Source organism: Haliaeetus leucocephalus, unplaced genomic scaffold (assembly GCF_000737465.1).
Source record: "Haliaeetus leucocephalus isolate CR32 unplaced genomic scaffold, Haliaeetus_leucocephalus-4.0 Scaffold556, whole genome shotgun sequence".
NCBI lineage: Eukaryota > Metazoa > Chordata > Aves > Accipitriformes > Accipitridae > Haliaeetus > Haliaeetus leucocephalus.
In genome coordinates this window covers 2,922,081-2,994,169 of record NW_010972992.1, presented here as the reverse complement: position 1 = coordinate 2,994,169, position 72,089 = coordinate 2,922,081, and the positions used below count along the sequence as shown (strand labels likewise).

Genomic DNA, 72,089 nt, shown 5'->3' with positions numbered 1-72,089 from the left:
ATGTATATTTTGGAATTCTCTGAAGGTTACAACCGAACCAAAGAAGGAAAGGGGATAATATTTTAAATGGCATCGTTGTAAATTTTTTGAGCTTAAAACATAGGGCCTCATCTTACCTGTGGTGCAGTTGACTGTGCAACTCACACTGGGAACAAGCTCAAATATTTAGGAGAACAGTTATTATATAAATTTTTTTTATTTTAAAGATTGAGGAGGGGGCTGGGAGAAGGAAGTGGTGCAAGACAATTGGTTATTCTTTTGAACAGTAATTCGTAGGTTGAGCTAATATAAAATGAAGTTCAAGCACTGATTTTTATTTTGCTGCCTGTAATGATAAGCATATTTAGCACATATGCAAGTAATGCCTGGGAAATTAGAAGCTGTATTATGGTTGTTCCTAAATGTACATTATCTTAGTAAATAGAATTTGTGTGCCTGTGATTTACCTGAAAGGCTAGAAAAACAACTTGAAAGAATTTGGTTATATTATAAATCAGAAAAGCCAGACAGAATAATTTCTAAAGTAATTTTCCATGGCACAGGAGTTTTATTTGCATTTGTGAAGTTATAGATAAAAATGTCAGTAAACTAATTTGGTGGTTCCTGGGTTTTGGTTTTGTGCTATTTTGTAGGTTTAAAGTTTTAACTGTTATGGGGTTTACAGATTTCAGACTGTCATAATTAGGAAAAGTTGATCTTTTCCCCCATTTTGTAAACATAAGCTCCTTATCAAGGCTCACAAACATTAAAAAAAAACAAAAACCCAAACAAACAAAAAAACCCCCAAACCAACAAACAACCCCAAATACAATATAGGTGAGGCATTTGAGAATAACCAAGAATAATTTATTTATGGAATTATACTCCTGTATCATGAAGCAAAAAGACCAAGTTCTTAGTATTTAGTTGCTTTGAATTGTTATGATTAAAGTTTCAGAATCCATGCTGTAAAAGATAAGGCAATTCATAGTATGTGTCTAATTCTTTTCTAATACTTGCATATTTTGAAATTGTATAGTTCTATTTTTAGTAGGTTCCATTGGAATTATTTTTACTCCTCTACATTTACTCTCAGTTATTTTAGTATTTGTAGTAACATCTGCTAATATTTGCAATTCACAGCAATTTTCTTATAAGAAGCACAACTTTTTCTGCTGATTTGATAGCAGTAGCTGCAGTTAGGATTCTAAAATGGTTTCTACTGATGTGCCGCCTTTTGCAGATTCAGCTATATCTCTTGGACATGGAAGTTTCTTAGCCCTGGGGTTGAGGTTTTATGGGGAAAAAAAAAAAGAAATTCTGATAAGCAGGATTAAAAAGTAATTTTTTAAAAGAATAATTCTAACTATATGATGAAAGGGTGGTGGGAAGAAAAAGTTGTTGTGACTTAACTTTATACATGTGAAAAACTGGGAGTCAGTACAAGGTAATCTTTTAGATTAAATACCAGTTTAAGAAACTTGCTAGAGAGTGGCTCCTCCAGAGGGTTGTGATACTTGAATTTATTAGCTACCTAAACAGATCAATTCTTTTTTTTTATAAACTTTATTTTGGCCTGTGTTGCAGGTTGTCGTCTTAGACACTGAGGAGAAAATAGAACTAAGAAAGAACTGCCAAGTTTAAACAACTGTGAATGAGTGTGTCCTTTAGAAACACATTTTCCAGAAAAGTAAACTGACAGTTTAATACCTTAGAAATTACTAGGCAAGACATTATTTGAGAAGTGTATTATAATTTAGTTATTCAAAACATGCAGTTATTAAATAGCTCATAATTATTCTCTATTCAGTAAAACAAATATCCTTTTGAATTTTTAATGCATCTTAGGCCTTGTCCTTTGACAGTTAAGATAGCTATCGTTTGACAAATAGTCTTGTTTCTGCAATTTATTTAATGAACTCTGATTATATCAGAAAAGGTGACCATTTCACAGGTATTAAAAATGTGATGTCTTTTGCCCAATCAATCAATCAAGGCTTTCATTATTGTAAAACTTTTCTTATTGCAGTAGGAATACTTGTTATTTCTGAACAAATCCTCACATGCTGTCAATTCAGACTGTTTTACCATAAGAGGTAGGCCTTACTAAATTTTGGAAAGTTGAGATGGCATTTAAGAATCAGCAGCTGACCAAGTTTAGAGTAGACACAAAGTACAGATTCAACTGTTTTCCTTGACCTTGATCTGACCTCTGTTTGCAAGTGATTACTGACACAAGGTTCATAATCTCCTTTAGACCATATTTAGGATGGCACCTAGCATTCTTCTCCATGTACCATTTTGCTCTAATGTGTTTGCAAAAGGTGGGATCTTGGTTATGCTTTAGTCGTGTTTCTCAAAACTCGCCTGCTGTTTACTTGCACAACTTCTTCAGCAGTTCAATGTCTTGCATATTTTTGTTCTTGTAGTCTGCATTCAAAATACTTTATACCTCCCAGGTGTTAATGTTCAATAGTTACTGCCTGGCTTGGTTGTGGGTTTTGATAGCTGGAGTAAATCCTTTACATCTTTCTTCTACTGTGCACAACAGCTTAAGAGTCCTTGAGGAAAAGAGGCAGTTCTTACTAATTTATTTTTATGCACTGAAACATTGCGTGTTGTTGCTAAGGTGATGAGTGCATTTGAGATTTAGAAAGAAATTTAGTAGGATAAAAGGATATTGAGGGAGGGAATACAACCCAAAAGAAGGAAAACAACTTGGTGAACTTGGGTAGCATCTAAGATTTTTATCAGAGCCAACCCCGGTTATCTTTGACATGATTACTACATGGTTAAGAGCTAGCAGCTGCCATTGCATGGTCAACAACTAGCAGAAAAATGATCTAGTTTTTTTGTTGCTTTTGCATTTTCTGAAATTTCATTTATTTGTTAAGCGTTTAGCATCTGCTTCTCCCAAGTTGTAGTTAATATGCCTCTGTCCTGCCTGCCAAGCTTGTAGGAAAATTTGTTCAAATCACATGCATTAGCACAAGATTTTTCATTGATTCCCTTTTTAAGGAGTAAAAGAGAACAGCTTGGCTTTCACTTTACAGTTGAATTCATGTGTCCATTAGAGGAGTAGCGTGGACACTTTTTTTTCTCTCATCAGGATATTTCTTCCTTTATATAGGACAGTAGTAATATGTAGTAGTAGAAAGCAGTAATATCGAAGATGAGTGTTTCCTTCACGAAGAACACTTTCGGAGTCTCTGGCTTCAGACCTTGTCTTCCTTTCAAAAATAACTTTTCACTAACTAAATAAAAACATAAAAAAAAAAATGGTCATACATAAAAATACCCAGTGGTTTTATCAGGCTATAATCTGCTTTAAGGTGCTAAGTAGGCTCCAAAGTGTAATCAAACAATGCTGAAATAATCTAGGCAGTTTCTGTTGTGGATTATGTGGCAGAACAAAAGTCTGTTCTTGGAGGAAGAAAGATACTGATGTTACACAGGATAAAAGTTTGCTCTGCTACATGCTTGTGAATAATACCTTCTAAAAAACCTTTTTTTTTGTGGGGACGGGGAGGGGGAGAAGAGGGCAATGTTTTACTACTTCTGTGCTTATTTATCTCTCTGTGGTAGTGGTTCCATGCTGTGCTGCTCAGCTGTATTTGTGTCTTAGCTGTGTTCCACTTAGCACTTTATCTAGGCAACAAACGCCAGTGGCATAATTCGTACTATTGTCTGGAATGAATACTGCATGTGCCTCTTTCATATCTTCTGTCTGTACAAAGTCAGGCTGTCAAGAGGGGAGGGAAAAAAAGTCTGTAATTTCATTTTACCAAAAGCACATGCTGCATAAGGCAACTTGAGTGGGAGTCTGTCATGAAACCAAATGACCTCTTAAAAAACCCAGTTGTGTCACCTCTTAAAATAGAGTCCTCTATTGTAGTGTAAGCAAAACCCCTGAATTGGGTTCACCTTTATCTTGGACAGCCCCTGGTGATTATTTATTGTAGTACAGTTTTAAAGTCTCAAACCATTGCTAATAAATCTTTTAAAACTTTACTACCTTAAATGGCTCTACTGCTATCATAATGTTGCTACTTCCCATAGTTCTTATGAGATTTCAGGGAGAGCATGAACTATAGGGTAACTTTTTGTAAATAATACTGTCCCAGAGATAGTGTGAGATTAAGGTGGGTGAATTATGAATCAATTATCATCTGTTATAAATAATTATTATTACTTGTTTTATATCAGTCTGAATGCAAAGTGCAACTTTAGGCTTCTGCTTCACAGATTCTAAATAAATGCTGTCGTAATAAAAGTTACATGGGATTTTCTTTTGTCTATAAGTGTGACTTGCTGAAACTGTCAAATTGCTGCAGAAAAGGGAAATGTAAAGATGAAATGAGCAGGTTAAATTCTGTGATAGTAGAAATCCTTGCTTTTTTTTTTTTGTTAATACTTTTATAGGCATTCTCACTTAGTTCTAAATAATTAGCTGTACTTGAGAGTCACATAAATATGCATCCTGTTTACAAAAGGTAGGGCTTGGATTGCCATCTGGATGTCATCACAAATGGAAATCACGGCCAAATGATGCCCTGATGTCTGGTTTTTAAGTTAAATGAATTTATTAGGCTTGCACTTGGAATAAGTTTAAAAGTTTACTTCCAAACAGAAAAGAGCTTGTGAGAAAAATGATTGTGTATTAATTGGAATGTAGCTTATAGAAGGATGTTAAAATTCTGTAAGTTGCACGTTTGCAGCAAGGATAACATGAAATGATATTCTTACCTAAGCTCTGTCTCCAATAGATTTAATGAAAAACTTAGGAACTCAAGGCTTCAAAATTTCCTAGCCAATGACTGGGAAAAAACAAGGGAGGAAGGAGAAGGTCAGCAAGATCACCTGGAACAAAACCTTAAAATGAAGTTTACTTTGATTTCCCCAAATTGCACTGATTTACGAGAAGAATTCTGTAACCCCAGTTAAAAAGCTGCATCTGGGATGTCGGGGAAACTGTATCTCTGTGGCAGCTTCTATCTCGTGAATATCTAATATATTTGAGGTCGTCTAACCAGCAGAAATTTTCTTTCATCTGTCACAAATGGGGCCCTTTGAATAGGAGACTCGTATTACTTTAAATTCCCATCTTCACTTCTACAGCAACGCCCCCAGTTCCTATGCTAGCTGCTGCTCTGAGCTTTCCCGAACAGCACAGTGAAATTGGTATGATTCATTCCAGCCTTGCTCCTGCCTACGGGTTTAAGAATAGGAGAAGATAAGCCTTCATTTCAGAGGTAAAAAAAAAATTAAAAATTCACCACTAATTTGCATGTATTGACACCTTAAACTCCATATTTCTAAGTATAAACTTTTGGAAATATGAGGCCTTAGCACATTCAGTTATTAAAAAACATGAGTGTTTTTGCTTTAGTCAGGTTGTATCATGTTTATGTGAACATTGGGAAACTTGTTTACTTATGTACTGTAATTATAAGGTTAGGGAAGGCTGTAAGGTTTGCTTCTTCTTCAGAAGTCTCAGATGTACTATTGTGTATACACTCCCTTTAAAAGTTTCCACATGTGCAGCTGGTAATGGAAATCCACAGGTGCTATCAGTGTGCTCTCTTGGCAGTGTGGGACTGTCACTGTTATCCGTGTATCATGGTATGTATTTGTACTAGAAGTGGGATCGGACATCCTGATGTTTGTAGTTCGGGGGCCCCCCAGCTTTGTCTACACAAGCATCTGGCTGGTGATGCCACTAAGAAAGCATCATCAATGTATAAGCAGAATTTATTTAGCAAAGGGCTTGAAGGTGGTCAGGAATGCAGTGTAAGGACTCAGTGCTGATTATCAGATCTTTGTTAAAACAAGTACTACAAGCACCTTGCATATTCTCTCAGTTACTTTATCTCTGTGGTTTTTTGCCCTTAACAAATAATAATCTGGCCTTCATGATTGTAGCAGGTTGGCATGTTTCTAGCTACTAACTTATTTCTGGTTAGGGCAAATGTATATATTTGTCTAACATAATAAAAATATTTTTCTTGGGTTATTTGGTTATTCAAATTCTAAAGTGCTTCATATTTTTCTTTGGCTTTTTCAGCCACCCTTCCTTACACTATTTTTTCCAAGTTAAAAAAATAAAATAAATCTAGACCACAGTTGCAGCATTTCCTAGCAAATTTGCTAATGCTGTCTTCAGTTACATAACCTACAGTGGGAAGTGAAATAAGGCACCAGACAGCTTTCTAGTATTAATCCATTTTTTTTCTGTTGATCAGGTTAGCTTTGAAACAATGAGTGACCTGGAAGAAAAGCAGCTTGGTATTCCACTGCTAATATTTTTTTAAATTAAGCCAGTTTTGAAATTATTTTTCTCCTTTCTTAGGAAAATACTTTTCTAATTTTCCTGAAAATAAGTTAGAAGTTACTAAGTTTCTATCGAAATGTTACTTTCCTTGCAGAAATATTTTATTGTATTAGGATTTTCCAAAGCTTTCTTAGAATATTCTCTTCTGAATCACAGAAGTCTTTAAATGCTTCTGCGTAGAAAATGTGGAGAATATTTGGTGATTGCCATTTTAGGGAAGAGCTTTGAGGTAGATAGATAGTTTGGAGGTTATGTTCCAAAATTGGAAGGGGGTGAATTCCTGCAGAACAGAAGAATAGACACTGTTTTCTGAGTGAAACGACTGCTTTTTTTTTTTTTTTTAATTCCCTTAAATTACCTATTTTATGATTTAGAATTGTCCTGTTGCTTATAGCATACAAGAGAGCAAACTCAATGAGTTACTGACTGCCTTACCTATATTAAAGTGTTTGGGTTTGCTGTGTCACTTAAATCTGGATGACTTTTATTCACATGAATAATCGTTTCTTGACTTCCTTTGCATTACCTCATGTTAAGTCAAGGGTTGACCAGACACTGTTGTTCTTTCTATGGTTTCCTTCCCTCCTGTGCAATCTCCTACTTCGTTTTTTGTTTTATAATAGGAGACTCTGGCTTTTATAGCGAACACAAGGTAAAGTCAATGATTGAGTTTCAGTGCATTCTTATTTTATTTACCTCTAGCTTGAATCATATCTTAATTTAGAGACGGCTCTAAGTTCTCCTTGTAATGAGAATCTTCCATACCTTTTAATAATTTTTACTGCCTTTCTCTAGGTGTTTTCTTTTTATGCTTCATCTTTTCAAAACCATTTGAACAATATTACTCATACTGATTCTGTATCATTAATGGCACTAAACTTTTTCAGTGCTTGTTTTTATTACAATTTACCATAATTTTGCATCGACCATTTATTTTTCTTGAATTGTTTACAGGGAACATTTACACTGAGGGCCTATCTACAGATGTCCTGTGTAATTTATTATGCAGTGATAAAGAAGCACATTTAACTTAACTTCAGGTGTGTGCATACAAAATTTTGATAGCTGGTTTATTTATGGGAAGAGAAGCAGGCTCCATTTGTGTGTGTGAGAGCTGTTTTCTTTAATTGTGAGATCTCCTTTGTAAGGCAAGAGGTGTTTGTAAAGTCTCTCTGAAGATTCTCATGTCACTGGATTACGAAACTGCAAAATATCAAAGTAATTTTATATTCCACTTATTAAGTATTCAGTACATTTTCCGAATGAACAAAAGGAAAAACAGTTGTCAGACCAGAGTGTATTTATTTATTTATTTTTTAGATCTGTCAAACCTTCAAATTTATTTTGTTATTCCTGCCAAGAGCCTTACACAGATTGGCGGGAATGACTTTGTTCTGAAGAATTCTCACTGGCCTGCACTTGCTGTGTCAAGTTCGTCAAGGAAATGTTATAGCAGTCTAGGTTTTTATTTGGGTTTAACAGTGACTGAAATAAGACTCACTGGTATTTCAACTTTTGTAGCTAAGAAATTAGATAATGTCTGACCATCAGATATTCAGCAGCAAATATTTACTTACCTTTATACACTTTTTCCCCTGGACTAGGCAAGCACACTATTTATTTGGATCACCAGGGCATGTAAGTTAGTTAGGATGAAACTTTTAGAAGCACTTATGAGCTTACCAGGGTTGCTGTTAAAGAGTTAATTTTGTTGTCACACTTTCTATCAGAGTTCTGCAAGAGCATTTGATAGACTATGATTAATGCTTTAGAACTTCAAAGAGGCAGTATTATTAATGCGACGATTGACATGAAGTTACTCTAGTGAGAGTATTATAATAGCTGAAAATTTATCATCTTGATTATTATTACTGCAAAATGCCATGGGAATGGGTAATCAGCCATACATCTATTCTAACTTGCATTGAGAGCCAGATGCCTCACTTGAATCTAGTCGAATATGAATTTTGTTTTATTTGGCAGTCCATAAGAAACAATTTGATTGTTGAATGGGAAAGACCTAGTGTTTCTGAAAGTGACTTGATTCATATAAATTTTGGTAAATTTTCTCCTGTATTGCCCTCATTCAGAGCCAAGGCCAGTGCAAACTTCCTTCTGTTGCTGCCAGTAAAGTTGGAAACTAAGTGTCTAGGTAGTGTAAAGCAGCTCAACTGCAATGATGCCTGACCTCTCTTTAGCAGTAAGTTTGTATCAGAATGTTAAAACACACACCTTTGAGGTAGAGTCATACTCTTAAAAGGAAACATGTGTGATACTGCTGCCAAATACTAGAGTTGTCTTGGGCTTTTACCAAGGAGCAGGTCATACTAAGTTTCAGTGAGTTGAGTAAAAAATTGACTTTCCTGCAAAGTGTTCTATTTCAAGTTGCAGGTAAAGAGCAAAGAGTCCAGTGTTTCAAATCTTACGGACCCTTGTGAGGGATTGCAAAAGCAAAGTGGACTTTGTGCTGAAACTTCACTCACAGCTACTGAATCCTTAACTGTTAAGTGTCAGCCTCCAGTCTCTCCACTCTCATATAACAGAGCTATTTTTTTTTTTCTGGTTCCTTGCCTGCAAATGAAAATGTCCGAGTTACTTTTCAGTGACCTTTTTTTTAATTCTGTTTTAGTTGACATTTTATGCTATGAAAAGATGTGTGCAAAAAACTTCTACACCTTTAAAGTCTAGTTTGATCTAAACAGGTTAATCAGGAATGTAGCAGTTAACTGAGCAAAAGACAAATACATTTGTGCTCTGACTGGGGTTTGTTTTCACTTTATTTGAAAAATGGAGGAAGTTGCCATTCCCTGTGGTGACTTTATGAGCCTATTGACCTTTCTTCATTTCATAAATTAAGCAGATACCAGTTTGCTGTCGTCTGGTTTGGGGCAAACTATAAATTTAGTAACTTCTGCTGTTGGTTCTTTTAACAAAAGCACCAACTGTTGCTGTTGTCCTGTAGTACTCTCTTCTACATCTTGAGAAATGCACTGATGGGGCAACTGGAGCATTACAGTTGGAGTTCCTTTGGAAATATAATTCAGTATATCTTCTGTTATCAGAGAAGACTGAAAAGCATTTCTCTAAGAAAATATCAATGGGCTGCAGCTGAAATGAATGAAGCACTTGGTTTCACAGAGAAAGCTAAGCAAATCTTTCGCAATTTCTCAGCAGATAAAAATGATTTGGGGACTGTACTGTACATTAAATGAGTTTACATAATGTTTACCCTCCTCCTTTATCTACTTTTATATACTAGAAAGGACCTGCGGTGATGTTCTGCCATATGACCCTTGGATTATCACTCTGAAGTTGGAAGGAGATGAGTCTTTCCAAATTTAACAGATGCAGAGAAGCTAAGTTTTCATGCCTGCAAATGTGTTGTGACAGTAGCTGCTTATTGATAATTAAAGATGTTCATTGTTAGGTTGGAGACCCAGTTCATAAAATGCAGTAATATTTTTAATGGGGACTAATGGAAACCACTGTGTATTTACTATAGTAGGTAGTTGGTAATTCCATTTTTGTAATTCCACTGTTGTAATTCCAAGTTGTAATTCCATTTCCTGCTTAAGTTGTTAATCATATTGTTTTCCTTACCTTGTACAAATAAGAGTGCATGTCATTTGCCATATATTGTTTTTACATCTCTGTTTTTAGTGTCTGAGCAAAAAGCTCGGGAAATTAATAATGCTATGCTTGCAGTAAATAATAGCCTTTAAAACTGTACAGAAAAAAGAAATACTGTTTAAAGCAAGCTTACGCTGCATGCCAAAACTGATACCTTGGCACTTTGGAATGCACTGGTAAAAGGAGGGCAATAAGCGAGTGTGTGCTATGGGAAATACTACTGAATGTGTTTTCCAAAGTAATTTTCCCTTTTTGAAATGCAAGGTATGAATCTATTGCAAATCTATTGGATTGCTGCAGATAATATTAAAAAAAAGATTTTCATCAACAAAAATGTGTGCTCTATCTATGTGGTTTTCTCTATTGAATCCCCTAAGGTAAAGATTACCTCTGCAAGTTGTATTGAAGAAAAATAAGAGAATAAGAAGGTTAAAGGAAAGAAAACTGGAAATGTATGTCAAGGAGGGGGATGAAATACACTGTAAAACAGAAGAGGGTGATATTACTGAGAATACTGTTTTGTTGGAGAAAAATTTCTGACAAATGACATGTGGTTACAGTAAACAAAAGGATTCAGTTGGGTAAAAATGAGTAACAGAGGACAAATCTGAGTGAATGTCAATAAAAAATGCTGAGTGTGACCTTGTAGCAATTCTGAGGGGTTTAATTTTATACGTGGGAGATTTAATCTGGTGGCAGCAGCACTGTCTGGATCCTACATCTGTGAGAGGCTTTGCTCTTGTTTCCTCAGTGTTAGAGACTCCTGTTACAGTAATCCCAATGCTCTGGTTAGATACAAAGGCAGTCCTGTTTCCTGGGAATTGTAGCCCTTGTACAGCTGCATTCTCCAAGCCAAGCCATAGCCCCTGTCTGGACGAACGTTTGGATAAACTGTGCGTTTTTGGTCTTCCACGCAATTGCAGGTTTTCAGTAACCTTTCAAGAGTTCTGTTTGGCATGGTGGAGCAAAATTGCTCTTGGTAGCAGAACACCACCTTTATCAGCAGTGTACGAAGGGCATTAGCTTTTGGGTCTGCATGTGGACTCAGCAGTCCTGTTGATTTTTTTTTTTTTTTTCCTTTTTTTTAAATGTCACTTATTGACATGACCACTACTGAATTTGAACAGACCCAGTTTGGCAAACAGCAGAATAAAATGGCAGGTAAAGTCCTAAGCAGTTAACCTCTAAAGATAACTTAGCTAAAAAACTGAGATATTTTTGATCTAACCCTCTCAAATGTTTAGTAATCAAATAGGGCCATGACGAATATTTGGGTTATTTATTACAGATAAAGGCAGACTTATCTAATAGTGATCATTTTAAACTTTGTGGTACAAGTAGTCATGTGAGGTCTGTCATTTGCATTATCTTATAAATGATGCTGTCAAAATGCATGGTGTTTCTTAATTATCTGAGTGCAGCTACATTTCGAGGAGAGCTATATTGAATGTAGAAGCAACGTTTGCTGGATTCAGGTAAAAACTCATACTTGTTAAAGCAGAGATTTAAATTTTTATTAATTCTCTGTATTTAAATACAAAATTTGGATGCTCTATTTTTAACTGAATTGTACATAAAAACTGGCTAAATATAGACAACACCAGTTATTTCTGGAAAATCTGTATGCCAGCTGTCACTTCTTTTGCTGCTTCTTTTGTTTTAATACTTAGCAAAATAAAAGCTAATGGAGTATAACTACAGAGAAGAATGTTTATCATATTTTCTGTAATGAGTTGGCTGTGTCAATGGTAGCTGTGGTTAGCTATCAAGTAACTCGCTAGGAATTTGTAGTGAATGGTGGGAGGTTGTGTTATTAGGGAGGGTAGGAGGTAGAAATACACAACTACGTTGAGTGATTGAGAAATTCTAGAGCAAGTCAGATTGCGTATTTGTGTACTCTGTATCTGCTATTTTAGTTTTAGAAATACCATCACATGGGCAGAAGTAACATTTTTAAATCTCGCTGAGATAAAAGCTCTATGTTTAATTATTTACATTTAATTGTTTCATCACAGCTCTTGTGTGGGTTAAAATTACATAGAATAAAACCTTGTGGATGTTTGCCATACTTTGTAATTGTTAGGTGACATTCTGGACTACTTAAGTTATTAAGGATGAGGAAGTCTTCTAGTCTTATAAATTTGAGACTTCCTATGATTTATACTCAGGTTAGTCAGAAGGCATAACATATTGAGGATTTGAATGAGAGGCTGCAAATGCGGATGGCATACTATTGCAAACAGATAACATAAACTACTTTTTGCTCCTCTTTCTGTTGCGGAGGGTGATGGTACGTAATTTAATTTATAAAACATGAAGTGTATGAAGAAGACTGGAGACAATTCCTATTTCAGGTTTTGTGGACTGGTATAATACTACACATTGAAGATAGGCTTCCCGCTTGTAGGATTTTTCAGCCTAAATGTTTGGGTTTTATCTGTTTATCTGCATTTTGTGAATAGCTTGGGCTAAGATTTTCTGGGCTCATGAAGAACTCCCTCTAATGGCAATATACTCCCTTTTGCTTCTTGCGAACTGTTGCATCATTTCTTTATGTTGGCATGGCATACCCTATGATGCCATGCTAACATTTCTCGTACTGATTATTGTATAATTTAAGAAGTTTGTGGTCAGATATAGTAACATGATCTTCAGTGCTGTCATTAAAGCAGAGACTTTGCCAAACACTTGCAGAAATTGGTGTTTTAAATAGCCCAGCTCAGAATTTTCTTACACTTTCCATGGCAACAGGTTCATCTGTTATGCAAATGTCATGTTAACAGTCTCTGTAAATGCATTGCTCTATTTCTTTTCTGCAAAATGGATATTTAGTGCTTGGGACAAACCTATGTTAACATAGATAGGTGTATGTGCATCTGTCTTCAGGTGTTACTGAAGTATCTTCCCAAGTCTTCCGAAGGCGAGACTTTGTTGCAACAGTTATAATCTGGTTGGAAAATGCAGTGATTCAAATGCTACTATTTGTATATGAAGTGATGGTTAATGCGTAGCAATATGTTTATACAACAGGCAGTTCGATATTAATAGAATCACTGTGAAGTTTTGTCTTCCATGCTTACTCTGTTCGCTGTTCTCCTGCTTCTACTGTGTAAGCTTGAAAGTGTCTTTTTAAGGAGGAGGAGATGCAAGTTCTGCTGGAAAAAATTACAGAAGAACCTTTACTCACTGGATTTTGCTTTTATTCTTGATGTCAACCAGCCATTTGTCTCTGCTGCTGCTGTTTGTGGTATTCAAGCAGCAGTATTAGTACCGCTCATTGAGTTTCAAATTATAGCGAGGGAAAATACATTATCTAGACCAATGGGGCATGCAGTTTCTCTTCAGAGACCTTGCTTCCCTAACTTTTGCTTTTGAAAGATCCCTCCTGGAGACCTTCAGTATCGGTTGATGTGTGACCCTGTTGCAGGACAGACTGTGTGCGTGCACCGCTTTTGCCTCTCCTACCAGCCTGTAACGAAAGGATGTGGAGAGTTGAACTAAGACGAGTGGTCAGCCCCTGGCATTTCAATTACACGGGGATTGCAAGCAGTTCAAGTGTAGTGCCCTGCTGAGTCTTTGTCGTAAGAACAGTGGCAGGGTTGTGCTGAGCACAAGGCCTGACAGAGAATATGAGCCTCCAGCTGTGGGAGGAAGCAGTCCAGCAGAGAGTGCTGAGGCCAGCATAGGCTGAATGTCCAGTTTTTTAGTGCAGGGATGGGACTTTGGCTATAGAGAAATCTCAAGGTTTTTTCCAATTTTTTTTCCCAGCTATATACCTATAGGTATTATTCCTCTCTACCTTTAAAATTATTTGATGTATTGGGTTTGGGCAGACTGACCATACAGAACTAAGGTCTTCTGTAGCTCTAAATTATTCTCATGATTCTCAGGAGTCAGAAGTTAAAATTGCGTTGTGAGAATTTTTGTATACTGTGAAACAGCTCATGTCAATTTTAGTGTTTTATTTGCTTAACGGTACCTAAAATTATGCCTACATAAACTAGTAGTATCTGGTAACTTCATAATGGTATTGCAAGAAAAATGCCCCACCAATTATTTATAATAATGATGGATTGAGGGAGACAGGGTAATAAAGGCATTTAAATGTTGTCTTTTTCTGCCCATTGTCACGTATACTTGACAGCATTGTTGAAACAGGCCTCTTAATGATGCTGTGTATGTAGCCATTCTGATTTAATTGACATCCCCTTTAATTAGATGTTTGTTTCAAAAATTGAGCTGTGCCTTGTATGGCTTGAATTTCACCCTCAGAATTTCTGGGATGTGAATAAAAATGTGCTGCTTTTGCATCCTTTTTACATCTTTTTTTTAATGTTCAGTTGTAGCCAGATTTAGTCTTGAAAATGGAAAAGTCAGTTAATGTTGTCATACTCGGCCTGTATTTTTGAATCAGAAGGATAAATGCCTTCCTACCTAGGGGAGGAGTTTTCTCAAAGGGTGTTAGAAAGGGTTTTATGTGTGCATACCCACCAACAAGTGGGATGCATTTCTATAGCCAAACTGGAAAATGCTCCTAGTATAGCATATCTTACACTAACAATAAAATAAAAATAAAAGCTTTTTCTGGCTTGACTCATACCAGTACAGTCTGTGGAAAAAAAAAAAATCTCTGTTCTATGGCAGCACTTGAATATCTGAGCCTTGGGGTCTTGGGAGGCATCGTCTTGGGTTCTGTAGTAATTTTTCTTGCTGGTAAAAGAGCATTTTTCCCCAAAGCATTTGGTAGGCAGTGGTCTCATGTTTTGTTTCAGTTAAGATGCAAGCTTTTGAGTTCAAAAGGGGTGTGTCCCCCCCCCCCCAGGTGATAATGTACGTGTGTGTTCAGAAGTATGGTTCAGAGTTTTTCAGCTAAGCTTGCTCTAATCAAGTTTCAAAGCGATATTTAAATGCAAGTAGTTAAAAGGAACTTTGCTATGTTGTTGTATTAACAGTAATATTATGTAAGAAATATTGGAAGTTGATGTCATAATATTTAAGTAACTTTGTTTTAATAAAGCAAAATTGTTGAGGTTTTTTCTTTCAAGGTTGTAATCTTTTCTATTTCTAGCCTAATATTTACTAGCTTTGTGACTTATCCCTACTATTTTTACTCTCTCTTCCTCTTTCTCTAATAATTTGCAGTGTGACTTTTTGAACGATGTAGTGGAATAACCTCACCTATCCTAGATCACTTAAAACTTTGGACAGCAATTTAAAAATTATTTAATTAGCATAGGCTATGAGGTGGTGGATGCGGTAAGTCAGATATTCTTTGTTGCAGTAGTATGATGGAGGTTTAAGTCTGCAGTGCTTAACATGCAGCCCCTCGTCAAAAAGGAATGAATAACTATGCAATGAACCTGTAGTATATACTTTGAAATGTGGCTCTTGGTTTAGATCTTTAAATAAAATACTTGAAGAACCTTGTGGGTTTGAGGTTATGTTTTCAGCAAATTTCTGTAATCCCTATGATTATATGAATAATTCTTATATACATATATTTATATGTGTGAGGCATGTTGTACCTACCAGCTTTCCCTAAATGTTAAGAGTTCTTAGCTGTTCTCAGTGACTGTAAGCAGCTCTTAACACGCAGGTATGTTGCCGTTTTAGTCAAGTGGTTTATGATTTGGCATTACTGTCTGAGCAGGTGCTGGTAGATAATAATGAAAGGCTTTGTAAACAAGATTTCACTATGTAATGAACCGTAGCTAATGGTAGAATAAAAAAATAAATAAAAAGCAAAATGAAAACACTGAAATGCTAACAGAGGAAAATGTGTTAAAAGAACAGCCTTAGTATTCACGTATTCATAATGGGCATTTTGAATTCAATACCTTTTTTTTTTTTTTGGTGCTTAGTTACTTCACTATTTAATCAGTTCCATTTATTAAATATGTAAGGTCTTTAATGTTTATATGCTGTGACATTCACAGCTGGACAAGATTCTAAGAAGTCACTGCAACATATTTCTGCTTTTTTTTCATGTTCCTCCAGCCAACACAACTTGGATTTAATTTTTTGGAGCAATTTATGCTGTTATTTTGGATGTGGCTTTTTTATGTGTACAAGGCATTCATTTTTTTTCTAGCCTGTCTTCCAGAACAAACAACTAGTCAGATTTTTACAGATGCCTGAAGGTTTAAGGAATTTACTTCGAAAAGCATGACATCTACCAGTATTCTGGATACAGGAACAGAGGAATTCTGGTGCACAGCAAACTGTTTCTCAAATGAAAAATCAAGTTGCATCTGTATTTTAAAATTCATTAATCAAAATAATGTGGAAATGGTCATGCAGTTGTCTTCTGCTGAATTTGCCATAAGGATTTTTTAGCTTGTATATACCACTTAATCTTTATTTTATTTTATCCAATGCCAAAATACTGATTTTTTTCAATAGGAGAAAAAAACACACGTTGATTTATAGAAAAGTAGCAACTACTGCATGGGATTGATGTAAACTTTCACTAATCTGAACCAGTCCCAGAGGGATTTGACTAGTGAGTTTATATTATTATACTGTAATTCACATCATGAAACTGCGTGGTGGTCACTGTCAGGATATAACATGTAAATTTCACTTTAGCCATACCCTTTCAAGGTGGCTACACTTGTCATCTGTGCTCTAAGAATACTTTTCAAGGCGTCTCTGAGGTAGCTTCTCCACTCTTTTCCAGGAAGCTTGAGATTTGGGCAGGTATCTGTGGTACTTTTAAGCAACAGCACAGATGGGATATGGGGGCGGATATGTTACTCGGCTGCAGTTAGTTGTTGACTAGAGATTTCAAAGGAATACTGGAAACTCATACCAGTAATTCTCTTCCCTTATTAACCCAAGATTTTTTGAGAGGCAAATGTCTACCTTTCGTATTTCTTGTAAGTGATCAAAACAGTGTTTGAAATCAGATGTGAGTGTCCTTACTTCATGATCTTAACTGTGAACATGTTTGGTGCTGCATTTAAAGGTTATTAAAGATAATAGCATCTTGTACAATTTGGCAATATTTAATTACAGAATTTGGCTCCAAGTGTATGGAAAGACTGTGTTTAACTTCTTCCCTCCTGGCATCTGAGCATGCTTATCCCATCCCACCAGAAATAACTCAGTGGTTTTACAGTTCCATTAGTATTTTGGTTAACAGCAAAAATACGAGCACAGATAACTGTAGGTTGTTTGGAGTTGTCTTGGTTTGATCAATAAAATGATGTATGGGCAAATAAAGATGAGTTCTCTCTTTTAAATTCTTACTCTGTTGCCATCTGAACTCCTCTGGAATAAGTGGGACTACAGCATAAGTATCAGCTGATTATCTGGACATTGGCAGTAGCATGAGATCTCCTGTGCCTGTTGCAATGTGTGTGCTAAATGTTATAAAGGTATTGTAAAGATGTAAAGACAGATAATGCTCGTGCTGACCTATCTACAACATAAGTGGAGGAAGGGGAGAAAAAGGAACCATATTTAAAAATTAAGTTGCAAGACAAGTTGAAGCATTCCTCTTGATCTTTGTCACTACAGACAAGTAGCTACTTTCCATCTATTTCTTTCATTTTCCTTTGCATCTTTCTTTTGCAATTCTTTTAATACACATACACATATATTAAGTTCTGCCCTTCATTTATTCTTTTGTCATTGTTTCCATTTCACTTTCCCTGTGTTTCATTCCTGTATCTTTCTTGTTTAGACCAAGTGGTGGATCCAGCTGGCAGTAGCAGCCATGTAGGACCCTTCAGGAACCTGATGGTAAGTGCACGTGTGTACTTATACTCAGGCTTCCACCAGGTTCTGTATTCAGAGGCATTTTCCCCCTCCTGCAGACTTCTGTTAGTTCTTGACACCTTAAACTGTAAGAAAATTAAGGGACAGACCTTGGGCTACTCATTGATATCCTTTATATCAGAATAGTAGGTTGCGTTTTTCATTGAAAATCTGCGGGAAGAAAATTACCCAAATCTTTGAGTTTTTACATGGATTTAAAAAGCACTTTGAGAACTCATGGAGGAAAGTCTTATCAAAAGCTATTAAATATCTTCAGAAGTTCCTGAACTCTAGATATGTGAAAGCTGAGAGAGCATACCAATGAAGTATCACTTTACTATTACTCTATTCTTAAATTCTCTCCCTGGGCATCTGCTATTGAGTATTCAGGGCCATGAAATGGATGCATCTGGGACAATCATTGCCATGCTTGAGTATAGTGGATTCTTTTAACCTTTACAAAGAAAGCTGCAGCCTAGAAAATGAACAAACTAAAGCTGGTAAAAGGAAAACATCAAAAATCGGTTGGTGTCTCTAGTTGGTATGAGTTAGAAATTGATCTGATGCATCTAAAATTATGGATGTAGGTAAGCAATTTTGCTTGCTATTCTAAGTAAGAGCAAGTAGGTGCTGGGTGAATCTGCTCTTCAAATGCGTTTGTGCTTAAAAGCCAAGAACTTGAAACATTTCCAGCTGTATCAGTGAGAAAGTTGCTTTTTTTCTTTTTTCTTTTTTTTTTTTTTAAAGGAGTGTGGCAGGAGAGCTTGCAAATGATCTTCTTTCCATCAGTAGCATAAGGAAGTATGTGACTTAGAGTAACTCAATTTTGCCTACAAATCCTGCTATTCCAGTGATTTCCCAGATTATAATTGGATTTGAGGTACTATAAATTTTAGATTCTCTAAATGGATGACACTTTGGAAAACCTATGCACACTTTAGCAGTATAAGTGATTTTCGTTGTTGCTTTTACACACTTTACCTCATACTTTAAAGAGCACAATGTATTTCTAATCTTGTTATAAGAAAGGATGAATTGGGTCTTGGTTTAAAGCCTTTTACGGTAACCTGTCATTATGCTGAAATTCAGTGCTGCTGTAGAATTAGATGTAGAACTGCCCAGTGACTTCATCTGCAATACCATCACATGCTGCACCACCTAGTAAAATACTGTCTCTAACTGTGTCCAGGTTTGGCATAGATGAGAGGGGCCTGTGGACCAGTCTTTTCCTTCTTGTTTCCAATCTCACCTGCAGAGATGGGAGATGAATATAGAATTTGGTCGTTTAAGTCAAGATACTGATGTTGGTCTTCAGGTGATAAGCAATCTGCAAAAAAGTTGGTAGCTCTTAAAGGGTTCTAGCAATTAAGTACATTTTGTTACATCACTCCTAAGGTGTATTGTGATGCATGTTTGATTCCCTAGGAATGTATTGAAATTGTACATTTAGACCTTTAGAAATGGAACTGTTTGTTGATTGTGTTACTGTATGTTTCAAGAGTGGATTTCAGGTGACTTGGCAGATATTTTGGAAACTTATTTGAAATCCTTCATACTCAGATCTTGGTACTACCAGTTGTAATTACAAACATTAGAGGTGCTGATAATAAAAAATTATGTTAAAATTGGACATTCAGTAGCCTATCAGGTAAAGACGCACTTAAACTCCTTATGCCTGTGTGAATGCTAAAACAGACGCTAAATCTTCTGACAACTTGCAAGTGTTTGGTACAAAATACAATTGAATATTGTATTGTCAAATAAACCAGTGTCAGTTCATGATGATAGGTTTAGACACAGGGATTGTTACAATATTTGAGGATATTATGAGATAATCACTAGTTCACTTTAGGAAGGGTGCATGTGTATTTCCCAAAGGTGCCAAAATTCATTCTGATTGACTATTGTCAGTTTCTTGGACAGAAAACTGTTAAATTGGAATAAGGAAATAAAAAAAGGATAATTATATACATGAAACTGAAAGACAGTGGAATCTGGGGAGAGCCTGTGAAATCTGAGCTCCTTGAGAGGAAATACAGATAATTGTTTAGATAGAATAGAATGTTCAAATAAAAACAAGCGTTTCCTTTTAAAGCTGACCTGTCTCTGATCTGTTCTATTGGAGGGGGTGCATACTTGGAAATTTTCAGTTTGAAAAAAGGAACATTTTTTTAAAAGGCATTTCAGTTTCTTGGCTCAGGATGTGAAAAAAATTTTTGAGGGGAAAGAAAGGAGGAACTTGCTGACAGGATTGTGGGTTGGAGGAATGAGCTTCTAAATAAGAAATGGGCTTAGGGCTATGATGCACACTTCTGATTAGAAGGGAAGGGTCAGTGCATTAAAAAGTAGCATTTTGTGTGTGAGAGGTAGTAGTGGAAGAATTTGGATTGGTGCTTCTGGACAATTCTCGTTCCTAAGAGGTGGTGTGTAGAAGTGTGAAGTTTCAGGAGACTGGTGTCTCAACCACAGTGTTGTATGTAAAATAACTATTCTCTATGGAGAATATGCCTTTGCAGTGAATTGAATTGGAAGACCTTGAAAGTTTCATTTATTATTACGCAGTCCTTATCATAATTGCGATATATTATAGGACTGAATCTTTAAGATTAATGGAAAAAATTAGCAATACAACTTTGTAGTGCATTGGTAAATGAAGTTTTCAATGTCTTTACATCTAGTGTCACTGATTAGGTGTTCGCATAATGCCATTTTGGCCTAATCTTTGTTGTGTTCATCATCCTGTACAACTAATACATGCTTCTTAATTTTGCTTACAGAAAGCAAACTTGTTTGTGTCAGTGGATGTGATGAAATATCTTTATATTTTGCTGTTACCCAGTTCCATCTAATTTGGTTTTACTGTCTTTGCCTTATTGGTCAAGATTGTGCTGCTTTTAGTCTTCTCATAATGTTGTTACTTCCTTGCTTTTATTGTAACTCTCCGAGTCATTATTCAGAATGTTCATACAAGTAGAGAAGCCTCTGTGGGTTTCTATTTCATGAGGTCTTGCAATTAACATTAAGGATTAATAGTATATGAAGAAATTTCATATTTTCCATATACTTGTATGAGATACAGTAATTTAGTAGTCATATGAAGGTATTGGGTAACTGTATGATGTGTGCTGGTTAACTCTGGACGATACATTTCTGTTATAGTCTGTTCTTGCTTTGAAAGCAAGTAAAGTATTTTGGCATCTTAGGTTTTTAGAAACTCATCTTTACTTTTAATTTCTTCTGGGCTCTAGGGACTTACTACTTTATCTGAATGCTGTCCTTTTTACTGATCAGTCATTTATATTCATCAGGAAAACAGGGTTTCTACAGAATGTTATATTCCAAAGCTGGGTGTTTTAATTCTGCCACTCAAATATGAAAAATAAAAATTATTGAAGAGGATAATAAATGTTGGGTTTTTCCTCCCCAGGAAAGAAAAAGACTCAGGAAGGTAAAAACAAGGGAAAGAAGGTAGCAGATACAAAGCAGAAAAAGGCTGTTTTGGATTCTACTTCTGCAGATATGAGGGATTCTAAAGAAGGTGAGTTCTTGAGTATCTTATTTTTTTTTCCTTCTAACTATCTTTTTGAATCAAAGGACACTTTTTGTCACATTCAGTATGTTAGCATGTTATGTTAGTGTAGCAAAGTGAACATATTTATGTTGTTTGCCCAAACTTTTTTATTCATAAGGAGCTTGGATATCAGAAGTATGTCATGAAACATGCAACTCCGACAACAGGAAAAACTAATGTACTGTAAAATGTAGACATAAATCCAAAAACTTTAGAACAGAAGAGCAGAGAATAGTCCTTATTCTAAAATAATGTCTTTGGAGCTTAGTTATACAGTCATTATTTATTGCAGTTTAACAGAAGTCAGTGTCAAGGGGAAAAAAATACAGTATTAGTGCACCGGTTCGCTAAGCATGCTGTTTGTCCTGAAGATTATCCGCAAAGGTTGTTTATAAATTGGCTTGGCTTTTTTCACATAGTATGTACATTAAAATGCCTGAAAGATATTTTAAATATATATTTTTCTGTCTGTTTTACAAGAATGTAAAAATTGCCACTGCTGTGTAACCAATAAATGTTTTAAGCTCTGTAGAGCTACTGATTTCTTTCAAGCTTCTTTGCTTGAACTTCTTTTGACCCATAACTCTTCCATTCTTTCACTCTGTTGTCCCTTCTGCTTATACAACATGTACACCACTGTTCCAGGCATCTTATGCCCCAGCTAGGGAATGCAGAGAAACTTCTTGCTCTGTACATGTAACCACTTATGCAACATTGTGTGAGTTAGCAGCAAAGTTATTTTCTTCATCAATGGATATCTGATAGCAGATAGGTAAGACTAGTGTGCAGAGGTGTGAATAAAGAATTCATCCACACCAATGAGATGCATGCAGGCTCTGATTCAGAAGTGTAGGAAATAGCCATTCAGGCAACGGCCAATAGAAAATCTCGTATAAAGAATGGAAAGTACTATGCCAGATACAAGGTACACCTTGCTGTGCATTACAGTACAAATCCAGATTGTTTTTTTGTTAATAATTTTGGGAAAATGGTCAAAATTGCTTGACAGCCTTCCTGTATACTTTATGTATATGTATTGCAGTACTTCCCTGACACTTATTTGCCATAAGGAAAGTCAGTGAAAGTTTTTTGGAGGTTTCTTGAAATGTTCTGAAGTCTGCCTTGAAATGTTCTGGTACTCTTCAGGCTCTTCTGGGTTTCTTGGCCACAATATTCAGTCCAAAGATTCTCTGTTAAGTCTAGGCAGTTGCCTACATTTTGCTGAAGTTCCAGAAAGGAAATTTCTGACTACAGTTTTACTCTCAGTACTGAATCACAATAGTGAGAAGTAGTGGTATTGTGTTGGGTCATAAGTGTTGGATATGTTGTGTTAGAGGAAAAGGTAGAAGAAAGGTGTAGCATACTTCGAAGTGTTTGGTAAAAATGTCTCACGCTTTTCTTTGCATGCTTTGTGTATCAGGTCATAAAGAGGAAGATGAAACGCCTTCTGTTTCTGCTGTACTGTCCCTGGAACAAACAGCTGTGATTCAGGAAATGGTGAATCAAGATGTACTTCCAAAGCTAATGATCCCCAGTCCTACCAGTGAACCACAAATGGTAACTGAAGACAAACAAGGAGAAGCAATAAACTGTGTTTCAGATGATTTAGATGATGATGACGAGGATGATGATGATGAAGAGGAAGATGAAGAGGAGATAGAAGATGCCAACATGCCTAAAGAAAGTGCTGAAATGCCTTTGATATGTGAAGAAAAGTTAGACTCTATGGAAGAGCAAAAGAGTACGTCAGAAGAATCTCCAGAAAGCTCTCCAAAGAAAAAACTTGTTGTGAAAATTCCAAAAGCGAGAGGTGAATCAAATGGTGATGTTCAGGAAACATTCATGTTTCCCTGTCAGCATTGTGAGAGGAAGTTTACAACAAAGCAAGGACTTGAACGCCACATGCACATCCATATATCTACTGTTAACCATGCTTTCAAGTGTCGATATTGTGGGAAGGCTTTTGGAACTCAAATTAACAGGCGAAGACATGAGCGACGTCATGAGGCAGGGCCAAAAAGGAAACCGTTCTTAACACTAACATCATCACAACACTTGGATAATGTTGCTGATAGCCAAGTAATTGTGGATGATGGTCTTAAAGATGACATGAATGTTTCCAGTCTTGTGCAAGACTCTGTTGTCTTGGATTCTGACAAAGTTTCCCAAGAAATGTCAAATTCCGCTTTTGCTGAGGAAAATAAGGAGCCCAAAGAACTGCATCCGTGCAAATACTGCAAAAAGGTTTTTGGAACTCATACCAACATGCGGAGGCATCAGCGTAGGGTTCATGAGCGTCATCTTATTCCCAAAGGTGTCAGAAGAAAAGGATTCTTTACTGAAGAGCCACCGCTTCAGACAGAGCAGGCCCCACCAGTCCAGAGCATATATATAGCAAGTACAGAAATAGAAGAGGAAGGTGAAGTAGATGATGTCTATATTATGGATATTTCCAGCAATATATCTGAAAATTTAAATTATTACATTGATGGTAAAATTCAGTCCAACAGCAGCACTAGCAATTGTGATGTGATTCAGATGGAGTCCAACTCTGCAGACTTATATGGACTAAATTGTATTATCAGTCCAGTCACAGTGGAAATTTCCCCAAATTTAAAGGTTACACAAACACATGTGAATGAACCTCCTAAGGAACCATCCAGCAGTGGGAGCAATGAATCCAAAAAGAGGAGAACTGCCAGCCCTCCTCTTGTACCAAAAATAAAAACTGAAATAGACCCAGAACCTATAACTCCTACTAGTTCTTTAAATCTTCCTCTTAGCATTTCAACAGAAAGCTTACCTTTCCATAAAGAAAAAGGGGTTTATTTGTCGTCAAAATTAAAACAGCTTCTTCAGACACAGGACAGTAAGAAGATAACTCCATCAAGTGAAATCCCTAAAATAGGACCTTCTGTTACATCATCACCTATTTTGCCCCCAGTATCCAGTAGATTTAAAAGAAGGACCAGCTCTCCTCCCAGTTCTCCACAGCACAGTCCAGTACTTCGAGACTTTGTCAAATCAGGTGAGGGAAAAACTGTGTGGAATGATAATATTCGGAGTTCAAAAATGCCAAAGTTAGAAAGCCACAGCAACTCACCTGCTTGGAGCTTGACTGGAAGGGAGGAAAAAGAGACTTTGAGCCCTCTTTGCTTTGAAGACTATAAAATATCAAAAGACTGGACAGCAACTCCGACTTTTGGCAATGTGTGCAACCAGCAGCCGCTGGATTTATCTAGTGGTGTGAAACAAAGGTCTGATGTCAAAAATAAGAATCAGGTTCCCTGGGAATCTGTTCTGGATTTAAGTGTGCATAAGAAGCCTTGCAGCGATGCTGAAATTAGGGAATGTAAAGAAAATTCCATACAGCCAACCTGTAGTGGTGTTAAAAAGAAGAAACCAACCACTTGCATGTTACAGAAGGTTCTGCTGAATGAGTATAATGGAACGGATGCAGCCACAGACAGCACACTCGGTGTAAACAGGAGCGTGAGCCCAAGCAAATCCCTGGAGCCTCAGGCAGAACCTGACATGGATCCCAGTCTATCTGCATCGTCTTCTGTTGACACTCAGCCCCTTAGTTCCTCTGTTTCCCCTGTGCTACAGGCATCTGCTGTACCTTCCATGTGCCAGCTGCCTCCTTTGTTAACACCAACCAATCCTCCCTCCCCACCGCCCTGCCCGCCTGTGTTAACGGTTGCTACATCACCTCCTCCCCTTCTTCCGACAATGCCGTTATCGATTCCAGATGTCTCTGCCAGTGCCACTAACACTTCTTCTTGTCCATCGCCACTTTCTAACACTACTGCCCAGTCTCCACTACCAGTTCTTTCACCTACAGTTTCTCCTTCTCCATCTCCTGTTCCTTCTGTTGAACCTCTTATTTCTGCTGCTTCACCTGGTCCTCCTACACTCTCTTCCTCATCTTCTTCCTCTTCTTCCTCTTCTTTCTCCTCCTCTTCATCGTCATCATCTCCATCTCCACCTCCTCTTTCTGTAGTTTCTTCTGTTGTTTCCTCTGCTGATAATCTTGAAAATACTCTCCCAATAATAAAACAGGAAGAAGCTGAAAATGAACAACAGAAAGCCAGAGAAGATCCTCATACTTCAAGTGAATCAGGAGTAGTGCAGGAAACATTCAATAAAAGCTTTGTGTGCAATGTCTGTGAATCACCTTTTCTTTCCATTAAAGACCTAACGAAGCATTTATCCATTCATGCTGAAGAATGGCCCTTCAAATGTGAATTCTGTGTACAGCTTTTTAGGGATAAAACAGACTTGTCAGAACATCGCTTTCTGCTTCATGGAGTAGGAAATATATTTGTTTGCTCGGTCTGTAAAAAGGAATTTGCTTTTTTGTGCAATTTGCAACAGCATCAGCGGGATCTCCATCCAGACAAAGAGTGCACACATCATGAGTTTGAAAGTGGGACTTTGAGACCCCAGAATTTTACTGACCCCAGTAAGGCGAACGTGGAGCACATGCAGAGCCTGCCAGAAGATTCTTTGGAACCTTCTAAAGAGGAGGAAGATGAAGATCTAAATGATTCCTCTGAAGAGCTTTATACTACTATAAAAATAATGGCTTCTGGAGTAAAATCTAAAGACCCAGATGTTCGTATGGGCCTCAATCAACACTACCCAAGCTTTAAGCCACCTCCATTTCAGTATCACCATCGTAATCCTATGGGTATTGGAGTTACGGCAACAAACTTCACTACCCACAATATTCCACAGACATTTACTACTGCCATTCGATGTACAAAATGTGGCAAGAGTGTCGATAACATGCCTGAGTTACACAAACACATACTGGCCTGTGCATCTGCTAGTGATAAAAAGAGATATACACCTAAAAAAAATCCAGTACCACTGAAACAGACAGTGCAGCCTAAGAATGGCATGGTTGTTATAGCTGGCCCTGGAAAGAATGCCTTCAGACGAATGGGTCAGCCTAAAAGACTTAATTTCAATGTTGAGATTAGCAAAATGTCCTCAAATAAACTAAAAATAAGTGCATTGAAAAAGAAAAACCAGCTTGTCCAGAAAGCTATCTTGCAGAAAAAGAAATCTGCCCAGCAGAAGGCAGAATTGAAAAATAATCCATCCGAGTCAGACTCTCACATCTGTCCCTACTGTAATAGAGAGTTTACTTATGTTGGAAGTTTGAACAAACACGCATCATACAGCTGTCCCAAAAAACCTATCTCTCCCTCCTCTAAAAAGAATTCTTCAAAAAAAAGTGCAAGTTCTTCTTCACCTGCAAGCAGTGAAAAAGGCAACAACCAGCGTAGGCGAACAGCAGATGCAGAAATCAAAATGCAAAGCATGCAGCCTCACTTGGGCAAGACAAGAGCACGAACCTCAGGACCTGCACAAATCCAGCTTCCCTCTGCATCCTTCAAATCAAAACAAAATGTTAAATTTGTACCTCCCATTCGATCCAAAAAGCCAAATTCATCATCTTCATTGAGGAACTCTAGTCCCGTAAGAGTGTCCAAAATGTCCCATGTTGATGGGAAAAAAACTAAGGTGGTCGCTAAGAACAGCTCGTCTGGAATCTCAGGCAAAGCTTCCCGGAAATTGCATGTCAGAATACAAAGGAATAATAAAGCTGTTTTGCCAAGTAAGTCTGCTGTGGCAAGTAAGAAAAAGGCAGACAGATTCACTGTAAAATCTAGAGAGAGGATTGGAGGACCTATTACACGAAGCCTACAACAGGCGGCAAATGCAGAGGCAGCAGAAAACAAAAGAGATGAAAGCAGTACAAAGCAAGAACTAAAAGATTTCAGGTAAGCATTTAATTTGAAGTTGAAACAACACAGGAACACATTGCTTGCTGTTTTGCCAATTTTCTTGGTCTTTTTTGAGTTTCTCGTGCTTAAATAAAAAAAAAAAGGTTACGTTTCCTAAAACATGGTTAAGTAGCTCAGTCATGCTGAGGTATGATGTACATACTTGATGCATTTTGTCATGTTGTCATGAAATAATACATAGTTTGTATAGAGAATGTCTTTAATTATGAACTGAATTGAAAACTCTGGAAAAAAATGTCAGTACCTGAGTGCAAATAAACTTAACGTCATTGAACTTAATGTTATTGGAGACACTGACCTTGCATTTGATATCTAACATACATGGTGGCCTGAAATCATTTTAGATTTAGTTTATGGCAGTCCACTAAGCTAAAAATTATGACTGCATCTTTTACTCACTAAAATAACTTGCCTTGTTGTTTTTTTAATAAAAAGCATTCTCTGCATATCATATAAAAAAACCCATGACCAAATACTTCAAAAATGTATGTGCATACTAATTGAGTCAGATCATGAAATGCTTAACATAAGGGAAATAGACATGTAAATAAGGGAAATAGACATGTAAGAAAAGTTACATGAATGTGTAAATTTGTTAGAAGTATCATGCTCTTTGTTTCAGTATAAACAAATTTTATAATTAAAGTTCTATTTCTTTTTGAGAAGAAGCATTTTAATCACATGAAAGGGTAATACTCCAATAAATAAATAAAATCTTGATCTACGTGCCTGAGTCCCGACTTACGTCTTCATGTAGTCTCTCAAATCAATAGGATATTTTGCAAAGTGTTTATAACTTTTATTAGTGTGCTCCTGCCATGTTATTCTTGGAAACAGGTATCTGATTTGCTGAGTAACTTGGAAAGCTCACTGGTCGTGAAGAGTTCTTTTGGTTTTGGTAATTGCAGTGCATGGCTCTGATTAACACCAGATTTATGGCTGAAGGTAGTATCTTTTTTTATCAAAGTAATGGATAGTGGAGGAGGGGGAGGAACTGGCAGCCTCCTTCAGAACAAGTGTCCCCTAGCTGAATTTGTCAAGAAATGTCAAAATCCAAACTGTTTACAGCTTGTGTGTCTTATGGTGAAGACCTCCTAGGTGAAAATTTTGTGGAAATACTTTGTAAAGTAAAGGTTCAGTATAACAGAATTATTTCAAAGTGCTAGAGGGGAATTTGACTTAAAATAGTCAATACCCAAATTAGGACGTGTTGAAGGAGAAAAATGTTACTGGAATTTGGAGACTAATGGTGTAAAAAATGCCTTTAAGGAACAAGAAATGTCTACCAGGCCTGTTCTCTTGGGACATAGACATCTTCATGTTACTTAATTCTAATCAGCTGCTGTCTTAGTCTTAAGTGTGAAACTGTATTTCACATGATGCCAGAACAGATCTGTAGTATTTGAAGCCATAATGACACATCTTTCTATCTAAATTAATCATTTGAACTTAAGCAAAATAACTGAGTACTTGGAAATCTGTGCATTTGGAAATTGTTTAGTAGTATTTGGGGTAAATAACAATGTACCTAGGGGTAAGATTTCCTTCACTGTCTTAAATACTGTTAGTTTACTCTGGCAGCTTGCAGTCAGTCTTTACTGGTTTAATGAATAGTTATTCTAGAAGAATTCTTGTTTTTTGTTTCTGAAATAATGTTCATAAATCTAGATTGTCTAGTCAACTTTTTTTTTTATACCAAGTACATAGTATGAAGAATTTTTTTGCCTTCATACACTAATGTCAGCACAGGCTAACTTCGATTCTACACTATGTAGGCAATGTTGGTGTTTGTTTTGGTTTTTTTTTTTCCAGTAGATATTAATTCTTTGTATTTTTTCAAGACTTGCTTCATGTAATATTTGTCTCCAAATTTGTTTTTCACCTTTCAGTTTTTCTGTGTAAACATACTCCGTTCACAAATAGTTTGTTTTGTCATTTATCTTCAGTTTTTGTTTTTTATTTTCTAGGAATCTCCTGTAAAAACAAAACAAACAAAAAAATCCCTTAATGACATGGTAGAGCTGTTGCATGCTCAACTTAGGATAAGCACTACGACAATGGATGTGAAATCCACCAAGGTTGCGAAACCAGCTGAAGCTGACTCACAATCATAAAATTGCCTGCAGGCTTCTTGCTAATATTCAGTGTCAGGCATAGATTTTCTTATTTCGTGCCTGACACACATGCTGGGCTACGGGATGATTCAGATAAAAGAGAAGGGTACTATTAAAAACAAAATGAAACCCACACGAAACCATCAAAGAAATAGGGGGATTAACGAAACCAAATCTTTTGCTCTTGTGTTTGCTTAGATCCTGGTTTTGTCCGTACCTTCGTGAATGGCATACAGGCAGTTCAGTTGTATACTTGGCAAAGCAAGTTCCTTAATTTTGTCAGTAATTCAGTGTAGATTCAGGGACAACAAATGTTGCTGCACTCAAAGTATTTTTGTCATGTATTAAGTCTTTTAAAGCCTTTTGTCTAAATGAATCAGTAGAGGCCATCCTAGCATGACAGAATTTCCTTTTCTTCTTACCTTCTCCTCGCTTTCTGAGTCTTTTAGATGTCCAGCATACAATGGGAAAAAGCCTGATTTGGATGTTTTATGGATTTTCCAAATTCCTATTTATACATGCAAATGAAACTTTATATAGCAATGAAATACCAGTATCAATTTCTAAATACCATATATATAATGAATGCAGTGTATCTTTTTATCAGTAAGAAGGCTAGACCAGGACTACATACCTGTATATTTTGAAAGTGAAATATATAATTACTCTAAAAGGTCGTACACCTCTATCTAATAACTTAAGACAACAAATTGGTCTGTTGTTCGTAACAGCTTTTTATGGAAATATCGTTTGTCATGTGTTCATATAGCTTTCAAGATTAATGACAGAATTGATGGAAAGTGACTAGTTTTCTTTATACAGCCACCCCCTTTATTTTTTTTGTTCTTGACTTAAAAAGTAATCTACCTCTTAAAATTTGTAGTTTAATACTTGTTTGGTGAATTTGTGCCACTTTAACTTTCACTTTCACTATCATTCCCATTTTGTTACATTTCTGTTATGGGGACTTTATGTTGAAATATTGTATAAAGCATTTGTAGCAAGTTTAAAAAATAAAATATTTAAAATTATTTAAATTGTTTTGGACACTTCAATTGTACTATATGTGATTTACATTTTACATTAATTTCATTTTGTTTTCATTTTGGGTTGTTAATCTTGGAGCATGTTCCTGTATTAAAGTTTGCTGTTAGTTATATTGTTTCTTCTATTGGAGAGTGATATAAAGACTATTCTAATGAAAACATTAAAAATTGCAATTTGACATAAAAGTGGGGTTGTCATTGCTTTTGAACACTGTAGCCTTGCTGAAGATACTGTAAATGCAGGTAAGCAACCGAAGAGGGATTTTTCTCCTCCAACATGCAATACATCATGTGAGTTGCAGATGTATTAAAGAGTCTTTGTGGTGTTGCAAGCACTTAATGACCAACTAGATGGAACCATCATGACATATTTTATATAACTGTAACCAATAAAGTAAACTTTTTAAAAACTTGTGGGAAACTTGCCTTTTGTATGGAAACCAGATGTACAAGGAAAAATGAAACAATGTACATCTAGAAGGAATTAAGTGTGCTTGCATCCTTTAGTTGTCTACAAACAGTTCACTGAAACAAATTTATACCAAATTTGAGACTTCTGAGTTAGTCTTAGATTTTTTTAATTGTGGACACAGTTAATAAATTTAAACTTTTAATTAAAATTGCACACACCCTTTCAACTTTTTTCTGATACTATAATGTTCTAATTTTATATGCTTTAAACTTGTGAAATAGCTTAACTTAGAAAATATGTGAAAAGAGTTTTGGCTTTAAGAATTTCAGAATGTTGTATTCCACCATCAAGATAGGCATTCTCCCTCCTGCAGTGGAGCTGGAAGCATCTGTGTCCATATTAGTGTGGCAGTTGGATGGAATAATGTAACACCATTAAGACTAACGGTATTACAGTAGCCAATTTCTTAGCATATTCACTACTAATCCAGTAGTAAGTTAATATTTTATGTAGTTGTCTATTCAAATTAATATCTCTGAGTAAGATTCTTCGGCAACTCCCTGTTTATTTTCTCATGTTATACATCATTCCTTGAACATGTTATCCTCTCCATAACAAAGTTTTCCCTGAATTTTAACTGGTAGGGAAAATCTGGTACTGTGATGCAGAAGTTTTAACATTGTTCATTGAGTGTTTTTGGAGGCACATCTACATTGTGATAATATACACTGCAGTTTGATAGTTGCACCACAATTAAAGGGTGAATTCTTAGTCTACTTTACAGCAGCAGTTATATCAATTAGGTGGTAGGACAGCCACAGTGAAGGTTTTCAGTGTTGATTAGATTTTACTATGTTTACTGAAGTGACAATTTTTTTTTTTTTGCATACCCTCAGTTGTATTTGAATATTTTATAAGAACTAGGAAACATGAAAAGAAGGTAAAAACTCCCATAGTTTTGAAGTTACCGAGAGTGGGATATAAACTTGTCCTTAGCTAGTTGTCTCACACATCTTTCTTCTGTTATTGACAAATGAAATACCAGTTGGTGTTTTGTCTTACTGCAGTCTCAGTATTTTGATCGCCTTGTAAGGATTTATTAGAAATGTCTAGCAATGAACTGATCAGAAATAAACCAGCTTCCTTCCCTCATTTCTTAATATTATGGCAGAAATCCTGTTGCAATTGTCTTTACTGTTTCTCTGCTGTGATATTAAATCCTGTTGTGTCCCAAGGATGTTGTCACACCGAGATGTTCACGCACGTTCGTACACTCCAATTCTTGAGTGCTGTGTGATGGAGATCTGTATTCAAAATGAGAGATAATCATCAAGGAAGAAGTTTCATTCCTAAATAGGCACCTCATCACAGATAGGATATGTACAGCTTTTATAGTTACTAATACTATTGCATCTCATCTGCATAATTGAATTTCTATGGCTTTTATAACTGCCTCTTTATGATCTGAATGCAACAATAAAGCTGTAATGCTGCCTACAAAGTGCTGACATTTCTTGAAATGCATCCAAACAGGCAATAAAACCAATTAAACTTGTCCTGTTTACAGAGACTAACTGACATGCTGGTCAAGATCAAATGCAGTGTCAGTTTAATAAAAACAGTAATCCTGAAGCATGTATGGAGATGGGAGATCTAACACACTGCATTTACCCCCACCCCCCCCATTATAGTTCGCTAGAAGGAGTTAAAACCAGCTTGTATTGGCGAATGTCTTAAATATGTTCTGTCTTAGGCATTACAAGACAGTCTGGGTGATGCAGCCGGGCCCCCTGCATATAATTTTTCCTGCCTTGCTCTGCAAGCTCCTAACCCTTTCTGTAAGCTACCTGTAGTTGATTTAGGCTAGTGTGTTTCTCGTACCGTTTGTCGGCATTTTGTATTGTAAGCCTTTTATTTAAAGTTCTAGTTTTGTTCCTGATGATTTTCTTTAGGGAGATGTCATAGAAAACTAGACCCTGGCAATTTGATACGTAAATTTCCAATTTCAAGTGTAGAAATTAATAGCGCTTCCTTTACTTACTGAGGTTTGTGACTTCATTTCCAAAATTACGGGGCCAGTTCCAGCTTTGACTGGAGTCAAGTTCAGCTAAGAAGCTGAGTTGCAAGTGATAACCTGTGACAGACGAAGAGTTTGTGAATGATGTTAAAAAGAGAACTTAGAAGACCTTACATACTAATTCTAGCTTTTACTTACTGAACGTGTGATCTGCATGAGTCACATGATGTTCTGCTCATGATGAAACTGAGCTAAAGGATAGATTCTGAACAACAAGTCCATGCTGTTTTGGATCTGAGCTTTTGTGGTAAGTGAATTATGAAAAAGAGGTAAACTTCCATATCTTCTATTTAATTAAACTGGTAAAGAATTACAAAGAAGCTCTTGGGACTAGCATGAAATTTCATAGTAGTAACTGAAGATACTCTGATACCAATAGGGAGCAAAGCTGATTTTGTGTCACTCCTACAAAATATTTAAAAATAGAATATTAATACTTGTTGTAGAATTAATACCCTATCGTGTTTGGTGTTTTTAAGCCACAGCTGGAGTTTTGAAAAGCACTCAACAGCTGGATGCACAAATCTTAACAGAAGTTTAATGGGAACTCTGTAAAGCTTCAGCTACACAGCCACAATAATCTGAGTTACTTTTTGAAGTGGGTTGCTTCATCTGAACTTTGTGGACAGGCAGTTATCCAATATCTAGTGAACTGAGAGCTAAAGGCTACTCAAAAGAGATGTCTTAGAAAACATGGGAATAAAGTACAAATGCAAATGCTCAAGAGATTTCAAAAAAGCTGATATTCAGATTGTAGTAAAACCCCATAGTTTCCTGTTTATGTATGCCATGTGATGCATTTTAATTCTATAGTTGCGTACTGTATTTTTTTTGTAGAAATCATGTCACTTCGTTCATAGGGTGGAGCTGCTCTAAAAGTGAATAGCAGCTCTCTAACCGAAGAGGGTGTGTGTAGGACCTTCCAGTATTTTTTGGAAGAGTGGGAAGGTGAGGAAAATAATTCTATTTCAGAGCAAGATGCAAATAAAACTATAAAAAAGGCATGATATATTAAGTGTACGGTTAATGGTCCAGTTTACACACCAAGTGTAATGGAAATGTTAATGTTATTAAAGGGTCTTTATTTCATACACATGAATGACTTGATGTCATTTCCTCAGCTTTCTCTGGGGTCTTGACTTTGCAATTTAAGTAATGTCTTACAGGTATTTTTTGAGTGAAACTAATACCAAGGTAACACTCGGACTGTAGCTGCAGTCAGTGCTGCTTGTGCTCATCGCTTGCAGTCAGGTAAGGGTGCCCACCCAAACGTTTAAAATGCAAATAGGTTATTAGACCAAGAGTGGGAGAGGAAGCTGTTGGTGTAAAGCGTCCGGTGCCTAATAGGAGATGACTGGCAGAACTCGGAAAGGAGCAGGAGGTACTAGAGTCCTGTTCTGTCTCTGGACCACAGTCTCTTCAGCCGCTGACTGCTTTTAAACCGCTTCCTTACTTAAGAGGAAGCCTTATTGCTATTGAGTTGTCTCTGACTACTGCTTCCCATGCACACTTCATTGCTTTTCATTCTCATTTTGCTGATCCTGCACATTTACTTCCCTTAGTCTTTAAAAATGCTTTTGGTAGAGTGTACTTTTGAAAGCATGCATTTGAAAAAGAGCATTGAAATACTGCTTTTTTTTTTTTTCCAGATACAAGGCAGTAAAACACTGAAACTCAAAAGGGAAGCTTGAGCAGGCATCAAGTTGGAGGGAGGCTTTTTCTTAAGAGATAGGTAGCTGCTTCATTTTCCTAATTTATTCAAAGCTCGAGTGGTTTATGGAACATAGTATAGTAATCCGCAACATGCACTTTGTATATATCTCTCTGCTTATTCTTTTGTAAGACTTTTATGTTTCACAAGCCAAACAGGGTCTCTGAGTCATGTTTTGGATGACAGTACTCCCAGAAACTGCCAAAGGGCTGTGAGAAACAGCTTTGATTATTCAGCAGGTGATGCTCCATTTTTCAGAAATACAGGCTCAGCGTTCAGTCTGTATGGTACAAGGTGGTATTACATGCTGGAGGCGTGCTGCCTTCCAGATGAACAGCAAAATTGAGACTTGCACTACTTGTAATGCCCCGTGTCAGTCAAAAAAGAATAATAATCTCATATCTAGGCCTGTTTCAGCAGAGCCTGCCTCAGTTCCTCCTGCAGTTTAGGCAGCGCTACTCAGCAAAGTAAATGCCTATGGTAAAGTAAACGCAAGGACTTCTTTTCAGGGAAGCGATTTTGTTGAGAGCGCAGAGGATGTGCTACCTGCTAAGGGCATTTGAAGGCCTGGCAGCAAGTGGAAACAGGAGAGAGCTCAGCCTGTTGTCCTTGCTGCAGTTCGGGGTTGGACCGTGAGCGCTGATGCTGCCCCAGTGCTGCTCTGGGAGGGAGTTTGTATTGGAGGTCCTCGCAAACTCACTCTCTTGTGCGGATCGTGTGTGCGTAGGAGTTAGTCGTGTTCCAGCTGTGACGTGATGGTAGAATTTAGTTAGCGTTTCATTTAGGTGCTGTGATTTCTGCTAAGCACTGCAGTGTGGAAGGAGGCAGGAAGATGAGAAATCGCAAATTCTTCCATCACTGAGCTGCTTGGAAGAGTTGTACACTCAGGACTCTTCTGTCACGGGAGTTAGACTGAAGTTTTATTCCCCTTTCATTATGGCAAATGCTTTCACTCATCTGTCTTTTTAAATCGAAAGCACATCGTGTTCTGTGGGGTTTTTTTTATGTAGAGATGTGCAGGACTGAGGGGTCATACTAGTTCTGCTAGCCTTCAGTAATCAGTTTGAACTCATTTAGAGTGACCGTGTCTGCATAAAGCAAAATAAAATCAGCTATAGTCTTCCCTGTGTGTGATAAAGTTTTCTCATTCTTTTCCTCTGTCATGAATGTGATTCAGTAGATGCAAATTTTTTATCAAATTATCAGATTAGATTACTTGACAGTGTAGAAGTACTGCTATTTTTAATCCAACATTCTTCACCTTTTGGCTCGCACAATGCTCTGTGCTTCTTTAAAAGGGCAGGAAGATAAACTGCTGACGTGATACTGTTCATCTACGTTTATATACCTAGACCAAGATTTCTTAAAGTGACTAATAATTTCTTTGAACTCAGTTTGAAGTACTGATTTTCTGAAAGAGCTCAGTAGCCATCCTCAGTGCTGAATCCCTTTAAAGTGGCTACTTTAGATCACTAGTGGCTTTTGAAAATCTAGTTATATTTAAGTAAAATGGTATTGGTACATTAATTTTAGGTAGTCCCTTAGGTGAGTTGTAGGCATGGTGTGAGATTTCTTTCAACAGGTCTCCGTGTTGGTTTGGTGTTCATCACTGAAGTTAGTGGTGGTCTGAAGTGGGATTTCACTGGGAGTGAAACTAAGTCAACAATGAAGAAACTTGAACTCTAGAGCACATGTGTGAAACAAAACAATTTTTGAGTTACTGTGGGGGAGCAATGCTACTTTAAACGTATTAAGTTCTTTGAACCGCTGTGGTTAGAGAGTGCTGCTAGGTATCTTCTTGAAAGTTGAGAATGCAGAGGATCTCAGTAACAGGTTTTTCCAGTTTAGATTCATGAAAGGCCTGACCATAAAATTATAATACTCATGTTATGTCCTTTAGCGTCATGTGATTGCAAGATAAAATCCTGACGTGTTCCAGCTTTTTCACCCCTTTCATAAATAAACGCATGTAAGTCTCGAAATAGCTGCAGTACAGCACATGAAGATCCTTTTTGCTTTCTGCTGTTCCCCCCATTTTTTTGTGCACAAAGGCAGGACTCCTCCGCAGAAAAGAGACATCTTCCTCAACAAAATTCTATCCACAAACCTTTTTGTCCTGCTAAATATTTTGTTTCACTTAAAAAAAAAATAATTAAAAATTGTTCATGTAATTGGCAGTTGATGTTTTTCCAAGTCCTTGTTTTGTGTATTTACTTTTCTGTTAAGCAGTATGCTAGTGCAAGAGACTACATGCCAGTTAGGTTAGCAACACGATGTTTTAGTACTTACTGAGTGCAGAAAGCCCAGAAATCTCATTTATCCATGCCCCAAGCCCCCCCTTGCTTGCCTTCTGGCCTGTAAAATTGCCTAGCCTAATTCTGCAAAGCCAAGAATTTAGGCTTAAACATCCATACCTCTTTATCTTTTTTTTTCCCCAGGCAGTCAATTATTTTAGAAGGCGGTCTGTGTCAGTGTAGAAATTGTTTTATTTAAGAGTAGGAAGTACTTTTGATAGAACATGTCCCTGACACGTTTATTGTTAGGAGGTATGTTGGTATGTGTGTGTGTGTCCGAAATTTTGGACCAAATGCATGGGTTTTTCTATATTGGGAGCATAGAAGTATAAGCCCTGCAAGAAAAACACACTTTAATTGAGGTGAAAACATGAATCTGTATTACCTGACTGTTCTATCACATAGTACGATGACTTTGCTCCGTTCACTGAATTTCACTGGTGTGACCAGCAGCAATATCGGATCATGCCAGCCTTCATTCTCACTAGTAACGTGGCTTATTTTTCTGGGACATTTCTAGTGAGCTAAACTAGCAACTTAGAAGAACGTTAATTGCACAAGTGTGGTAGAAGACAAGGTAATTTGCATTAAAAATACCAAATGTATTTTGAGAATGTCTGAGGGAAGGGTGTGTGCCAGGGTCTGGCATTTTTACTAGCCGCCTAGTTCGTGTGTGCTGTTTATTTCAAGGCGCAGTGGCCTAGGAAGATATATGGAAGTAGGAATTTGGTTTAGACAAATAAGGTGAAACTTCTTAAGCGTTCAGGAGAGAATTTAACTTGGGGAGTAGTAATGCAGTGCGATGGGGGGAACCTTTGCTTTTGCGCCTACCTCTGCTTTAAGGCTGCAGATGTTCTGGGCGACCTTGGCAAATCACTTTCCTTCTGACTCAGTTCTGCATATGAAAAATGGAGATTATGGTACTGACTCATGCTGCAAAACACTCTCAGATCCAAGGATGGAAGACTGTAAGACCTGGGATTTAGTGTGTTTTTATTGTAGCGAGTCTCACCAAATTCAGTGATTTGTCTCTCTCTTTAGTTAGGGTGTGGTTTCAGTTGAGAGAGAGAGGTTTAGGCCCTGTCTGTGTGTGAAAAAAAAAAAAGCAAAAAGCATTATTTAACTTTTGGTTTAGCTTTAATTTATGGTATAGCTAGTACTTTACCAAAACTGTTTGTCCTTATTTAAAAGTCCTAGATGACAGAGAAAACTCAGTGTAGACAAATCCTTCCTGCTGCCTAACATTTGGTTTCTGTGCCCTTTTCCTTGCAAGCATGGTATGTTTTCTGATGCTATTTCTTTTCTTCTCCCCCCCCCCTTTTTTTTTTTTAAATTTTTCTGGGTAGGACTGCTCCTAAACAATGGACTTGAGAGGGCTGGAGGTAGCACAGGGTGTGCTGTCTGTCCGCTGACGTTCGGTCCAGGATGCAGACGGTGCGCAGTGGTGCAAAGGGGCTGGGGTACAGCCCCCTCGCCCCTTCCCGGTAAAGTCCGTATTGCTCGGCTGCATCGGCACACGGTGTCTAAGAATTCCTTTTCTTTTGCCTGTCTCCGGTTACCCCAGCACGGGTGATGGTGAAAGCAGGTGCAAAGTGACAGTGCTAAAAATAGCGATCTCAATAACTGTTCCTACATGCGATGGGGGTATTTCAGCTCCCCTCCCCCTCAGAGATTAGCTTGCCTTGCAGACCCAGGGAGTTACTCCTAAAACATCCAGACATCCCTGCATTTCTTTAAAGAGGCTTTTTAAAGATAGAGGTATCAATCCACTTCAGTTTAATATCGGCACGGAGGAGGGCACCGATTTCCAAACTGCTTTGGTAGAGCAAACATCGCTGCTTGGCCGCTGTCGGTGCTTTGCCGTATGGTTTCACAGCTGACTGAGAGCAGAACGCAAAGGCAACAGTGAGAACTCCATTTCAATTTCTATCTGGAAAACAATCCTTTTTTATCCGGTTCCTCCAATCCTCAACTTCCAAATAATAAGCCAGTGATCTGTTAGCTTTAAAGCTAGATGGAATTAGGGGGTGAGGGATCCCTTTAGCGTATTGGTTTTGGGGGAGGGTGAGGGATATGCATTTGCAAACACAGGTCAGATTTTCTTGGATACTTTGTCTCTGGATTTGAGGCTTTTTTTTAGGTTTCCGACAGGATCTAGGCATTGGCTCGTTGCATGCAATAACACACAGATGTTATTGATTGTAGAAGAACTTTTACAAGTCATAATTAATTTTTTGAAATTAAGCATTACTTAAATGGAAATGTTCTAAATAAAAAGAAAATAAAATTGCTCTCTTCTAGTTTTAGTAAAGAACTGAAGCCAGACAAACTAAACTTATTTTGGATATTCTGCTGTTTCCCTTGGTAACAGTCCTTATATGGGACAACAAAATCTGGCTTTTGTTGACTTCCTCATTATCACTTTCTGATTCTAAGACACTAGATGAATGCTTCAGTATTAAATTCACAAAAGCTGCAGAGTATGATTTACATGTAACAATAACAAAACTTTGGCAGACTGTTTTAACCACAAATTTTAATTTGGAAATAATTGAATTCCTTCTTTTCAAAACTTCTGTGGTTTTGTTTTTGTGTTGTAATGGAAAATTTTGTACTTCTTTATGTCTAACTTGCAGTCACACTGCACTACAAAATCTGTGTATAAGGACAAATAACAATTGAAGTCTCCTTCAAAGGGTGTATATTGAACTCTAAAAATAACCTGGAGAAAAACCTAGCTTTTAACTTTTCTTAGACATGTTGTGATGTAATAAAATTACATTTCAAAAGATGTTCCCTTGGAAGAACGTAAGTAGTTGGTTTTGGTTAGACTTTTGAAGAATTTGCACATACAAGGTAGGTATGCAATTACCGCAAGTATGGGGGTGCACAGGTGCGAGGGGGAGCAGACATGCACCTGCATGTACCAAGGAGGAACAAGTATGTGCAAGATAGCAAAAGATGCTGAATTTAAAAACAAATAGGGTTTTTTTTTCTAATCTTTTAGTGTAAGGAAATTTAGCTTGGGTTTACATTTGGACTGAGATTGTACGTTTAGAATAGGGTATGAGCCTTTCTACTTCCCCTGCTTTGACTCATGTTTTCAGGCTTTCTTCTTGAAATCACAGTTGACAGAGATTGAATGCTGTCAGTTAAAAATCTCTGATTTTCAGTTTCACTTTGGGATTCTTGGAGTTAGTTTAAAATTGGAAGGGATATGACATATCCTCTACAACGAAGGCAGTGTAGCAGGGCTCACTGTAGTGACCCGTGTGCGTCATTGTCAAGTCTGCCAGCGCTACAGTGGCAAAAGCGTACTGCAGGCTTTGACCTCAGGAAAAATGACCAGGTGTGGTACCATGCTTCTGGAAAGTAAAATTCCATTTCCATAAGTATGTATTTTAAAACCTGGTATGGACTGTCCTGAGAAAACAGACCAGGTTCTTTACATAACTGTGGATTTGTCTGTCGGTCCCAGTTGGAGGGCCTGGGACATTGGGTGGGAGACTGGATGCTGCTTCCAGTTGACATTGTCTGTTTCCTACTTAAATAAACTAACAGGGTAAGTTCAGAACAGAGAAAAAAAAAACCAAAACAAAACCTCTTACCTTCAGAAGTGACTCTCCTCAGTACTTGCAGTGTACTTGCAGGGCTTTTTTTTCTCATAGCTTACTAAAGCCCTATAGGGCCCTAAAGCATGTCTCTGCTTTTTTTCTCCCGGTACCCTAATGCATGTGTGTGAGTTTCTTCTGCCTCTTTGTACAGTTACAGACTCCGCATGGCCTCTAGATGTCCCTCCTCCTCTTCGCATAACACCAGCACCAGGCAATGCAAGAAATCCAACTGCACCGCATCCCACTTCTTCAAGGAGTAGACGCTTCTGCATGTCCAACCAAACCAGGTACAGCAATGCAGCCAGGCGCTGCCACGGGAGGATGCGCAGAACTTACCTAGCTTGTGGTTCTGTGGGCAAGGAGTGCAAAGTGCTTTACAGATACTATCCGAGCCTCAGAAAACCCGCGGTGTCGGTGCTCTTGTTGTAACTGGTCACTGATGAGAAAGCAGGTTTGAAAAGGGGAGAGCTATGTCAGAAAAATAGGGTCTCTCAGTTAAATCAAGCACAAGGGACAAGGTCTTCTTTAGTGATATGTACTTATATACTCTGGATCAAGAGGATCTCTTGGGGCAGAGTCAGCTCTTCAGCCTCATGGAAGATGGAAGGAGAGTTTTCTTCCATTTATGAGCTTTTAAGAGCTGTGGTGTTGCTCCTCTGGATCCTGTGGGGAGCCTGAAGATGGTGGTAAGTTTTGTGAGGATGGGGCTTGTCCCCATCTGGGAAGGAGTGGTATTTGTATCTTGTCATAGTAGTGGGCAAAGTCCTCTTGAGATATTTTAAGCTGAATGGGTAAACGCTGAACAAATATTAACTGACCAGAAAAAGTATGCCTGAGAATGTGTATTATGGCTGGCTGCTTTGGTTGAATGCCAGAAGCTCAAAGACCGGTATCACAATGGAAACTGCAGTGCCATGATAACATACAAAAACATTACTCGGGGTTGTGGTGAGATCAACTGGTGTAGTGGAGCTGTACGGGCTTGGACAAATTAATGACCTGGTCTGGTGTTACTGGTGAAGCTGAACTGATTTGCTGTTGGTTGACTTGAAAGAAGACACTGTCTTCTACTTCTTCATTTCCTCACCTGTAACATGCAGGTAATCACCTCCTTTATACTGATGTAACAGCTAAGGAACATTATACTTATATGGGTAAAGCTAAAGGTGAGAATGAGTGCCAGAAAAATCAAGATGCTGCAGCCTGAGATTTTATTCTTTGTTAAATATGTTCAAAAAAATAACACTGGGGGAACAAGTTAGTAAAATTCTGAAGTCTACTACCTCCCGAATAATGGGAGTGGTTGCTAATGAAATGTTAACATCCCTAACTGTGGCATAGACCATTTAGTTGTGGGAAACCCAAGCAAAAGTTAAATCATGGGCATCTCTTCCCTGCGCAGCACTTGGTGAATGACTTGTCCTGCTTCCAGCTCAGTGTTAATGGGGCAGTTACTCTGACTACTTCGTCTTAAAGCTGACTCTGATTAAATGCAACTCTCTGTGTATTTTCAGGTACTAGGAACTTTTGACTGGAAAAGGTGAGGTGAAGTAATCCTCAAGCATTATCCTCTCCTGCTTTTTCTTGGATGAGGTGAGACCGGTTCCTCAGTAGATAACAGGGACAGCGGTTTCTTCTGCTGGAAGCAGTGGTGCGCTTCAGTCATATTGTCCTTCCTTCCAGAGGGAGAGGGAGAGGGAGAGAGCGCAGAGCAGGGCTTCTGCCTTCTCCAGAGAGTGATGAACTGTGGATGCTGGTGAGAGGGTGATCTCAGGGTCCCCTGCCACGTGGAGTCCATGCATCAACAGCCAGTGGGATAGCGTGGAGAAATGTTCAGACATTTGCAGGCAGATTAACTGTGTTCAGAGGGTTGTTGGGTCTGGATGAGTCTCCTCTTTCTGGTAGAACACAGAGGGGTTTAACATACTATGCAATTAAATTCTGAAAAGACTGTTACATCATTTTAGTTTCTACTTTACATCCTAACGGGTAAAGAACTGGGCACCCCACAAAAATCCACTGAAGGGAGTGGTAGGTTTTGCTGAGGTTTCCACATCTGAAGTCTGTGGGTACCCCAGTCTCTTGACTTTGTACCATTAGCTTTAACGGGCACGATGCCATTGCTTTCGAAGTGCGTCAGGACCCACGGTTTTTTTGGAAGACCACCTGTTAAGTGATCTCTATGAAATGCACTGATAGCCCAGTTTCATAAAGGGACAAGCATCCATTCCTCAAGAGCTGCCATTACATTTGTTGCCAGTCTGGTACTCTTGTTATAGTCAGGCTTTATTTATTTAACGAGAGTATCAAACACAGTATCAAGCGACACTTTTCCTTAAATACAGAGCTTGTGTTTGTGACCCTCAGTACAGACATGTTTAGTTTCAGTGGTCCTGTAGACCGGGCATCCATGAAGGTAGGTGGCAGCCAGTAAAGACAAGTTGCAGAAACGTACAGGTCAGTTGGTAAAATGCAGTACAAAAAGGTCTCTTACCTCTTGCTCCAAAATGGTGACAATCACACACAGGTGCATCATCTGGCAGGGGTGCTCCTCCGTGCCCCTGCAGATCTCACCTCTGAGATGAAGGGTTCCTTCTGTCAAGACAAGTTTTTGCAGGATCCCCGCTAATGCAGCGTCTGGGTTTGGGATTTTTCAAGGAGGTCAAGGGGTTGATTGCCCTATTTCCCCCTTATTTCAGTCAATTTATTCCTCTCCTTGTCTTTGCACTCCACACAGATAAGCAGACATCTGTGTATGCACACATTAGTTAAGAAAAAAATAAGTGCCCGGTTGATACTCCTTCCTGCCACCCTGAAAAAGTCAAAAAACCGATCAGTTTTATATATATCTTCATATATATATATATATATATGACATCTATATTAATATATATGTATGAAATTGCTGAAAACAGTTAATTTTTTATAGTTTTGATGAAAATCAAATTGTTCAAAATGAATACAAAAGCTTTAAACAAGAAACACTGGTTTTGTTCACCGTAAAAATGTTTTAGCTACGTGTCGTTTGAGTTGGAAAGAAAAGGTCTTCGGGATGTTGTATTACCTAGCTAGACGTTTTTTGGATAAACCCCTATTGGAGGCTTTCTAAGTGCAATTGTGGTTTGGGGGAAGGCTGAGATGTTGAGAACTAGATGAGCCATAAAAAGCTACATCCCCTCCCATGTTGGAAGTGATGCTTCCAGTTCAAGACTGTGAGACCGTTGAGATGCAGGCTTTGTGGGGAGAGCTTGTGCCATTGCTGGCTGCTCCGTCTCTTTCCTAGAGTGGAGAGTCTCTAGGATTTGTCCCCCCTTGAGCTTTTTGCTAGCAATAATTTACTCTTGAAATACGTGATGTACTAATTCCAAACAAAGGCTGACATTTCTCACAGCAGCCTCGAAAGACTGAGATTCTCATTCTTCATTAAAACTAGCTGGAAGTGAGTATCCAAATCTGCTAGACAGCTTGGTAAATCTTGGTCAAATAGCACAGAAATTAGGTTTCCTGGCCTTATGTATATCTCAAAGAAGCTGGCGTGCACATGCAGCTCTCTAATCAGTTTAGCTCACTTTTGTTTTGCACATCATCTTTCTTTTTATTTTCTTTCCACATTTTCTTCTTCCTCTCATCATCTAGTATTAGTATGGTAAACCCTGTTTTTTCAAACAGGAATTATCTTCCTGTGTGTCTGGACAGCATCTAGATCATTTTGAAAAATGAATATACAGTGCTGATAAAACCCAGCTCCAATATACTCTGTCTTAAAGCACCCGTATGATACGCCCTTGATTTTCCCAGTGCAGCTTTGTTAGGCATTTTGTGGAAGATGACACTTAACTGTATAAATTTTCACTGGTCACTTGAGGATTGTTGCTAAGGAAGAGCTTTCTTGCCATGCAGCCCAAATCCTGCTGTAAACAATCAGTTCTTCTGAAACCCACTCAACTTCCAGCAACAGTAAGTTAAATTAAGTACAGAGTTTTTGGCACGGATGCTGCTGAGTTTAGTGCCTTTAAGGCATACCAATGAGGTTATTAGAGGTCACTTTTGTGCAATTTATTTTTGCTGCTTTTTTTAGAGTGGTATTAAGTATAATAACAGACAAACTCAAGGAGAGAAGTATGTAAATTGTTGTGATATATGAACAGTTTTCCCAGAGAAATTCTGGTTTATCACACAAGCCTGTAAATATGTATTTACAATTTTAAAAGCACGTCTTTATGTCCCTGGTTGTAAATGCTCCGTTTTTAAAGTTTTATAACATGTGTTACTCAACCAAGAGACCACAGCACACAGCTTTATATTGTACCGGTCTATTTGAAGGATCCATTACGGTCTAAGCTGTGGCAGAAGAATATCCACGCCACTGACAAGAAATAACCGATGGTTGCACCAGACTTTTCATCATTTTCCCTCAGATAACAGACACAGTTTTGGGGGGGAGGGTGGGGGGTTTGATTTTTCTTGCAGAAAAAAGAATCAGTTCAAAATGGTGTAATTTCTCTAGAACGACGAGGATGTTTTATTCACAGCAAATTCAGGAAAGTATGCCATTTTTTTTTTCTCCCTAGGCAAAATTTCACAGTTTTGCAGCAAACTTTTAACCTCCCCCGTGCCTGCTGATGAAACGTGAAATTTTGCCCTTGACTGATACCACAAGTTCTTGTGAAGATTCAAGGAGAGGGTGGGAAAAAAGCTCAGGTTTTGCATGTAGGAATTTGCGAGGCTGACACCGGTAGCTCTGCAGTGCTCTCATGACAATGCTGATACTGAGAAGTTTATTAAAAATAAACTGTGTGGAGATGTGGTATTACCTGGTTGATGCTTGGGTTCTGAACATTGCTCTGGAAGACTGAAAGCTCTGTTGTCTGTCCGCCATGTAAAGAAAAAGAACAACAATAAATTAATGTGACAAACCGCATCATGGCAATATTTATTATTAGTTCAGCAAAGGAAGTCTTCAAAATGGAGATCCAATGTTTTCTGGGTCTGAAATGGCTGAATGGTTTGGGTTTTTTTCTGGTGGGTGGCAGGAGAGGAGGAAGGGGATAGAAATGTCACCTTGGTCTATCAAGCTCCATGCATGCAAACAGTAATTACTGCAGACCAGCTCTCCTGACAGCTTCAGACTCTGGGGCTACACGCTTGGATAAGCAGCGTGCAAGCCCTTTGTACTTTGGACTCTCTATTCAAAGCCAACCCTCTTGTTGAAGCATTGCAGCATTGTGGAAGCAACGCAATACAGTAAATTTCAAGGGTTGCTGTCCTCTATTGGAGGGTGAAAGTTTGAGCAGGGCATGAAGTGGGAGGGTTTTTTGCTTCCTAGAAATGGTCCCTGTTTCATTCTTCTCTGTTAAAGGATATGCTCCGTCACACCACCTTGGGGGGGGGAGTTTTATACCTTGTCCAGGGCCATGGGACTTGGCACTTCTGTAAGGGAATCGCTGAGGGTCGGTGGGCAGCCATTCATCAGTGGTGCGTTAATTCAGCCACATTCCTTAAAAACTATCAGATACAACAAACAGGTTTGGGAACAGCTGAAGTATAGGTATTAATATTAATTTCACATAGGCTAAAAATGGCTCTTTCGCCCCAGAAAATCTGAAGATTCCTTATGCATTACGCATCTGACCTGTTAGTAAAAAATCACTGTTGTCACCACTGCATGTCATTGCCTTGCCTGCAGCAGCCTAGCAGTCAGTCAACCTCCTCTTGCAGCGTTGCAGCCTACCTGATTTTTATTAAATGGCATTCAGTTTCAGTTAAGTTTTGAGTGATCAAATTTTGCTGAGCTGTCATTCCTTCCTTGCCTGAGAATCTTCTGAAATATTCTTTAAATAAATAGCTACATACTTCTATTCACCTGTCTGAGCTGTCACGTGAAGCAGCACTAATTACTCATTTTTATAAGAGCTGTGGCTTTTTTGGGAGAAGACTACCTTCAAAAACAGGTAAGGAGAAAAACTTTCTCATAACGAAGCTAGTGCCTTAATACTGTTTACTGTACCACCATATGTATCAGGCTGCTTGCAGCTGGCAGGAGGATGCAGACATGACACTGCCAGTGGCAGAATCCCCTCACAAAATCTCAGTTAGGAAAACTGATGAGGCTGTTTCAGTCTTTGATGGCAGTGCCAATTCTAAGTAGTCCTTCAGGGCTATAGGACGTGCAGAGTATTGTGTATGCTCAGGAAAAAGACCCTTGGTGGACGTGGAGGACACAAGTACATCACAGCTGAGCTCCCCAACAGCTTGTCGTCTCGTATGCAAGATGGGTCAGCTGTGGAAGAACGGGAGAAATAGAAATGCACGTCAAGCGTTGCTGAGTAACCTTTCCCTGGATTATGAACGATGGAGCCTTTCACCTTGGGGTCGTTGCCTGCATCAAGCCAAAGTCACTGCTCGGAAATCGTTGTGGCTGATGACTAGCAGCCCGGGTGACACGAGCAGCGGATGCTCCCAGCTGGCTTGCGCAAGGGTACCAGAGGGCATGCAGAAATAGCGCTGTGCCTTTCGGTGCAAGAGACGTTTCTCTTGGTTTAGGGATGAGCTAGCCTAGGAAGTTGACAGAAGCACGTTCTGGCCTACTGATGGTGAACAATCGACATTTATTCTCCAGCGAAGAAGGGGAGGGGGACAGACAGGTGCTCGGGGGTAGGAGAGAATTTCAAGCTGTGCTGCATTTGTTTTACGACTTGCTTTGCAGCTGCCTTGGAAGAAGAGGCAGTTGTTGAAGATTAGACTGCTCTGGAAATACTATCTTAGATATGAGATACTAATGCAAGTACCCCCCTTTTACTGCTCTGTTAAGTTTTGGGTCCCCTGGACTGCAGCAGGGCTTAGCAGGGTTGGTTTTCTTCTTACTAATTTTTTTTTTTCCCTTGCTTTGCCGGTGTGAATGGCTCTGCAAAGAACTAGGCGAGAGGGTGTTATCGCCAGGCTCATCTTCTCCTCACCCCTCCAGCTGAAGCTCTGTGGAATAGACTGTTTGGGGACCAGCATTACATCAGAAAATTTGTACTATAAAACATATTGCTTGTTATTATACTCACATCCTGTCCTTTACACAATATATTTATACATTATCTCTTATACATTGAATCTTTCTATAGCCAGAGTGCTTTAACTGATGGACTCCCTGAACTTCATTCTTTGGTTTCTCTATTAAGTGCAGTGCTAAGGCTTACCTAGGGTGTATCGATTTAGGAATGCATCTTAATTTAACCTTGAGCAGTGAAATACCCAGACTATTTCCTTTAGCACTCTGTCCTAGTAGATAATGTCTGTATCTGAGTTCAGCTTCTCTTTGCGCCTAGCACCAACTGATTAGAGTCCGTTCATAGTTGGTATTTTTTTTCTACAAAGTTATTTATGCGTTAAGCAAGCCATACTTCAGTCCATACTTCACTCTTACTTTTGACAAACTATCTGACGAATTCTCTAAGTCTTTCAGAGTAGGACTTCCTCTCTCTGCACCACTTATATAATTTTCTTCTGCGGCATTCAAACTTTTATTTTTTGGAAAGAATAAACCCCGACCAAATACAGTTCTCTTTCAGCCAAGAACTGATGGAGGTATAATCTGAAGGAAGGGAGAAATATGTTTCATTGCTGTCTCCGATACCAAATCTTAAGTGCATTGCTTCAACTTCATTGTGAGTGCTACAAAATACTCCATTTTCCTTGCATGACACAGGCATCAGAATTGCGTAAGTGTTCCAGAACTGATCTCAGTAGTGTTGTCTGCGGAGGGGTAATTGCATCCATACTTCCCCATGCATCCAGCCAATGATTTTGCCAGCCCTCCTTGTGACAGTGGTGTGCTGGAAGCAAATGCAAAAATCCTTATCTGTTACTTTTTCTCAGAGTCTCTGCCCTGTAACAGTGAAACACTGACTTCTGACACACAAGAAATGAGTTCTCCCTTGTTACCGTTCCTTGCCAATGGCATCTCATTAAGGATAATATCTGAAATTTTCTGTGGTATTTCCTGAGTCCTCCTCTGTTCCAGAATCCTTTGCTACTAAGAACATTGTTGTGAATAACCCCCATTTCTTGCACAGGGTATTTCTAAAGATGTTAAGTATCACTGTAATGAAACGCCTATTCTATTGATGTAATGAGTTTAACTGAGTTTCTTTCCCTTTCGTACATCTTCACGTGGCACATTGTTGTCTGTTCAGTGAGATAATTAGATATGGAAGAGAAGCAGATCTTCATTAAGCTGGCATTTACCAAGGCTCTTCTGTCCTAATGTGAACTGCTTCTGTGCTGCTGTCACTGTGGGCCGGGTGGTGGAGGTGCACAGAGCTGCTCCCTTCGCATTTCGGGACTTCTGAACTCCCTGTCAGATCGACCGATCATCAGTGTGGAGAAAATGAGTTGCTACATCCTCATAAAATGACATGGGGAGACTTGTCAGCAAAGACGTTAGTCATTCCAGATGGAGTGCTAATAAAGGTGTGTTAGATGGACTTTTCATTGCACTTGGTGATTTGACGGTAACTCAGCTGCGGTGTTACTAAGCTGCTCGTGTTACTGCATTAGAGGAAATTTCCTGATAAACAAGTCCGTCTGGCTCCATCAATGAATTCCTCTGCTAAGCAGAAATGTTATAACCGTATTGTCTCTGACTGGGAAGCTGACATCAACCTGGGGTCGAACAAGGCTCTTCAAAGAAGGGATGCCACACAGCGATCTGGTAGATCCCAGATGAAGGGACTAGACTGCTTAAAGTCACCTGCAGTGTTACTTGTGTGGATTTTTCCTTTGAAAAGGAAGCAAGTGCCCAGCTGAGATTGCATCTCTCTTCTTCTTGGTAATCGAAAGGCACACAAGACCAAATCTGCCCCTTAGCTGGCTAAGGCTTTATCTGTGACAAAGCTCGTAGGAAGCAAGCGCAGATAAAGAGAGTGAATTTTCATCTCTAGAGATGGCTGTCAGAAACACAGGCTTTCAGAGCCAGTGATCACCCGAAAGCCTTAATGACTGCACGGAACTCCCATGGAGAAAGTGAAGGTCCATCAGAGCAAAACTGCCCGTGAGAGCTCGGTCCGAGGTGGTCACAGTCACTAGACGTCTTTTGTGTTCCCTTTTGGGGCCCACAGGGCAGCTGTCGGAGCCCCACAGCGATAGATGCTCTTTGCTGTGTACGGGATTTCCCATTAACCAGGCTGCCAGACAGATGACTCGGGTCTGGCAAGTCCTGCAGGCACTGGCAGAGTGCACCATAAGGAGACTCTGGGTGTTTTGAGAAGGGCTGGCAGAGGTAATCAGGTTACCTGGTTGGGGTTTTTTTGCCAACAGAAGTCTTTTCATACATATTTGAGAATGCTGCCATTGTTTTTATGTCTCATTAACCTTAAAGGAAGCTGAAACTTCCCGGTTTAGCAGGCAGCTTGTGTTAGGAAGCAGAAGGGCAGAATAAGCTCCCACTTACTAATGGGTAGGGATCGACCCTCTCTACTTCACCTTCTTCCCATGCTGCCAGTGCAGCACATGCACGTTTCATTCACCGCGTGCGAGCACAGCACCTCTTAAATTGACCTCCAGTGTCTTAACAAGGGTCACATTATTCCTAACCCTAGTATTTTTCCTTTTCACCTAAAAAGGTAAACTTTGAGTCAGGTTATTTATCTGTTTACTGGTAGTTATTTTCTATGTGGGGTCAATTGCTGTAGCTGATGGAGTTAGCAATGACACCTGCAGAATGGGGGGGACCTTGAGGAACCTTGTATATGTTAAATAAACCTCAGTGTTGTGGTAAGCACAGAAGCCCCAAGGAGGAAACCTGGCATTGGATCCTGCATGAGACTGCCCACAGCAATGCAGTTGTCAGCTGTGTGAGTAAAATTCAGCTGAGCTGCAGTGAAGTGGAAAATGTCGTAGGAAAACTTCTGTACCTCACAGAGGGTCATTTCTTAGGAGCAAAATGTACTGAGCTAAACTGGGGCATCCCTTGGCCTGCTGTTCAGAGTAAAGATCAGGCGCTGGTGTGCTCCTGCACTGCTGATCTTCTCCCAGCGGCTCGCTGGGCGAGAAGGTAATCGATGCTGAGCAGGTACACGGCTCCCAACCCAGCCTGAACGAGAGGGCTTGTTTTCTTGCTTTCTGTTTTTTAGGGACACGTACTGACTTGATGTAATGGCTGCAAGCTGTGAACAATGGTGTTAAATGAAGCGTGGCTGCTCAGCGTGTTGTGTAACCGTTGCGGCGGGTTGTGCTCTACACAGTGCCCCATATAGAACCATCAAACCCTGCAGAGAGCAGGAGGTGGTGGTGAGCCTGCCGTCTCCCCAGCACTGTAGCTACAAGGCATGTTCTGGAAATCAAACAGCAAACAGGCTTTAACGCTTTCCCACTTTCGCTATTCCCTGTCTGGGAAGATTTCTTGCACCCAGGGTACCCATCCTACCAGTGAGAGAGTGCTTAGCACCTGCAGAATACAGATTTTCTAAGACTTCTGGGTGGGGTTTTTTTTGCTTTTCAAGAACCTTCAGTGCCCTCTCCTAATGCATAATGGAATTGGGGAGAAAGAAAAATATATCTGTGAATTGCTCTGCAACGCTAAACCCCCTGAAATCTTGAAGACCTGGAAAAGTTTTGTTAAGGAAATAGGGGAAAGGGACTTTCAGGTAGCCTCTTGTGTAATTTTTAAAAATTTTTTAATTATGCTTTAATATTTCAGAGCTAGATGCAGCTATGCGGTGGATTTTGCAGAGAAATTGCCAAACAGCTCTGGGAGGGTTTCCTGATACGTGATCAGGAGTACATGTTGCACAATGTGATACTGGAGGTAGAACTGAGTCTAGCCCCTTTGCTCTTCACTAATGCCTTCCCACCCAGCTAAATGCCACTCTATATCAGCTTTTTTCTGACATTCCGAATAATTTTAGAACATGCTCTTGTAGGCTTCAAATATGAGCAGGTTTTGCTCAAATAACAGTTTGCTCTGGGCAGCTGGGCATGGTCAGAGAGTGCAACAGGCAACAGAGTCAGGAAGGAAGAAAACAGCCACGGGAATACATACCTGAATATTGAAGACATGTGGACTGAACGGCCCAATTTTTGCTTTCTTCTGTGTAATACATGAGAAGGTCAAGTTACATCTTCTTGTGAGGACAGAAATTGTTCCTGTGTCTTTAGCAAAATAAACATGCAAAGATGTCTCTCTCTTGTTTGTTTGGGCTGTACTCTGCCATAGCTGATCTGAGCGTAAAACCATTTAACTCATAGAATCATAGAATAGTTTGGGTTGAAAGGCACCTCTAAAGCTCATCTAGTCCAACCCCCTGCAGGGATCAGGGACATCTTCAACTAGATCAGGTTGCTCAGAGCCTCGTCCAACCTGACCTTGAATGTTTCCAGGGATGGGGCATCAACCACCTCTCTGGGCAACCTGCGCCAGGATTTCACCACCCTCATTGTAAAAAATTTCTTCCTTATATCTGGTCTAAATCTGCACTCTTTTAGTTTAAAACCATTACCCCTTGTCCTATTGCAACAGGTCCTGCTAAAATGTCTGTCCCTGTCTTTCTTATAAGGCCCCTTTAAGTACTGAAAGGCTGCAAGAAGGCCTCCCCGGAGCCTTCTCTCCTCCAGGCTGAACAACCCCAACTCTCTCAGCCTTTCCCCACAGCAGAGACGTTCCATCCCTCTGATCATTTTTGTGTCCCTCCTCTGGACCCGCTCCAACAGATCCCTGTCTCTCCTGTGCTGAGGACCCCGGAGCTGGACGCAGGACTCCAGGCGGGTCTCACCAGAGTGGAGTAGAGGGGGAGCATCCCCTCCCTCAACTTGCTGGCCACGCTGCTCTGGATGCAGCCCAGGATACGGTTGGATTTTTGGGCTGTGAGCGCACACTGCTGGCTCATTTGCAGCTTTTCATCCACTGGTACCTCCGAGTCCTTCTCTGCAGGGCTGCTCTCCATCCCTTCATCCCCCAGCCTGCGTTGATACTGGGGGTTGTCCCGACCCAGGTGCAGGACCTTGCACTTGGCCTTGTTGAACCTCATGAGACTCACAGCGGCCCACTTCTCAAGCTTGTCTGGGTCCCTCGGGATGGGATGGCATCCCGTCCCTCAGGCCTGTCAACTGCACCACTTGGCTTGGTGTCATCTGCAAACTTGCTGAGGGTATACTAGATCCCACTGTCTGTGTCATTGATGAAGATATTCATTATAGGAAGGAGCAATCTCATGGGAACCGATAGCTTTCACTGAACCAGTCTAGCAGCTGTTAAAAGTGCTAAATCTGCCAGTTTCTTTGGACTTGCAGGAAGAGGGAGTAGATACAACACAATGATAAAGCTGGGATTTTCTGAGCAACACTGATTCCCAGCTGAGTGTCCACCCTGAGCAGCGACATTGCCAGAGGAGCTGTGCTGCCTGCAGCACAGACCAGGAGATGTGACTTCAAGTCCCAGCTACTAAAATCTCTCCAGGTATCCCTGCGCAAGTGCCTTTGCCCCTTTCTGCCTCCATTGCCTGCAGAAAGGGGCTAGGAACACCACCCTGCCTCACCCCGGGATTTGAGCTACCTGCAGGTGACTCGTATGCTCTACCCTGGGCTTTCTGTTGCTATAATCTGGCAGTTTCGTATTTCCACCTCGGTGTGTGTTTTCCTAGCCCTGTGGTAAGCTTTTTTCCCAAAGAAAGCCCCGATGACTCACGGAGGACAAAATCCCGCAGAGCTCCTGGAGTCAGCATCCTTTGCATTGGCAGAGGGAGTTTTTAAAATGAAGATGAATCAGCTGTATCGGACTTTCCTGGGAGTTAACTCTTGGCCCCTCTTCCACGCAAACGACCCCGACTGGTATTTACGCTAAAACAATTCCAGTGACCGCAAGCCCTGCGGGAGCCAAAGTGCTGGGGCAGCCCCCCCGGGGCCGGTTTGGGTCCCAGTCCCCGGGACCAGTTTGGGTCCCAGTCCCCGGGACCAGTTTGGGTCCCAGTCTCCACCGCTTTTCCCTGGAGCATCCCAGCGAGCAGGCGGGAGGGGGTTAAGGCGAGCTGCTCCCTCCTGCCCGGCTGAGTCCGCGTTTCCATGTTGCCTCCAGAAGAGCTCCCGGGAACGGCGGCTGCAGCAGGGCAAGGGGAGAGGGAGGGACACTGCAGCAGGGCAGGGGGAAAACGTTATTTAACGGTGGCTCCAGTCTCCTCCCCCTCGCCTGTTTTGCTGGGGGAAGGGGAGAGAGAGGGCTCTGAGGCAGGAATAAACCTCGGGGTGGAGGGAGAGGGCTCATGCCGAGGGCTGGCAGAGCCCCCGGCAGCGGCGGCTGCGGCTGCCGTTTGCTGACGGGGGAGGGGGGGTCGCGCAGCCCCCGGCCCTGCTCGTCCGCAGCTGGAAGCCTCCTCTGACCTCCTGAGGTGAGGAGAGCTTGGGCTCCAAACCCCGGCGAGGAGCAGAGATCTTTCTGGTAGCCCAGCATCTCTTGGCGGGGGGGGGGGGGGGGGGGTGGGGGTCAGCATCCCTCCGGTACCCGGCACCCTGCGAGGGGGAAAACTCCCTGTTTTTCCCTCTGGAGATGTGCCCCAGCTCCCGGGCAGGGTAGCTGCTGGGTTTGGACACCTCGGCTCCAGGAGGTGAAGAAAAGAGACTCGTTATCTCCGCTTTGACTATGGCAGATACCCCCGAAGGGCTCAGCCCCCACCGCCTAAGGCTAATTTGTGCCTGAGGCCAGCAGGCCTGCCTGGGACACCCCGCAAAACTCCTGGAAGGGGCAGAGACAGATCTCGACGAAAATACTCGCGACGCTCGAGTGAAAACCTGCGTGTCGCTACTTTCCCTTGAAAAGGGAGAAAGGAGCATCCTCCGGGCTTGGGAAGAGGCAGCGTTGCTCAGTGGGGGTCGCATCCTGCCCGCTGAGGACCTGAGGGGGACAGGAGGCTTCTCACAGCTGCTGGGCTCTGCCCCATGACTAACACAAAGGACCCGAAGAGAGCTATGGACTCCTCTCCCGTGACCTCCAGCTCTGCGGCAGGCCCCGTTACCTTCTCGCAAGTTTTCGGGCAGCAGTGCCAGCTGATGGAAGCAGGTAAGAGAGGAGCGCGGGCGGGTACGACCTTATCGTCCTACATCTCACCTCCTGGTTTGCAGTGTCGCTAATCTCTTCCCTCCCCTGTCCTGTTTCCCAAGTTCTTCCCCAAACCCGGTGTTTTCCAAAGGGAAAGTTGGAGCGACCCCTGTTGCATTTGCACACCTGCCTCAACTTCTCCCAAACCCACTTAAAAGCTTTGTGTTCGAACAGTTACAAATTTGAGGCAAGGGTTGGGATGTTTGCGCGTTTCGGGTTAACGTGGACTGGAACGAGCTGCTCTTCACCAGATAGTGGAAGCTACCATTACATTTAGAAGTGTACGCAACATGTATAGCAACTTTTCCAATTTCAAAGTAATGACATTCAAACTGGAGGTTGATTTGCTGTTTTGGAGGGTGACTGTTGCAGCACAGAGCATCTCTAGGTGTGCAGATCTCTGCTTCGGTAGTCAATTCTATGAAGGACAAAGTGTTTGGGTTTTTTCCTTTGCTTTTTCTGGCTGTTTGTGTTACTGTAACACCTAGAAGCTCTGTTCCTTTTCCCAGTTGTTTTCATACATTTGTAACATCCCTACAGATGGGCCTGATTATCTGTTGTCTGTGCCTCTTGGATATTAAGGAGGGAGTGTGTAACATGACTAATCCCACGTTTTCCATTTTTGCTTCTTGTTTTTCTTACTTGCTCAGCACAGGTGCCCTGAAGCACTTCTCCATTAAGTGCCCCGGAGCTTTGCGCTAGCATCCTCCTTCATACCCGAGTTCCCAAGGCTAATAGATTGGCATAATGAATTTTACAAGACTTGCTCTCTTTTTCCTGCTTACAGGTAGCTCTGAGAATGGATGTATTTGTTTACTTGCGGCTGTGGAGAAAGCCTGGGTTTTTGTAATGGTACCATAACAACACTTGAGCTGAATTTCTAGGGCTTGTTTTCCTTGGACCTACTGGTGCTTTCTTATTTCTGTTTGTGATGGTGCATATATCTTAGCAAATATGTTCTCCAAAGTGTCCCATCCCCTCTTTCTCTCTCCTCTTTTCTCTCTCTTCTCCCCAACCAATTCTGTAACTAATGATGTTTGGATTGTAGTGTTTCTGTTTACATGGTGAGATCCAAAATATTATGTATTAGGGTTTCGTTGCGACTTCTGTTGTGCCTCTCATAGTGCTTTCATAGGTTGAGCCAGGAGAATGACTCGTTAGCTAACAACTACTCAGTTAATCAAGCCTGTGATCATGCTGCTACCTCCAAGGAAATGTCAGGCAGTTTTTCAAGAGGGTTTGGTATTAATCTTTCATCTTATGTGGCCTGGGATCAGTCCAAAGTCTGTGGATCCATTATGTCAGATGTTACACAAAGAAGAGATGTGTGAGAGAGCCCCAGTCCTGGGTGAGCATTTTGTTTTCCAAATTAGTAAGACCAACCAGGTGGGAAAACACAGGTTGTAATTTCGGTTTTGTTTGCTTTTCCCTTCCCTTTCTTACAGGGAAACACCAGCAAGGAAACCTGCGAATCTAGGGCTTTTGAATCCCACCTCAGTAACTCAACTGTAAGATTTTTTTCCTTCTGGTGGATCGTTTTGGTAGGACTTTCTAGATGTCTTCTCAGGCACGCGCAGCCTTCAGGTACAAGGTGCGGTGTAAGGATGGCTGCCATGAACGGCACTGACATTCCAAGCAGATGAGTAGATTGTGTGTGTGCGTGATTTACATCTATGTGAGCTTTCTATTCTTATGGCAACAATAATATATACTTAGCATACCCGAGAGCAGAACTTCAGTTGATGTGTTTGTGGATGTGGCTGTGTTTATAGGGCCTTGCTAAACTTGGCTGCCCAAGCTGTCGCTGTTCTCCGGGGTTTTAATGTGGGCAGGAAGGATGCCCTAAGGAAATGGGAGCAGACACAGGTTTGGGACACCAAGCTCCGGTTACTTAGTCGTGTCCTATGCCACCGAACAAATGACATTTGGGATAGAGCCATAAAAGGGCCCGACGTCATGTAGGGCTGTGCAAGTGCCTTTATAAACCATAAAACCAGATCTTGCTCTCTGTGATTCTTTTGCAACAACAGTTTCTGAGGAGCTATGCTGAGTCAAGTTCTGACCTGTACAGTCCAAATTTCACGAGCAAGACTTCAGTACCACATCACTGTCACTGATGACATTTGGGCTTTTTTAATAACACTGCGATGTGCTTGAATGATAAAGGTCCTGGCCTTAATTAAATGTCAGACTATGTGCCTGGAGAAATGCTGAACTCTAAATAAATCACAGACTTGACAGCACAACTTTCAGGTACCACCTGGAAAGATAGGTTTTCTATAGCTTCTGCCTTTGTTACAAGGACTCTTTTCCTCCAAAGCACCTGCAAGAAGAGCTGGGGTCTGCTTGCAGAACATGCCTTAGGTTTTGTGCAGCACTACCTGTCCTCGGAGGAGAGAGCAGAGGATGCGTGACAGCCCATTGCAAATGGGTGTCCCCTCTCGCCTAATGCTGCTCTTCGATAACTGGCTCTGAAAAACAAATACTGAATGTCTTGAAAGTTAACTTTTCTCCTGCCAGCTGCACGTCTTCCTGTTTGATGGAAGACTTGAAAAGTTTTTTTGTGCAGCTGATTCTGCATAATTGGCTGATTATTCATGCATAGTTTTTGTAGATTTGCATAATACCCTAGGATGTACTATGGTAATCAGAATATTAATCTAAAGAGTATGTTGTCATATGGGAGTCCCGCTCCAAAGCTGTTTTGCCCTTTGCACAAATGCTCGATCTTTATTTAACCTCTGAAGTACTGTTTACTTGTACATTACATAGGATGCTCTTTTGAAAATTAGCTTTCTATCTTTCTGTTCTACCCTACTGTACTGTTGCTGCTTACCTTACCAAGTTTACTATGCCTCAGTAAATTTGTTTGTTGGGATGCGTTCCTTGCAATCACCTGGGGTTTTTTATTTGCACTGAGCACAGGGAATAGTGCAGATTGGAAGACTGTAACTGGCTTAACTCCCTGGTTTGGGAGCTCATTGACAAACAAAGCTCCAGTTTCCCAAGGCAGTAAATCCTTGCTGTTGCAGGCATTAAATTTACCTGATGCCCGAAAGATCTGTCAGTGTTGCCGGGGGACACGGTCACCTTTCAAGAGAGTGTAATTTCAAAAGAGGGACTGTAACTCCTATCTAGAATTGCTCAGAGAATAAGGTTTTCATTTCATGGGCAAGCCATGCAGGTTGATTGGTTTTTCACCTGGTCCAACTTAACTATAAGGCTGGTGATTTCCAGAAAGGGGAATTGGGAAAGAGGCTGTCTTCATAACCCAGTCCTAAATCTTCCTGATCTTGGCTGAAAGTCCTGTCTGCCAGGCAATGGTGGAGGATCTTTCTTGTTTGAAGCATGAACTTGAGTCTGGCACAGATTTATGCTATAAATTTTGCTAATGCCAAAATGAAAGGCTATAGTTTTTTTTCCATTTGACAGTTTCCGAATTAAAAAAAAAAAAAAGTTGTCTGAAAGATTTATGATTGGCACTACCAAACTTAAAAATGGGCGAGACTAAGATTTTTTTGAAGGGTGTTTCCCCTCTGCCCTCCCATGAAGTATTGAATATATGGAGTGAGACCTGATCTCAAGGACCTGTTGAGGGCTCTCTTGAAGAATTAGGCTTAGCAGAGAAGCCACTTACTTTATACGCGGGCAAAGTCCAAGCAACTTGTTCAGCATAATGCAGTTTTCTGGACTTACTGCCATGTACTATTCTCTGACTCGCCACTTTGTTAGATTAATTGTCATTTTCCATTAATTCTTTGGCTTACAGATGCTGATGATTTGTTAGGCTCCCCCCTTTTTTTTTTTTTTTTTAAATATTTTGCCAGTTACTTTTCCATTGGTTATGGAATAGGGAACTTGTGCATTCTGGTCACATCTTGAACCAAGAAAGCTCAAGTAATTTGGAAATCATCCAGACTTAAAGATGTTGCACTGAAACTTTTACATATTATCTTTCAATTATGTATATATTATCCAGTATGTGCATTTTGTGTTCCACTCTGATGGTTGCTCCACAAATGGATGTGAGTTTGGTTTGGCTACCAAGTAGAAAATTAGGGACACGATGCTGAGTTCTTAGGAGTTCTTCTATGGAAATTAATGTAATGTGACTCAAAGCTTTTGCCTTTTTCCCCTGGATTTGTGGTTTAGTTCTTGATCTGGTTCCTCTCGAGGAATGCGAGGTCAGGGAGATGCGGCATTACCTATGCAATGTATTTGTCCTGCAGCATGAAATCCCTGGAATCTCGTCTGGTCCGGCATCTTATTGCAAACAAAACATTGAATATGCAACATAGGATTCCTTTGTCTGGTGCCCGAATATAGTTTTTAAACAAACAAAAAAGCATTTAAAAAAAATCTGCTATGTACCCTCTGATTTGGGTGAAGTTTTCCTTGGGATCTGGGCTCCTTGAAGCAGAGTGCAAATCTGATGTGTGTTGAATCTGAATAAAGATGTGCCTTGAACTGTGAGCCAAGCCTAGAGCTCTGATGAATTCTAGGTTGCATTTGTGTATCTGCTTGTACGGAGATATGCTCTAGTTCTAAGTTTGGGTTTTTTTTCTGTGAAGCACAATTTGAGCAAAACTTTACCTTAAGACTTCAAAATACAGGGATGTTTCCTTTAGCACCTTCTCTGCAACAGCAAGGTGCTTCTCTGTGTAGGTAAATGGGAGGGGAAAGAAGCGTACTTGACGTTGAGCAGTACTGGGACAAAACTTACGGCTGTGATACGAAGTAGTGGCTCTCTCACGGCAGAACGTGCTGCACAGGACATCTCCCACCTCAAGCTGCAATGACCATAGGGACCAAACAGCCTCCTGGGGGCCCGAACCTTGCTCGAACCTTGCTCCTCTCCCAAGCTGCTTCCAAGTTTTCCTTTCCTTGCAGATGCAATATTTTCACCTCCCCTTGGGCAAACTAATCCCACCCCCTCTTTGCTGCTTTGCAGCAGGAAAATGCCAGTAGCAAATTTAGCAAAAGTAGCAAAAAAACTGCGAGCAGGGTTCTGAGTCGAAAGCGAAGGACCTTGGGAGGTAGCGAAGGTACCACTGTTCCTATTGATGGAACTCCAGCCAAGGAGTAATTTGGCCCTTGATGCTGTTTGTGTTTATTTTTTTTTGCTGGAGAAGGCAGCAAATTGTCCGTGAACAAATTGGAACTTTGAATGTTTCCTCAACAATGTTGCCTCTCTTTGTTGCATTGGACACTATAGGTGCACTGACTTGCTTTTAAGTGATTATAAGGTGTTGAGTTGACAGCAATGTGCTGCCTGATGAGAAAAGAAGCAGAGAGTCACAGAGCGGACGAATTTTCTAGTGCACAAGTCAGGTCTGAGGGAAACCCAGCACTGACAGCTTGGTAAAGGAGCAGAGTCACAGCAGAGCAGGAAGGGGTTTTTTTTTAAATAAAACCACAGATCAATGCTTGGCTGTACCTTACTGCGTTTCCATGTTGGACATTTCTCTGCCCAATAACTCCTTTATAGCTAAGTCCTTTGTTAAGAAAACTTTACTAATGTCATTGCTGATCTAAAGCATGTATCAGGCATTAGGGGAAGAATTTATGGGAAAATCTCAGCCCCTAGTAAGATGTTGAAGGAAATCTCTGACCTTTCAAAATGAGGCTGAGGAGATGAATATTTACCATCTGTGCTCTCAAATTTTTTGTCCTTTAGTCCCTTGTGCATTTTTCCATGATTTAATTAAACACCAACCAAACAGGATCTGGTTTCAAACCTTTTACCTGGATCTGAAGCGGAGCACAGGTGATACGGTTTCACCTTCTTCCCAAAAGCTGAGGTTAGCGGTGCCCATCACGCACTTAGGGAGCCCTGTCCCTCTCTTATTTTCTGCCACATATGTGCAGTGAAAGATGATTTAATGGGTTCACATCAAAACTGTGATCCTTTCTGGTCCTGGGCTTCCTTGAGTACAATATTCAGTGAGCTCAGGCTCCAGATACGAGAGTGTTTGAGCAAACCTTTTGTGACAGCTCTTCTTTCCTCCTGTGGACAACAAGAGAAAACAGTCAGCATAAAATTTGCTTGGATCGGTTGGTTTGAGGCCACGCAGAATCAGGGCTGGAAACGTGTTCCTTGGTACTTAGCGCATTAGGTTTCCTACGTGCATTAGTCAGTAATAAATTTTTCATGGTAACAAGTTGTTTCATTTGCTCTCCCAAGAGAAGAGATGTGTGTGTGTATAGCAAAGAGACTTTATTTCCGAAGATGATTGTAACAGCCTTGTTTAATTAGCGTGCTGCAGGTTAGGTCTGTGGGCGACGGACTTGTGATGCTCAGTGCAGGTACCAGAAGCTGTCAGACTGCTGCCCAGCCCTGCGGACACCTGCAATAGAAAATTGTTTACTCCAGCATTACAAAATTAAGGCCTGACTGTTATTTTCTTGACATTTCATGGCAGAGGTGGGAATGTTGCTTTTTTTCCTTTTACTAAATCTGCCTGCTGTTGAAGATTTCTGTTCCCTTGGGGTGGAGCTATCATCCGAGTTTACATCCTGGTGTTATGGCAGGCTTCAGCAGCTTGCAAGCAACTGGCATAAATCTCTGCGCTCATGGCTATGATGCTTGAGAACATGTAGACGAAATCCCTGCCAACTTCCCATGCATGATATTGTCATGCTAAATAACCTTGTGTGCATTGGTGTAGACAAGAGGTGTCATTTTTATTGCAATGAAAACCTGTTTTTTTCTGAGATGACAAGAAACGTATCAGAAACAAACTACTCCAAAAGCCCTTTGAGTTTTGTGTTTTAGGGGAGAACAGGATAACCTGATTCTCTCTGGGGCTAGCTCCAGCAGTAGAAGGAAAAGTCATTTACCTCTCCCCAGAAAAGCAGTAAGTAAAAATCCTTTTTGACAGATGATGTGCTCCTGCCTGAGCTGAATAGATTAAGGGGTCACAGAAATGAAATGGGAAGATAGCTAATATTTTTCTTTTCCACCCAGTGGAATGAGCTGTTACTAGGGATAAAAAAAAAAAAAAAGTGACATTTATCTCTCTTCACTTTGTTAGGTAGTGCTGTGCTCCCCAGGAGGAAAACAGCCATCGGTGCCATGTAGTTCACGTGCTGTTTATACCTTTTATTGCTTTACAATATTCTCCTTTTAATCACACAAATATTGTGCCATTGCTACTTGCTTGGGAAGCCGCAGGTGACCCAGGGGTGCTGCACAGGGCTCCAAAGGACAAGGGGACAAAAGACAATGACTAGCTAATACTCTAGAAATATTAATGTGAAGTGCATGAGAAATCAATGGAGACTGCATTTCGGTGAGCAAAATGGGGTATAACGGATCGGAGGGTTTGTTATCTGTGATTGGTTTTCCTGGTCTTTTTTTTTTTTTTTTTCTCCAGACTTGAAAAGCTCATGGGAACTGCAGTGCGTGGCTGAGATGATGGGTCAGGGCTCTCTTCCAGCCGAGCTTAGCTGTTTCTAATGGCCAAATCGTAGATAGTGTCCTGAGGGTGATAGGTTGTACCTGCTTGGAAGAGGGGAGAAAAACAGTATTTTCCAAAAACGGGAATGTAGGGTGTCTGGGTATTGAAGAAGTGGGGAAAGCTGGACTTAGACTGCAGCTAAATCCCCATTTCCAATGGTGGATCTGGTGTTATACCCCCAAAGTAGTACTCTGGACTTCTGGGCTCTGATTAAACAGGTAGCAGCAGCTGGGAGCTGAGCAAGATGCACCGTGCTGTGGGTCTGCCTCCCACCCTCACCATGGCCAAGTGACTCCTCCGTCACTTCTGCCCCGTGGCAGAGTCCCTTGTGCTGGGCAAATCCACACAGAATGGGTTAATTTGCTTAAAACCAGACCAGCACAGAGTAGCCATTGGAGGGAGGAGGGGGCAGTGACTGTGGGCATACTCATAAGTATGAAATTACATATACATACCTACATCTCTATATATAAAATACACAGCAGGAGGGGTTTATTCTTCAAACTGTGAGGAAAAGCTTTTCCAAAATGTTAAGACTGCTGTATGCCATTAAGTATCTGACAAAAAAAAAACCAACCCAAACCAGAAAGAAAATATTGAATATATTTTTCTTTGCATAAATTGAATATAAATTGTTCCCTGTCATCTCAATCAAGAGACTCAGTTATTACAGCATCTGTATACTAACCACTTGCCAGCTGATTTACTCCTCATTAAATTATGGGTAGCATTCATCTGCACTCCTGATGGACAAATTTGGTTTTGTCAACGAATGCTCATGAATAGTAAAGTATACGGATATAGTAATTGTTCAAATTGAAAGCAACCATCGTATTTTTATGACATCAAAATAATGAACTGAAAACATGCGTATGATCAGATTTGCAGCTACAAACATGAATTAGTTATCCTGTCTTTCTTTGGAGGTCTCTGAGGCAATTTTAATGGGCATGCATTGTTAAAAGGAAAGTGAAAAGAAAGACATTAAGCAAGATATTTGCCTTTACTATGGCTTTATCTTATTTTATGGTAGGTGGGGATTCTTGAGAATCATGTAAATGGGTATTTTGCCTAAATTCTGATATGAAATAATGAAAGTATTTTACTAGAACATATCCAGGCCACCAACATTTTAACTGGGGAATCAACTGAGGTACTGCCTTTGTACTTTATCATCCTGGCTAATGCAATGGCTGCGATGATGAAATTAAAAACATTTGAGCCTTTCCAAAACAGAACGTTCCTACAGAGCCAAAATACAATACTCTTGAAATATGTATACATTATCCCGGCTTTGTATGAAATAAAATATAGGAAGTCGTATGAGCTGGGGAAACTATGTTTGAATTCCATTAGTTTTTGGAATGAAAGTGTAGTGTCATCAAACCTCTGTGTAAAGAGGAAACAGGTCAGGATTGAGAAACTGAGGGGTTTTCTGCAGAAGAGAAAGAAAACATTGCTGTGTCCCAAGGGTGGTGGCAAAGGGGTTGCAAATGAGGACTATAGCATTTTTGCAATATCATGCTGCAAAACTTGATCCGGAAAGCACTTTTTAACGAATCCCAGTAAAGCAGCTAGAGATGGTGACCTTGGAGCAAATAGCTGACAGCCTGGTTAGTTACCCAGGCCACTCAGCCGGGTACCAGCTCTGCAGTAGTGCCGCTCTGCCAGTTGGGCTTCGCTGCCTCTTGTGTCGAGAGTAAGTGCCAGGTAATTAAATTTATTTTTATTTCTACTATTCCTTTCTTCCTGATCACCCAATTACTTGAGCGATGCAATTATGCTACGTGATCTCCTGTCCACGTGTGTAACGTTCACCAGCAGCTTTGGGTGCTGTGATCCACTGCTGCATCCAGGTCACAGGGACCGACTGTCATTTGCCGAGGAGGCTGAAACTGCTGCCCTCAACTAAATGGTTAAAAAAGTAAATAAGTTAAATTTCAGGAAATTCAGAGCGTGTCTGTAAAGGCTTGGCAAAACAAAAGACATCTGATGCTCTGAGTGTACGCAGAGCTTGCAGCAAAATGAAACTTCATTCTCCCTGCAGCGTCTTTCCGCGTGGATAAAAATAGTTTCTGCCCCTCATTTGAGCTGTTCAGGTTATCTTAGAGATGCCTATTCTTAGCTTGATTTTGCAGACGCTGAGACAAAGGTACAGTGTGCTTCAGTGGCTGCAAAATCAAACAGCTCAGCCTCAGATTTGCCAGAAATAGCCCTGCGGATTGCTGACGGATGGCGCGGCGACTCCGCAACACCTCTGGGAAAGGTGCAGCAGCGACGGTGGGCAACGCAAAAGCTCGCAAAGCATCAGGTCATCCCAGAGCAATGGGATGTTCTGTTCTGTGCAGCCAGCGAGGGGAGAGGAAAAGGGGTCAGCTCTGCCCTTCTTCTGAGGGTGAGCCTGGCCTGAGTTGTGCACAGCAGGGAAAGTAAGCCTGCGGAATTCCCAGGAATGAGTCGCTGTTCGTACACCATTCTCTAGCTGTTCCACACCTCCAGTGGATGCAATTCATTTTTGCACGCTGCCACTCCAGAACCCAGTTACATGGAATTTTCTGTAATGCCTGATGCAAACACAGCTCTATCTGGAGGGGCTGGGAATTCCAGGTAACAGCTCTCTCTGTTCCAGCTCTGTTCAGCCCAAGCAGAGGAAGGCAGGACAAATCCTCCATACCCCTCCAACGCTGCTTAAACCTTCCAAAGCAGCGGCTGCCAGGATTGATGTAATACGTGGAGGTTCCCTCGGTTTTATTGGTTTGTGTTCAGTATTCAAGGCTGCTTTGATAAACGTCTAACACAAAGACCTTGTGTTTCTGTGGTAAACAGTACTTGTGTGCTTAACTAGGAGTGTCCGTGTAATTTCTATGGGCTTTAAATAAGAGTTTAATGCTTTCTGAATGGACTGTAAGCTTTGTGGGGCAGGTGCAGCGTGGTGCAGAGATACTTCCGTTCCCTTCAGTGAATTGGCAATATTAAGATTGACCTGGCTGTGGCGTAACAGAGCTCTGGGTAGGTTAATTTACTCTTTTTATCCTTATTTTCCAGCTGCTGCAGGTGGAGCTCTGAGCACCCATGCTAGCTCAGGTATTTACCCTCCCCCTGGGAGGCAGGTTTGCACTGCAAGCGAATTGCAGTCTGTCTGCAAAGTTACCTCCTAATTTGGAGGTAGCAAAGTCTTTCCAGGCATTTCCTGGGGATATTCCTCCCAGTAGCTGTTAAAAAGGTTTTCAGCTTCACTGGGTATTGCATTAGCAGGTTGCCAAGAGAGTTGTCTTATTTTCCCTGCTGTGTTAAATATCTCCAGTGCAGTGTGCTTGAAGGGCTCGGTTTAGTCTGGGAAGATTCCAGTTACGTGTCAAACACCAGGTTAAATCAATATGTCATTTTTATGATTGCAAAAGAATTGGACTTCCTCCTCTTTCTTTCACCTGCGGGCAGGTGATGATGGCAAAGGACTTTTTAAAAAAATAGCTCTACCTTGACTTTAAAAAAAAATCTCACTAAATAATCCAACCCCTCTCTCAGCCTTGGCTCTTCATCCATCTGCGAGTGGCTATGGCCGGTACCCACAACTTGAATAATTCTGTTTTTCTAGAGAAGCTGGTATTTTTAAAATAAATGTCCTTTCTGCTGTGGTGCTGACCCCCGGTGGCCACTGTGCTGGTGTCCCCTTCTGCAGTGCTGGGGGAAAAGAGCTCCTTGAGCAGCTGCTGTGTGGATCCCAGTTTCCTATCAAGCTCCTGTTTTTAAGTAAAGTTTTTAAGTTTTAGGCAAAAAAAGTCTGTTTCTTGGAATGTAGTCTGAGAGGCAGCACAAATGTTCTCAAAGAAACATAAAGCTTGCCTTTTTTCTCTCTCTCTCTTTTAAAAAAAAAATTATTTATTTATTTTTATTTTCACCTTGGGGAATATTTTTCCAGTGGCCTATTGAAGAACTGAGAGCAGTTTGTTTTTCATGAGCTTATCTTTCAATTTGCTGTGTGTTTGTTAGTATGCTGATAACATACTGACTTGAAAACCGATGAACCATCATCACAAATTCCTATGGATTTGAGTCAGGCGACTGGTATGGGCAGCCCCAGCTGAGTTGATTGCTTAAAAAAATGTAGGAAAAAGACGTTTTGGGATTGGATTTATGTTTCTAAATGTTCTCTTTAAATAGATGCAATTTCTTAATGGAAAGCTGAGATTTTCTTGCTCCCTGCCCCCAAGAAGCAGGGCTTTAGTAAGTAACGTGTTAAGTACAGCAAATACACCAAGAGCTATAAATGTCAGCTACCTGAACTGATAAGCTCGGTTTTCTTTTCTGTGAACAGTGAAATGCTGCTTTTGCAGATACAAAAAGCTTTTATCTTCAAGGCAAAAACTGTAAATGAACCAGAATAGTAATTTAACACTCACAGTTGTTAAATTGGATTAACTCCTGTAAAGATTCATAAACGTGTAGGAACCCCAGAAAAGGCGTTTCAGAGGTGAGATTTTTCCATGAAGTTCTGCATTTTTATTTAAAAACTGGTATTCCTTAGAATCAGAGGTGGCCAAAATGAGTGCCATTGTTTCATTTAATATCTATTAATATGTTAATATCTATTGTTCACCATGTGGAAAAAAACAAAGACAACATCATCTCCAGCTTTCATGGAAAAGTACACAGAGGAAAGTTTAAAATACAAATGAGATTCCAAGAATCTAACTGCATGAATCTAACTGCATCTAATGCTAATTATCTTATTGATCTTGAGCATTTTACTGTATTCCAGATACACCTAGAAGTCTGATACTTCAAATGTTGCCAACAATTAAGCATACATTTATGTTTTCCCACATAAAACCACAAAGGCTAGAACTGCTGCTTTGCCTTGTAAGTAGAACAGAGTTTTTTTAGCTGTTTTTAGTTTTTCCCCCCTTGCCTTTTAGCTTTTATAACCCAGCTGGCCCCAGTTACCTGGGAATGCCCCAGTGCTTCTTGACTGCACTCCAGGAAAGTCCCAGTTTCCCTGTGGAAAGAGGGATTTTGTTACGCCTAGCTTTCATTGAGCTTAATAATGTTTCACTTGAGGTTTGCTGCTTTCATTCTTGTTGATTGAATTAGGGAATCATGGCTTAAGATTGATGCTTCCCACCCTCCACCCCTTCCCTGGGGAGTACATTTTGTAATAAGTTTAAAATTATTAATGACAGAGTGTGATTGTAATCGTTTCTTTTAAGAAAGGCTGAGTAGAAATTGTTAGGCTTTGATACCTGCGCTTGTGATCTTAAACAGGGATTATTGGTGTGTTGGCTTGTCTGTTATCTTTCCTTTTGTTGGGCACTTGTTACAGCTGCCAGTCCACGGCAAAATCTAGTTTTGTAAGGCTCAGCGCAGGGTCGGTAGGTTAATGACGGAAAGGATTTCCTCAGGGCTCCACTGTTTTCATCTATAGGCGTTGGGCATTTTAAATAGACAAACATCCTAATCTGGCTAATGCAGCTCTCATTTAACTTTGCACCAAAGTTTTTGATTTATATAATGCCTGGGAACAGGCCAGGAGAGGGAGGCAGAGTACGCTACAAAGCAGAGCTCCTTTCGACTCGGATTCAAATTTGTCAGAGTTTATGGATGCAAAAATGTTTGTACTGCATCAAAACCACAAGCCCACAACAGGGAGCAGCTCTGGGGCTTTCCTCTGCTCCCCCCAATCTCCAGACCATTGCTGGTGTCTTGCTGGTGGCAAGACTCTTGCCATATGAGGTGCTTGCTGGTGGTTCTCCAGAATTTACAGTATCGAGTGAAGCTGTTTGGTGCTCCAGGTAACCTCTCATCCATTCCTTCAGCCTGCAGTAATACCAACTGCACAGCCCTTGCAGTCAAATTCTCCTTTGCTGGTAGCTCGTGGTTGTCCCAAAGATGGGTGGGGGCTCATGGCGGTGTGCAGAGGAGTCTGGCAGATCCGAGGTTGAAATCTAATTCCAAGAGACGATAGCTGTTTCAGGTTAGCTAATCTGTACAGATTTAGGTTCATTTCAGGGTAATTAGGCTAATGTAATGTAATTTGATGATTACAAGCGGCAGCATTTGGTTTATCAAATAGGCCACATTTGGTATAAATTAAATGTGTCCTGAGAATTTAAGCCCAAGAAATGTGCAGCTGTACAAATCATGTGGGGTTGATCTCACCTGCAGTAAAAAAAAATTAAAAAAAAAAGGAAATAAAAATTTGAAAATCAGAGCTTTTGTGTCTATGGCTTTTTCTACTGTGAGAATTTACTTAGTTTCATGTGTTGAAGCCTCCCAAACTGAATAGCTAAATCCAAAAAGAAAAATTAGTCTTCTCTTGGCAATAGGTCTGCTATCTGCCATTTTGCTGTAAAAAAGGAGTTTCAAGGAAATAAAAAATAGTTTGGGAAACTGTAACTCTTATGAGAGTCACAGCAAGGGCCTCTCATACTTCTGGGGATCGGTCCAAATTCATCAATGAGGTTTTATATAATTGTGCCCTGTGTAAAAGTTTTATTTGAGGTCCCAGGCAACCTTGAAAATTCTTCTGGACTGCACCAATTTGATTTATTTCAGCTTTGTATTAGAGTAGACAATCTCAAGTTGGCCTGGAGCACATGCACTGTGCTTATTACAGGACTTTGCCTGGTGCATATTTAAGATCGATGCTAGGACAGTCTGACCAAGGAAATGACAAAAGTCTTTGCGTCATGGGTAAGTGCAAGGAAAATGAAATTACTGCTAGATGTTGCTTGCAGTACCCCCAGGAAGCATGGGGTTGCTCAGGTCAGAAATAACTCACCCTAAAATAATTATGTGATGGAAGCTTAGGGCAAGCTGCACATAGAATTTCTTGCCAGAGAAGAGGTTTTAGCTAAATAAAGTTCTGGTGAATAATTACTCTCATAATTCAGTGATAATCCTGTTGGGGAATTCCTCTCAGTAACTCTTATATTATTAATTAGCTCAACTAACGCGAGGGTTTAATAAATACTGCAACACTCCTGATGAAAAGTTATTTGTTTATTCGCATTTTACACGTGGCATACCTGAGGAATGAAGGTTTTTTCTTGTTTGTGGTAGGTACCAAGGTACCGTTTCACTTCTCAGACACAGCTGCCAGCTCTCAACCTGAGGGTTTTTCACACTGATAGTTCATCTGGAAACCTTCCCTCATCCCTCGTTTGCCAGCACAAAGCATGGCATCTCTTGCGGTTTCTCATCCAACATTGTACTCTGTCCATCTATACAGGAGACACTTGGGCATTTAGCCAGCTGTGATAGCACCTTGGGTTTTGTTTGTTTGTTTGTTTGGTTGGTTTTTGTTTTTAAAGTATTAGGGAGAATGTGAATTTTATGTGTGAGGAGACCTTGGTGTCTTCTTGGTCTGGACCAGCGAGGAGTGGTATCGAACACCTCGAAAGAAAGGACTCTTCCAACTAGCTGGTGTATTCCTTAAAATCACAGCAACCTGACTCCAAACCCGAGCATCGGGAGACTCCTGCTGCGCCGGCTGCGGTGTGGGTGTTCATGCGGCACACGCTGGAAGTCCTGGGTGGCAACATGAGGGATCATGGTGGGATGAGGCTGAGAGGGAAACAGGCTGATCAGCTGGCGCTTCTTTGACCTGCTGATCTCTTTGTGTCAGCAAATGCAACTGAGTCTGGGCTAACCTTTCTCCATAAGCAGCCCGAGAATTAGTTATGACATTTCTTGTTAGGAAATAAACTCCATGTACTGTTTTCTGCTTACGTTACCAGGTTTTTTCCTCTTTACAAGCCTAAACCAGTAGCACTCTAATGCATCATCTAGACGATGATTTTTCCTGGCTTGATGGTCTACTCAGTCCTCTCTAGTTTTGTCACTGAGATGTGACTGTTTTTACGGCTCTCTTGCTAAGAACAGCTAATCAGAGTGCCGAGCGACTGAAAGGTCAATGCGATAAGGAGCAACACACAGCCTGTGTTCCCCTTAGGTACCCACGTTCCCATCTCAAAGCCTGCTGTGGGGAGGGAACACGGCACAGTATGAACCCGACCTAGTGACAGACTAGAGCAAAAATGAGGAACGAGAGGCGTTTATTGGAAGTCACTCTTGTTACAGCCTCAAACCCATAATGTCCTGGACTTCCTTGGGTGCTGAAGGGGGGTTGTTAGGCTGATGAATGACTCCTTTCATTTGTTTTACTGCATGGAAATAAGTGTGTCCACTGTAAGATACTTCCCTTCAGGGCATATTTTTGCATGTGTTGTGAAATGTTTTTCAAGTATCTGCTGTGGTGCCATTATTTCCTTTAGTAAACAGAAGTAAGCATACGATGAGAAAGAAGTTGCTGGGGTTGTTGCGTTATAGTAAAGAGTAACGTGTTTGAAGAAGAGCGCTTGCCATGTTTTCTAGGGCTGATGTCATTAATAAATGGATGAATAATTAAGTAAACTTATACATAATTAACTCTGCAGTCTGTGGGCGTATGACCAAATTGGACAGACCTTTTGTCAAGGCGTATATATTATTAGCCATTGGAAGAAATCTCAAATCTTTATGGAAAAGCAAGTTTCTTTGAGCAAGTATTAGCTGTTTTCCTTGATGAATTTCCAGTTAACTTTACTAGATTTTGTATTTGTTTTACGAACATCCATTTCTGTTTTACTGCTTATGTCTCACCCCTACAGCTCATCACGTATGGAATGATTTCTGCCTTTCTGTATACTGCTTTAAGCTTCACTGTGTTAATGTATACAGTATTATTCCACATAGAAAATGATGTAGAGTTGCAAAACTTCTTGATGGAATTAAATATGTAAAGCTCACTGTGATTCAGGGGAAATTAAGGGCTACAAAACTTCAGGTTCTCTTAGATTTTTTTTTTTTCTAGGCTTTTATAAGCTTATGTTTTCATTCATATATATAAAAAAAAACCTTAAATGGATATTGGGTGAATAGAAGAGTTATTGCAGATGTATTTCACTCTCTGTGAGACTGACTTATTGGGTAAGGATCTGGTCCTTGAAGATCCTGAAAGTATTTTAGCAGCTCTGGTTCCCCTTTGCTGCTTAGGCTGTAAATGAGCAGCGAGCGGAGCGAGTGTCGGTGGAGCCATCTCCTCTGTTGTTATGGGAACACCAACGGTGGGGTGCCGGGGAAGGCAGCAGATCTTGGTTGTTGAATGACATGTAAAATCAGAGCTCTGGAAGGGACAGCTCTTTCCTCTTTAGAGAAATTTACGCTCTTGCTTTTGCAACGATGCTCTGAAAACAAGCCTAGAAATACAGTGGGTTTTGGAGGTGTAATCCATGCTCGTTAAAAAAATATGCTTTACGTCCATGCGGTATTGCTATGCAGCCATCTGCATACTGTTACCTGTGGATGTGCATCTCCATCCTTTCCTGTGCTACTGCAATAACTCAGTCGTAGCCGCTCGAGATGTGGGAAATGCACGTTCGCAGCTCTCCCGAATGCCTTTTTGCAGTTTATTGAATTATTGTGTGCTGCAGGTCCTGAGGTTCATAATAGGGTCTGCAGCGCTAAGCTACATCTATTTCACGCTGCAATAACAGAGGCTGTACAAGTGTTTAATACAAACCAACTTGCAATTTGAGCAGCATGTCCTTTTTGAAGCATGAATAAAAAAGATGAGGTGAAGTCTTGAGGGATTTTTCAGGGTGAGACAGTGCAGACAAGCCGGCTCCAGTGCAGCTGCGCTTTGCAGCCATAAATATTCAGAGACCGGTGGGTAAAAATCCTCACCCATGGGTGGAGGGGCACTCTATTCTGGATCTGCATAAACCACAGCACTTCCCTCTTGACCCAACAAATCTGGCCTGGCAGATGCTGCTTGTCCTTTGCCATAGCCGTGCACCCAGTCCACACGCTGCACAGGAAATATATATGGGAAAAATATATGTGGTTGTAAAGCTTCCTGGCAGTGACCATGCAGCTCTGAGTCTTGTAACTTTTGGAGGCTGCTTTGGGGGGAGGATATGCAAGCTGGATAGTTTAGAAGTTTATTTTAAATGCTTTTTCTTACTTTAAGACAAGGCAAAGCCTTCTACATTTTGGAGTCCATTCAAGCATGAAGTTCTGAGCTGCAATGAAGTATTTCATTTCATTACTTTTCATTCCATCTTTCTTCCTAAAAATGTCTAAACCACACATAACATTAGAAATGCTTGAATGCGTAACAGTAAAACTGTAGAAACTTTGGCACTGTATCTGATTGG

The 72,089-nt window shown here is 40.2% G+C and overlaps 1 protein-coding gene across 1 annotated transcript; it reads left to right on the top strand.

Moving 5' to 3' along the window:
• The first annotated feature begins 21,132 nt into the window (after positions 1 to 21,132).
• On the top strand, positions 21,133 to 30,431 carry PRDM2 (PR domain containing 2, with ZNF domain). The gene is made up of 3 exons (XM_010577289.1): positions 21,133 to 21,239; positions 22,693 to 27,067; positions 29,059 to 30,431. The coding sequence occupies exons 1-3, from the start codon at positions 21,221 to 21,223 to the stop codon at positions 29,069 to 29,071; spliced, it is 4,407 nt and encodes a 1,468-aa protein (XP_010575591.1). The 5' UTR covers positions 21,133 to 21,220; the 3' UTR covers positions 29,072 to 30,431.
• The last annotated feature ends 41,658 nt before the right edge of the window (positions 30,432 to 72,089 follow it).